We start from the raw sequence: 72,089 nt of genomic DNA on the forward strand, positions 1-72,089 counted from the left end.
TGTAATAGGCACATGTTGAGTTGACCTCATATCATTGCTCTATCAAATACTCTCTCCGTCCCACTTTAGGAGTCTCGGTTGGAATAAACTAATAAAAAATGTCTACAAAGTAATTAGTAAAAAAGTGTTAAAAGTGGGTCCCAACATCCACTACAACATTTATTACACACTCAATTAAAAGTGAGTTCCAACATCCACTACAACATTTATTTATTACACACTCAAACACTTTCTTAAAACATGTGTCCGACTCAACCGGTCTACTTACTAGTACATAATTATGTTGTTATAAACTTGGAATTAAACTAACGATTATGACACATACCCACCATTCACAATGTCTATGTGTATTTTTTGATGTTGGATGCATGGCATGACACATTGTCGATTTATTCCACTTCAAATATGACCTTTTGCCGAATGCATTTTCTTTTCTAGCTAGATATATTTTTCTTGTGATCTCGTCGATTAATTTAGCATTGATGTGTGGAATTATGAAACCAATCATTTGTTGGTGGTGGTACACTTAGAAAAGGGTCAATTAAAGAGTGTGTTTGATAATATTTGGCTGAAATTTGAAGTAAAAATACACAAATTTGCGTAATTAAATTTAAAAAATATGGAAAATATATCTTAAAGTAACAAATATGGAAAATCCTAAAAATTTGGTTGAGAACCGATTTCTCTAAAAAAGTAAAAACTATTTTAAAGAATTTAATGAGCTCCCCTCCAACGACAGACACTTTAATTGCACCTAACTTAGTAAAAGGACATCAAGATCCAAATGTTTATAAAGTCAAATAAGTATGCCATTACATTCTTCACACTGCATGATACAAGAGAGTTGAATACATCACATTTATTTGATCTACATAACTAAATAATAATTCTACCAACTTATGTACTAACAACTAACAACCAATTTAACATAGGCTCAATAAAAAAAAAGTCAACCATGAAAAGCTTTCACTTGGGAACCTCTCTACTTCAATCTTGGCTGTCCTTTCATTATTACATAATGTAGTGATATACCCTAAATAAAAATAAAATACACGAAACTCAACCATAATATCATACAGTGAACAAACACATCAATGTAAAATCTATACCTAAGCTAACTCTCTTCTCACATACACATCAATGTAAAATCTAGTTAGAACTGAAACCTTTCTTTAAAGTTAGCGTCGTCCTCGCCATCAGCATTGCTGTTGTAGGAAGCGTGATCTTCATATCCGTCCTCGTCTTCATCGGAGCTAGCATCGAGAGCCTTGTGAGAGTTCCAATCAGGTGGGAAGGTCCTCTGAAGGGCTTCTGTAAAGGTGCCGCCGCTCCTCTCGATCTTGCGTAAGCATCTGGACCAATGAACTGCAGTGCCCATGTCTACAACCAACTCTTTCTCTACCATCTCTTGGCATAGGTTGAGGATCCCCGAGTAGATGTAGTCTTCAGCAACGGTAGCCCTCGATAGCAACGCTGTCATTAGGCAGTGGTATACGGCTTTGTCCGCCTTCAATCCTGCCTGCTTCATCTCTTCATAGCACTTCAGTGCCTTCTCCGGGAGAGATGCTCGTGACCACCCGTTTATAAGTGTTGTGTAGGTTTTGATATTTGGCTTCACTCCAACTGCTTCCATCTCTTTCGTTGTTTTCATTGCTTGCTGCAGCAAGAGAGAGAATAAAATGAACAGGCTTAGAACATACACATAGAAGAAGCAATAGCTATTAAAGGTTAATTCATTACGCACAATCCGGTACATCCAAATGCTTATGCATGTTAAGATACGTGCATGGTTAGAGATGGCTTGTAGAAGAGCTAGACTATCGAGTCATTGGTGATCAAGAAGCGCGATAAACTAGGCAACCTGCTCCGTAATATCATGCATAGGCTATTTATCTGGACATTACGGCCGGAAAAAAATCCCAACTAAACTAAAATCCTTACATTTATCCACACTGATTCTTTTGTAACATAATTCTTTCAATATTTTAAACATCCAATGAGATACTCATTTATCTGGGATATTCAACTTCTTATACACATACCAGCATATCTCCGGCCTTGCAACAAGCATTAATAAACGACGTGTAAGTATGGATGTCGGGTTGTACACCTTCCTGTCTCATTTGCTGCATCAAATCTGCAGCCTCCCAAACATCACCTCTGCGAGCCCATCTGCATTGAAGAAGAGATTCGAGAAATAAATCAAGGTAGACGGGCCTTGCCACTGTATAAGAGAGAGAAGCAAAGCAAGAAGTGGAATCCAAGTATAAGATCCATACCCATCGATTAATATGTTGTAGATAAATGTATTCCTGGGGATATTTTGATTTTTCATTTCTTTTGTAACTGCTAAAGCACTTTGCATCCTGCCTGATTTACAGCACGCCTTGAGCAAGGCTTCGTATGTGTAAACATCGAGCTCGAGTCCCTCGTTTTTAAGTTTGGAAAAGTACTCAAACGCCTTCCCGATATCTCCCAGTGAAGCATAACCATTCATGATGGTTGTGTATGTGTGCTCATTGGGACTAATGCTGGCAAGCAACATTTCATCTAATATATCTACGGCCTTCCCCATCTATCAAAAAATAAAGGAGAATAACTAGTTAAGCAAAACGTAAACGTTAGTGGCTACGTTTGGTTCGATACTACTTCTCATATGCTTAATCTAATATTTTAATGAATAACGTACCTGACGCTTTTCGACGAGGCCAATAATCAGAGCATTATACGTCTGCACAGTAGGAATGCATCCACTTCTCCTCATCATGTCAAAAACATCGAGAGCTCTTCTCATTTCTCCAGACTTTGCAAAAGAATGAATTATGGGCATAAATGTTCTTGGGGTAGGTCTATGCCTCTCCTTTTTCATTTCTTCGACAGTACGAATAGCACGTTCCATGTTGCCCATGCCACAAAATGCTCTTATTATATTGTTGTAAAGAATGACATCCGGCTTTAAACCATCTCTAATTACATCCTCGAAAATTGAAAAAGCATTTGCCCAATCTTTCAAATATATAAAACCATTGATCAACATGGAATACGTCTTCATGTTATGCTTTAAGCCTGCTGATTTCATCATTTCACTTACTTCCAAAGCTTTATGAATTTTTCCCATCTGATAAGTTAAATAAAGCACTTAGTGAAAATTAAGCAAATCAAACTTTGATAATTAGGACAGCTCAATACAGTCAATTGTAAAATTTGTTCAAACTAAGCAGGATAAATTAGCTTGAAGGTCAATACAAAATTGAAAATCAAATTAGATTCTTATGCAGTGCTCTTTTTAAGTTGACTCAAAAAACAATAGAAATAAATACGTTGCGGATTAAATAGAGAAAGAAGATCCACCATTACATTCCAGAAGAACAAACAGTTCAGTTATTGCAACTAAAAGCATCAGCTACCTTGATATAAAGGTTGATGAGACACCCATAGGTAACTATTGAAGGTGTAAATCCACATTCCTGTAGCAAAAGAAAAAAAATTGTCAATGTGCAGACTTGTTTTCGACTAAAAGATACACAACAGCAGAAATTCCCTTCATACGGTTTTCTGAGCATTTGCATTTACATTTTCTAATGTTGAACAGATTAAAGAATAAACATTAAGACTTGGGAACATATCGCATATATAGTGCCAATTTTCATGACGAGAATTCCTCCCAAAAAAGTCAGTGTAGAAGTTATATTCCCATATAGCACAAAATCATCCACCAGGCTCCTTCGTAAAAAACAGTTTTTATGTTATCTCTATAAGAAACAAATTATAATGCCATTTGCTAAAAAAAGAAAAGCATAAATCTTAAATGCTCCAGTGTTTGAAATCCAGATTGCTTATTCAACTTCAATGTCTTCCACACATCATCCCAGGATTCTTCGATATCTTCAAAAACATCATCCTTTATCTAACGGTTAGTTATTTCCCCTATAAAAGGTGTAGCGTATGATAGGAGTAAATAATGGCTGCTATTCAGCTTCATACGAGCAAAATCCATGTACTTGAATTAAATGAAAAACATGTTTACATCTAAATATTCTTTATTTAGAAGAAAATTCCCAAACATTAATTAGAGTAGAAGCATGGGAGTAAGCATTTACCATAAGTCTGTGGAAAACCATTATACATTTCTCTTCATTCTGTACCATGGTGTAACCATCCATCATTGTATGGTATATATCAATTGAAGCATCTATACCTTGTTCTTCCATCTCTCTCACCAACACTTCGGCACGACTTAAGTTACACTTTTGACTGCATTTATGACAAGTAAACGACATGATCACACAGGAAGATCCAATGGGGCAATCTAACTAGTTTTTTAAACGAATATCCAACATAGAATACACACTGAAGCTGACACATTAGTCACATATAATTAGAACTTCATGCTTTCCTGATCAATATTATAGAATATATACTCTGTAAAGACTATAATCAACCTACCAATGAGCATAAATTATGTTCCCATATATGATGGCATTTAAGCTTGTAAGTCTCTCTTTCGCCTCCTTAAACCAAAGCTCTGCAGCTCTTCAACAAAAAACAGGGAACCATATTAGAGAAAGAATTGCAAAAGAGGTAATTCAGGGAAAATCAAGAAGCCAGAAGAAACAAGATTTATCATAAATCTAGAAATGAATGCCTCATTTGGAGAAACAAAATTCAACAGAGTGCCAAACACTTAAAGAACATATTAGGTGAATCTGGTTAAACTTGGTGTTCATGCACCAAAATAGAAGAGATCATTGGTATCTATCCATAAAAAGGTACCAATTCCACATTCTTAATGATCAAAGGATGAAGATGACAAAGCTCGGCTCAATTGGTAAGATATTTCTTTTCCAATCAATAGGTGGGGGTTAGAGTAATCTCGGGTGCACATGTGTAAATCTAAAAGAAAATAATCGAAGAATGACGTGACAAAGAAGATATGGAACTACAAGACAATCTATCAATGTGCTGGTTTTTCTTTTTTTAGAAGCTATTACAGATTTTTGATCAATAGGTCCCATATCTTTGTTTTATCAGGATATAGCATACATGGTTTCAATCATAAGGGTTGCATACTTAGGGGTCAAATGACTGCTGAAAAAACTAGGCATAAAAGTCACTAAAGGATGATTAAAACTTAAAATAAGCATATCATACAATTTCATGCTATGGATTACTATCTAGTCAACATTCCTAACTCATGCACATCCGCCAACAGTAATATCATATGCCATTAAAAGATAACTAAGTAGGCATATGCTACGGTACATGCACCAAATTGCTACTTACTCTACATTCCCAACTCTTGCAAATCCTCCAACAACAATACTGTATGTCACCAAACTCATCTGGATTCCCTCATCCCTCATCTTCCTTACACATGATAGTGCTTCTTCCATGTCTCTTCCTACCGCATAAGCATGAATGAGGCTGCACAATCGAAATCAACTATTTGTTAATCAGCTTATGAGAATGCAACTTGTTGATTAACTGATGAAAAAGGTGTGATAATATGTTTCTATCATTGGTATCTGATTAAGATGCGCAGAAAATTCAAACCACCAAATATTTGGGTTTGTTTTATCATGTATATCTGGAGATGCTCAACATGATATATCATGCTTGTAAGATCCCAGTTGCAATAATAATAGAACAATTATCAGCTTTTCACCTTTACCTCAGAACTATATTAAATTTTCAGCAAACTAAAAAAAATAAAACCAAGGGGTTCAAATATCATTAAAAAAGCTAAAACGGAAATGGAATAACATGTACTTTGTATATACATGTAGTGTTGGTTCAATTCCTCTGGCACGCATGTTCTCAAATGTTTCACGCGCACGATGCATGTCTCCTCGCCTTGCATAATAGTTCACCATTAACCCAAACTCTTTTCTTGAAGGCTACAAAAGTTAAAAAGTATTAATAGCAGATAAAGATGAAGTACAAATGAGCAACATAATTTTTAGAGAGGAACATTCAGTTCCTTGTCAGTTAGAAGCTATATAGTAAGATTTGTATGCATAATATCCAAAACAGATGGAGGTCTAAGCCATATAATGCAACACTGTCTTACCCAATTCACTAGGTGCAGGATAAAAGCAACATATATAACATTACAGCAGTAATTATATTCAGGTTTCAGTAAGAACTTATTATACAGTCTAATCAGGAAACCTTGTAGTGCATATACACTTCACTATCTCTTTCAATCTAGTGCCAATGAAGTGATTGACACAAAATAATCATTGTACAATATGATGAAATCCCCTCCATCGGCAACAATGGAGATGCTCAAAAACTACTTTCTATACACTATATGAATACTAATTCATATAAACCACTAAATTAAATTCTAAAAGTCTTGATAAACTACATTTTATGAGGTTCTCCTAGTGGAATGCAGAGTCCACAAAAAATTAACATTCTCTAATGAGCTCTCATATAACATAGTGAAACTCGATATATTCGCATGGGATAAGCATATGATTAGTTATACTTGCTATTGGCTATACCTAGACAATTGTAACTCAACAACACTCAAAACTCAATGCATATTATTAGTGCTCATTCGTTGACGATAAAAGTTGAAGCAACTGAATAACAGTTTCTCTCAAGACTAGTTAGGAGGGCATGAGCATCAAAAGACACACTTTACCTTCTTTATCCTCTCAAAGGCTCGCAATACGGCCTGCCAATTCTCGGGATGAGATTCTAGAACCTTTGCAAATTCTTTTCGTGAACCTTCCCTCTCTTCATGCCACTCAGACCGGTATGCTTCCCCTTCTTTGCCTTCCACCCACCTCGCCCTCTCTGCATATTTCCCCCTCACTCTTTGTCCATTATCCAACTTCACCGTCAGCACCCTTCCATGAAACTCCATTCCATCAAACTCCACAGCCTTCATTGCAGCTTTCTCTGCCATATCTCCGCTATATATCACAAACCCAAATCCCATATTCCACTCCAAATCATCGTGACCCCTTATCAGGATCACATTCTTTATGGGCCCAAATTGCCTGAAAAACTCAGCTACCTCAATTTTCTTTATCCAAAGAGGTAAATTGCCCACAAAGATCTTGCCTTTCTCTCTGAACTCCACTTCCGTTCCATTTTCATCTGAATTTCCGGAAACCCCGTTATCAGCTTCGTTCTCTTGCAACGGCGGCAAGGGCGGTGGAGGAGGAGGAGGAGGTGGCGGAGGGGAGAGTTTGCTTGACAACCAAAGCTTTGCGCTGATAGTGTCGTGTGGCGGAGAATTGGCGGCGGAAGGGTTACGACGATTAACCAATTTCTTGAGAGGGTTTTCTGGGAAGTGAGAGGAGCGTGAAGTGGATGTTTTGAGAGGCTTGTTGGTGGTGATGGGGCGGCGGAGGTCGGGGGAATTGTGAGAATTGTCTTGCGATGAGGTGGAAGCTCGAATGAATGAAGCGGCGGAAGTGGACAAGTGTGGTGGAGTGTGACAGCATTGAACGGTGGAGGAGATGGACAAGATATCCATACTTTCATCACCTCTTCTCTTCTCAACTCATCAGATTCTTTTAGTAATACCTTCGAAACTTGGGGATGAACTAAAACTGAATTCAATTTTAATTAAATGATGGTGCTATTATTATTAGAAGATTAAAGGCTAAAACTGATCTCGAAACTAAAATCATAAAGTAAACTTTATCTTTTTAAATTTTTGCATCCTGAACATTTCACCTCGAATCACAATTGGTCCTACACTAACAGTTCCGTCAATTTTTAAACGGTTGTAACCCGATTTTGACCGATTTTAACCCGAATGAGACTGTTAAAACCATCAAAATCGGTCAAAATCGGGTTAAAATCGTTTAAAAATTGACGGAATTGTTAGTGTATGAACAATTGTGATCCGAGTTGAAATGTTCATGATACAAAAATTCAAAAGATAAAGTATATGACCAAAATCATAAAATGGACATATGTTTAAAATCAGTTTTGGCATTTACTCTTACTAGAACCATCTCTAGTTATACCCTAAATCTCATTTTGAGTATAGAAAACTTATTCAATTATGTTGTAAACTTAAACTCAATTTTGTGTTTTTCTACTAAGAACACCAAATATATTGATTATTATAGCTAATGTAAAAAAATTTTGATATAAAATTTGAGTTTTGTGTAAATAGTGAATTATTTCCCTTCTAATGTAACATATACTCAAAAATGAGTTTGAATTTGATGTAAATGATTAGAGAAGTCATACACTATAGATGTCCGCAATCATAGATTCATAGTCATGAATTAGCTCATGCACTTCCATTCCTCGGGGAAATTAGCATAATCTATTTATTGCCGGTAATAAAGTACATTTAGGATTGTTAAATCGTGTGGTTTGAATTGTTATCGGATCAATTTGATAACGATTTAACCTAATATTGAGTCGTGCTCCCTCCGTCCCTGAAATTTTGTCACATTTTTCCATTTCCCTCCGTCCCACATAATTTGTCACATTTACTTTTTACCATTTTTTGTAGTACACATTCCACTAACTTATTCTCACTACATTTTATTATAAAACTAATACTTTAAAAGTGGACCCTCAACCTACCAACTTTTTTCAACCCACTTTCCATTACATTTCTTAAAACTCGTGTCCGGTTAAACTGTAACAAAATTTAGGGGACGAATGGAGTATTTCTTTTTTAGATGTATCAACTAAGCTGAGTAATTTTTTTTAAAAAAATAAAACATCTAATTATTGTTATTATATTTCATCACCTACTCTACTTTCTTTTATCTTTCTTTTCATTTTTTATAAAAAAACAAAACGTCTAATATAATCACTTTTATGAGTATACTTCATCACATATTTTCATTTTTTTTATCTTTCATACATTAATTTTCTCCCATATTTTATTTTATTTGTATTTAATTTATTCAACCAAAATTTTTAATCTACTAAAAAATTTTACCTAGTTTGGAGAGCGAGCAAAATTTATTGTCTATATATAAAAAATAAATTGATTACGAATTAAGTGAACTTCAAAAACAGTCCATGGACTATGCGTTTATCTCATCCTTAGTCCCTAGACTTTCAAAATATCCCCAGACAATCATGGACTAAGCGTTTATCTTGAAAATGGTCTTTTTGGCCTTTTTTGGGTCGAAAATACCCTTTTGGGGGTTTGGGAAATTCCGTCATTTTCAAAATTTTACTTTTCAGACTGTTAGCACATTAATGGGAGTGTTGTTGGAATCGTGCTTGGTCAAATGACTTTGACTAATAATAAATGTTACAAGACATTTAATTTTGTGAAATTAAATGCAATATCGGCGATCTACGTTCCGAGTAGATGACCGTAGTATATTTATTTTCTCAAATCCGATTCCCGGTGAGTGAGAAATAATATATTAAAGTTGGTCATAATAAGGCTAAAAATGAGATATGGGAAAAAAACTAAGAGATTAATTAACTAAGTATTAATTATCCCACATCGGGGATGATAAACTTCTTTGATGAAGTATTTAATAAGATGAATTATTATGTGTAATAATTATAGTGGAACAAGACGGGTGACAGAGCCAACACGCGCACCGCCACCGCCCACGCGAGCCGCGAGCCGCGCACCGCGCACCGTGACCCGTGCGTCGGGTGTCGGGTGCCATGTGCCTTGGCAATTGGTCTTTGGGCTGGTCGTTGGAGCTGGTCGTTGAGCGTGGTTCAAGCCCCGCTTTTTCTTTTTAGACCACCTGATAAGGCTAATTTCATGCATTGGTTAGGAGGATAAACTCATGCATTTACGGGGTCTAACGCATTTTTTAAGCCAGGTGTGTGGAAGATATCGCCAGGCCAAGGAAGAAAGAAAGACAACTGCCTGGCGAAGGAAATTTGGCAATAAAGTGAGCATTATGAAGGAAAAATAGCCAGACGGAGGAGATCGCTAAGCTGAAGGGCAGAACAAAGATTTCAAGTGAAGGCTTCTAGAAGATCACATCCGCATCTATATAAGAGAGCATGCAATTTACAGAAAAATGGGAGAAATTTTTCTTTTGGCTCTCAGCTCACTCGCACACACTTCTACACACTTGGGTTTCGGAATTTGAGAGGGGTCCGGGTTTCACTTTCGGTTTGATGTTGCGTACCACCGTCCTCACGTAGGGCGAAGAAACAATTTACTGTTTTCATTTCAGTTTCTGTTGTGACCTAGTCTTCGCTGTTCGAAGCTCGGCTTTTGTTGACTGTTGAAATACTATTAATCCTTCTATGCAATTTCTATTTTCCGTTATGATGATGTTGATTTCGAGTATGGATGATGTTTGTTTCTGAGTTTGTAGTTGTTTACTTGAATGGATGCTTTTCGCACTTGATCTGTTGAATTGGAGTAGAATCGTTGTTAGTTTGTCGTTGATCGGAGCGGATTTGTTGAATTGGTGTTTATGGAGTTGTTTTTGGTTGTAGTTGACTCCGGATTGCTTGGATCCGGAGTGGATTGAGCGTCCGACGTATGGATCTGAAGCAGAGTTGTTTGATTGTGCATGAATTTGATGACTCGTTTCTGTGTTTTTGTTTCCCTTCGTCTAGTATATGTAGATCTTTTCTGTTTCCAGTTAATCGTCAGTTTCCGACATCCAAATTATTATATTATGTTTGAATCTAGTTATTTGCTCTGTTTTCTCCATGTTCGTGTTTGAATCAGGAAACGAGATGCAGGTTGTTAGTTAAATTCATAGTTTGTTATCTACAACTTTTGATCCGTACTTTACTGTTTCTGGAAGATGGTCCCCACTGCATGTTTACTTTCTGTTTAGCCAAATTAGGTAGCCGTTTACTAGGTCAAGGAAGTTTGTTTGAGGTATTGAAGTTAATAATATGTTCGATGTTTGCATGCTGCTCTCTGTTTCCTAGATCTAGTGTTAGATTTTATTCCTAAGTCTAGTAATAGCTTTCCTCAACCCAAAATTTGCGTGGCAGCAGCCGATCACTTTTCCAGAATCACCTAAATGCCTTCATATGCATCCATCTTCGTGGGATCGATCCCTACTTCCATGTACTAATTTATAGTATAGCGGGTTGAGGGTTTTGAACGCGGAATTTGTGTGTCTGACGACCGAGACTTCCAGGATCCTCTGAGTTCCTAGGCCTTAAGATCTAACGAATTCTCTGGATTTGAGAAGTTTGACATAGCACAAAAGTACACACAGTTCTTACGCACAGACAGTTCACCACCCCAAACTCCACGCTATCCCCGGCGGGTCCTGGTCCACGTCATGTTCCCGCTGGACCTGTTAGGGTTAGTATACTGAAGAGCATGTTTCGAGTGTTTTCGCACGAATAGAATCTTGCTTGTGTACGGAAAAACTCTACAATCCACTTTTGACTCGATTCAGTATTATTCGAGCATTTCGCACGAATAGAATCAGTAAATTATTACATTGTGTTTGCTTGTGCGTTTATAAGATGTTTTATAAACATTTAAATGCATAAGAAGTAAACAAAGCCTAAGTCTTTTGCTTAGTAGACTGGTTGTGGGCGTCGTCCACTTTAAGGTAACTACAGTCAGTTCTATGCAATGCTTTGCAAAAGAAAAAGAAGAATTTCACAACCTAGATAGGCTTTGGCTACCTATCGTGAAAGGTTGCAATGTCAGTCTGATTATTTCTAAGCCTTATTGAAATAAGATGACGTTGGTGTGGTATAGCACTGAAAGGATCTAACAGTAAGACGAGTCTTTATGCTATCTACTGAAAGACGAGGTCTTGATAAATATATACTCCCTCCGTCCCGCACTACTCGCACGTATTTCCTTTTTGGGCGTCCCAAGTTACTTGCACTCTTTCCATTTTTAGTAAAAAATTTCACCTACAGCCGTCATTTTTGACTTTCCTATACACTCATTCCTTAATCTCCGAGCCGAAAAGGAAATGAGCGAGTAGCCCGGGACGGAGGGAGTATTTCTTAATCTACATACGTTAGCATTGAGCATACTACATTGAGTATCTACTACTTTGACTTACCAAAGGTGCGGGTTTTTCATCACCCAACGAACCAGGTATATTGGGTAGTGGTGATCATTATCTAGCGATGCTAGGATTGCTATTATGTTGAATCGTGCGCGGGGAGAGTCTCGTTTGATAATGTCCTCAAGAGGAGCTTGAACAAGGTTTTATTATTCAGAAACTGGCCAGTTGAAGTTTTATTACTCTATGAATAATAAATAAGTGTTTCTTGCTAAGTCCACTCTTGGAATTAATAAGATGTTAATTAATTAAGTCCATAGCAGACTTTAATTAATTAATAGACATTTATATCTTAAGCACAAAAAATAAATAATAAACAAAATGGAAACCCGGATTACTTGTAATTTCAGATTTGGATGGGGAGTTCAATATTACTTTTGTAGTGGCTGCTCGTAATATTCCAATATAAGCTTGTATTAAATTGTGGGTTCAATTTAATTAGTAAGAAGCTAATTGGGGGAGCCCATATCCAAAACCTTCCATAGATCCCTAATTGGGCCCAATATGAACTATTATAAATAGGAGAATAAAGGAGACAGAAAAAATATAATTAATTGTCATGAAAATTTTGCCCACTCTAATTTTAGAGGGGATGAAAATTTCAAAAAGATTTTCTCCTCCGTGAGAAATTTATGTCTTCTTTATTCAAGTCCTAGTGTTTCGATAAGATCAGCCCACCCTGATGTCGAAATAGAGTTCGGGACACCAGTAAGAAGATCTGTGGTCTAGTATTGAAGATCATCGTGGAGAAGGCGCGAACAATCGACGATTCTTTGGAGAATCAACGAGGTAAATTGGCTAACTCCGTAGCAAGCATGTTTTAAGGATTTTTTTGTGCTAAAGCATATTTGAAATTCAAGTTATGAGCATGATACATGTGATAATTACGCGAATAGAATTTGTCTAAATAATCTGCAAAATAGATCCGTATGTGTGATCCGTTAGAACGCATGCTTCCGCTGCCAACCCCTTCAGGACCCCGACCCATAACGGGAGACAAAAGGTCCCCGCTGGACCCCGATGCATAACGGGAGACAAAATGTTCCCGATGGACCCCGACGGTCCATGGTGTATCCCGTCTTGTAACATGTCCAGGTGCGTCGTGTCTCTTCAGCTCCCAATGGTTAGTGCACCAGTCAATAACCCCCGCCGGTTACAGTCAAGCCATCATGGCACACATAATGGCTGTTGACTCCATCAATGCCCCTGCGGGTGGACTTGGCCTATAAATAGGCATGCATCCATTGCATTCACTATAGAACATACACAAGCATTCTTGCATACACGCTCTCTCCCTCTTTGCATAGTCTTCCCATCGAAGCTCTACCCCCGCCTTACTCCCGTTCACCGGAGCTCTGCTGCTAGCGGTGCTGCTACTTCAGAGACGCAGCCGTTTTATCTTTGGGGACGATACGCCAAACCGTGAGCACTACCGGAGCGTATCTCGTCTTGCGGAAAGAGGACTCCTTGACTCGGCTTACCACTTTCCACAAGTTTTTCATATAATTTTCAATTGTTTCCGTGTAATCTTCATTGTTTTATTTTCCGTGTAATTTTCGCCCGGCAAGTTTGTATCTCATTTTCTAACAATCGCAAGACGAGATATTCTTGCCACTAAACGAGTTTACACACACCAACTGAACTTAATCGACACCTTTGCTTGGAGATGTTGACTGACCCGTCTACCGCCGCTGCCACCGTTCCATTCCCTGTGTCCCTCGTTGCACCCGTCAACACGTCGTCAGACATAACGATGATTCCGACTCCTGGCTTCTCAACTCCTTCCACAACAACCCCTTGGGTGTTAGACAACCCCTTTGGGACGGTTTCCGGATTCACCTCGAGTTGATCGGTCGGTTCCACTTTCAGTGGTTCCATTGGATCCTTCATTGGGTCGAGTGTCGGGGCCTTCGGGCACGGCACGGGTGTTGGATCCTTCGGGGTAAACATGAGTGCTAGCTCCTTCGGGGGCAGCACGGGTGCTAGCTCCTTCGGGGGCGGCACGGGTGCTGGATCCTTCGGGGTCGACACGGGTGCTGGATCCATCGGGGTCGACACGAGTGCTGGATCCTTCGGGGTCGGCACAAATACGGGGGCCTCCATGCTCCAAGCAACTATGGGGGGTACTGTGTCCCACCCAATTGTTAGCTCCTACGGGGGCAACGGACTTGGTCCCTTTCATGGGACAAACTCGGACAAACTCGGCACCAAGGATGATGCCACCCACCGAGAAGCCATCAAAGTTCACGGGAACGGATTTCAAGAGATGGCAACAGAAAATATTATTCTATCTAACAACGTTGGGCGTCGTGAACTTCCTCAAGGAGAACGAGTCGACCCCGCCAAGTGAGGATGAGGCATGTGTTGAAATGTACGTCGAGTATGATGCTTGGCGCAAAGGAGACTATCTTTGTAAAAACTTTATTTTAAGTGCTTTAGATGATAGTCTCTACAACGTGTATTGTATTATTCCCACATAAAAACAAATGTGGGAAATGCTAGATAAGAAGTATCGTGGTGATGATGCGGGCACTAAAAAATTTGTAATAGCCAAGTGCTTGGACTACAAAATGGTTGATTCCCGACCAATCATGGACCAAGTGCAAGAGTTCTAGCTGATCATCCACGACCTCGCCGCCGAGGGAATGGCCCTGCCTGAAGCTTTCACGGCGGGCACGGTCATTGAAAAACTTCCACCCGGCTGGAAGGACTTCAAGAGCTACCTTAAGCACAAGCGAAAGGAGATGAATCTTGAAGACTTGATCGTGAAGCTGCGCATTGAGTCAGACGTGCGCAAACGCGATGATTTGGCTAAGGGACATGGCCCACCTATTGCAAAGGCCAATCCGTTGGAGCGGGGCGGTCCCTCCAACAAACGCTCCCGTCCAACTGCAAAGGACAAGGGCAAGAGGAAGCAGCCTGCGAGGAAGGTTGAAGGCAACTGCTACAACTGTGGCAAACCTGGCCATTTTTTCCAAAGACTGCCGCAAGCCGAAGAAAAAGCCGGATGCCCACGTTGTTGAAAAAGAGTTCAAGGACTGGGATGAAAGTGACCTTGTTGCTGTTCTCACGGAAGAAGTCAACCTTGTTGATAATAAAGGTGGCTGGTACATTGAAACGGTCGTTTGTCGTGTGAGTGTATGTGTAATAAACATCTAGGTCGAGCTACCAAGTCCAAAGAATCCAATAAACACTAGGTCTAGAAACTCAAGGTGACACGGAAGACTCTGTCTATGAACACACAAACTCTTGCGTTTCAAAGATCCCTCAACCCGTTATACTATAGATTAGTACAGAGAAGCAGGGGTCGATCCCACGAAGATGGACGCGTAAGAAAGCATCTAAAGACTTTGGTTTAGAAAGCGGCTGCTGCCACGCAAATTTGGGTTGAGGTATAACTACGGCTATCTTATCGATGATAATCGAGAGAGGTGGAATTCCTCTTGCTAGGCATTGGGATCACAGAAGATTGGGAGTAGAGAAGATGATTGTATATTTCTGTGTGTCTTTTGTGAAGAATTACAGCCCCTCATATATAGGGAGGATTTGCCACTATCTATGGTAACTATACCAATCTATTTTATGACATAATTTCTCTTTACATAATTCCATAATTTTAGCCCATCAATTATTCTCACAATCCTTTCCTTCCGTGGATATTTCCGCTGATGTCTCGGTTGATATGGTTTGACACTCCCCCTCAAGTTGAGCGACGGTATCTCCGATACTCAACTTGTCTAGAATTTCCTTGAAGACTTTCGGATGAACTACTTTAGTTAGAATGTCTGCAAATTGTTCTTCTGACCGAACGAATGGGAACTCTATGATTCCGCCTTCGAGCTTCTCCTTGATGAAGTGGCGATCAACTTCAACATGTTTGGTGCGGTCGTGTTGTACTGGATTTTCTGCGATACTGATTGCTGCTTTGTTATCACAGAACAATTTGCTTTTCCGTGTAGGTGGGAAGCCAATATCTGTCAACAACCTTCTCAGCCACATGATTTCCATCAGTCCACTTTTGATTCCTCGAAACTCTGCCTCTGCACTTGAGAGAGCTACCACCTTCTGCTTCTTACTTCTCCAAGTGACTAAATTTCCTCCTATAAAGGTGAAGTATCCCCCTGTGGATTTTCGGTCGACTGGGTTGCTTGCCCAGTCAGCATCAGTATAGCCATCAATTTCCAGATCATCTCTCTTAGCTAGGAATACTCCATAGCCAATGGTTCCTTTCAGGTATATCACAATCCTCAAGGCAGCATCCATGTGGTTGACTTGTGGTCGGTGCATGAATTGGCTAATAACGCCGACTGCATAAGTGATATCAGGTCTAGTGTGTGAGAGGTATATGAGTCTTCCTACTAACCGTTGGTATCTTTCTCTGTCTGCAAAATCAACTCCCTCGTCTATCTTTAATCCATGGTTAGGGATCATTGGAGTTTCTGCAGCCTTGCAATCCAACAACCCAGTTTCTGCAAGTAGATCCAAAACATACTTTTTCTGTCTTAGAAATATTCCGTGTCTGGATCTCAACACTTCAATTCCAAGAAAGTATTTCAGTGCTCCTAGATCTTTCATCTCAAACTCTTTGAACAGGTTTTCTCTCAAATTCTGGATTTCCTCAGTATCGTCCCCGGTGATGATCATGTCATCCACATAGATGATCAGACATGTCATCTTCCTGTTCCTTCTCTTTGTGAAGAGTGTATGATCCGAATGACTTTGCTTAAACCCGTGTTTAAACATCGCTTGACAGAACCTCCCAAACCAGATTCGTGGAGACTGCTTTAATCCATACAGTGTCTTCCTGAGGCGACATACTTGTCCTGCTCCAAATTCTGCTGAGCATCCAGGGGGTACTTCCATATATACTTCTTTATCCTTCTCCAATTCACCATGTAGGAATGCATTTGTCACATCAAATTGGTGTAGAGGCCAATCTTTGCATGCTGCCACAGAGAGTAAGGCTCGAACAGTGTCCAATTTAGCAACTGGTGAGAAAGTCTCCTCATAATCTACTCCGTACACCTGTGTGTATCCCTTGGCCACGAGTCTTGCTTTGTATCTCTCGATTGAACCATCTGCACGCCGTTTTATAGTGAATATCCATCTGCATCCGACTGGCTTCTTTCCTGTCGGCAGTGTACACTTCTCCCATGTCTTATTTTTTATTAGAGCATCTATCTCTTTCTTCATGGCATCTCTCCAATGTTTATGTCTTGAGGCCTCCTCGAATGACTGCGGTATCTCCTCTTCTTCATATAGGGCAGCTTCAAAAGCACGGGCCATTTCAGACAGATGTCCTTGAGCAATGTTTGCCACTGCATATCTGGCCTTCCTCCCTTTCCAGTCCGGAGAGTACCTTCGTGGAGGTATCCCTCTTGTACTTCTGGGTGGTAACTCATATGGTTGGTAGTCATCTCCACCATCCATGTCACCATTAGTACTTTCAAACAGTACATTATCCGTATCAGAATTATTTACCTTTAGATTCAAAGAGGGGGTTGACGGCTGAGCAATGTCACCTAACTCCACGTCCTGTTCAATGGGATTTGACTGTCCGGTGGTACCACTACTTTCCTCTGGTAGACCAACGTCTGTGACAGGACTTGGCTTAGGCTCGTCCTCTCCCCCTGACTGGTTTCTCCCTTGGTTAGGCATAGGTGTAGGTAGCCAATTTAGTAGGTCACTAGTAGGATCGTTATCCGGTTGAATCTCCCCCTGACTACTAGATTGGCTATAGAAGTATTCTCCTTCCACAATGTCACAATTCATAGTCGTGTGCATACGGCTTGTGGCCGGATCATAGCACCTATAACCTTTCTGATTCTTTCCATACCCTAGGAAAACACATTTGAGGGCACACGGTGAAAACTTAGTACGCTCATGTTTAGGAATATGGATGAAGACTGAGCAGCCGAAAACTCTAGGTTCAAGTGATAGTGACGATGGTAATTCAAAATGTTTGGAGAAAATTTCTAAGGGAGTTTTGAATTGTAGGATTCCTGTGGGTAGGCGGTTCATGAGGTAGACAGCGGTGGCTATGGCTTCGGGCCAAGAGGTTTTAGGGGTTTTAGACTCGATTAAGAGGGCTCTGGTGATTTCAAGGATGTATCGGTTTTTTCTTTCTGCTACCCCATTTTGTTCTGGAGTATAGGCACAAGAAATTTGGTGGACTAAACCCCTTTCTCGAAAAAAATCTTGCATTTTTCCATTCACAAATTCTCCCCCGTTATCTGACCTAAGGATTTGAATGTTCTGATTGTATTGGGTTTGGATAAGTGTATAGAAATCTGTGAATTTTTCGAAAACTTCAGACTTATTTTTCAGAAAATAGACCCAAGTCATGCGAGAATAATCATCCACAAACAATATGAAATAACGAAATCCATGTCCCCCAGTAACAGGTGCAGGGCCCCACACATCAGAGTGAATCAACGCAAATGGTTTTTTCATTCTAGTATTATTCAACTTAAAAGAGTGTCTATGGCTTTTGGCCAACAAACAAGTTTCACAATGAAAAGATTGCATAGAATTAACTAGTTTAGGGTAAAGTAAACGAAGATATCCTATAGATGGGTGTCCTAACCGACGGTGCCAAAGCCAAGCCTGCCTGTCTGTCGGTCCGTGAGTCAGCATTGCAGTACTCTGTTGGGCTATTTCATCCACAACAACCAGAATCAACTCCATGATTCTCGATTCAACAGATCTGCTCCGATCAACACTAAATTCCAGCGAGTCTACTCAAACTCACCAACCAACACGAAAATCAAACATCCAATTCAACATTCACAACTAAGCTCAAGATAAATGACATCCATAATCGAAATCAACAGCAACTCAAATATGGAAAACATAAATTTCATAAACAACGGAAATTCAACAGCAAACATGGCCGAGCTTCGAACGGCGAAGCTCGGTGAAATTCACGACAGTAAAGTAAAATGAAAACGATTAAATTGTTTCTTCGCCCTCTGTAAGGACGGTGTTACCCACCACTGACTAGCAAAATAAACCCGAGAACACCCCATGATTTCCCGATTAAATCTAAAGTATGTAGAAGTCAGTGAGCTAGGGCTGCAATCTGGTCATAAGGCCTCCACCCAGAAGGTCCCCTCTGATTGCATGTTTTCTTCTTTATATAGGTGTGGACATAATCTTCTAGAAGCCTTCGTAGAAATCTCCATTCTACCCTTCAGCCCCTTGATTTCCTCCGTCTTGTAATTTTTCTTCAAATTGCTCACTTATTCGCCAGTTTCCATGGACCATGCAATTGTCTTTCTCTATTCCTGGATCTGGCAAAAACCTACTACATATCTGGCTTAAAACATGTGTTAGACCCCGCAAATGAATGAGTTTCACCCCTATATCTATGAATGAAATTAGTCTTGTCAAACTGCTCACACTTAAACCATACTTGTCCTCAAATATAAAGACAAGAAAAAGAAATAAGGCGAATTTCAATGCATGATTATCCTATGACCAACTCTAAAAAACAAAAACTCCTAGACCTAGACATAAAACAGAATCAAAAAGAGAAACAAACACTTAAAGAATAACACGAAGAAAAACACGTAGGCATGAACCAGCTTCAATCTTAGGCAGCCGTCCCCACAATTTTAAGGTCAATCCGATCGTCTACAGTCTCCAAATCCTCCCATTCACCTTCTTCTTCCTAGTTGGTCTGTCAGTTCGTCCAGATAGCCTATTGACTTCCCACTTGTTGGATTCACTCGATCACTCATTCCTCACCAGGGATGTTAGGATCGAATTGCTCTTAAGTTAATGTTACACCACTGATGCATCGGGTTATGAGAGTTTCTCCTTCCTATAGTCCTCCTTTCTTTTTCCTTTTAATTCGTGGGTCAGGTTACTATTGCTTCCTGCCCTTAGGTATCTTTTTCTTTTATTCCCCCCTTTCTATATTTTCCCTTGGACTTCGTCCAGCTTATACCTCCGATTTTTTTTATTTTATTTCTCCCCTGGACTTCGTCCAACTTATACCTCCTTTTCCTGGACTTCATCCAGCTTATACCTCCTCTTCCTGGACTTCATCCAGCTTATACCTCCAGAAACCCTCTTTTTTCTCCTTCAGACTCTTTTCCCTAAGTATCAAGTGGTAGCCCCCATTTTTTACAAGTCCGCTCTCAATGTATAGGCTTATAACTCACTCTTAAAGTGGGGCTTCACAACTAGGTTATCTAAGGCATCTTCTATCGTCCTTACTTCATTCAGACCGTATTCAGCTTATTAAGGGAAAAAGGAATCAAAGTTGACATGCATTCTATCTTCAATTGCTCTTACTAAAGGGATCTTGCCTTATTATATCCACTAGCTCATGTGATACTTAAAAAAATTGAACCTAGAGACACCTATACGACTCCCTCCCCCTCCCACTTCACTGAAGCTTGTCCCCAAGCTATCCCAGTGAAGGGGGGAAACAGAGAAGTACAAAACAGACTACGACGAAACACATAACCAGCAAAACGCACACCCAAAACAAACTTCTCACACTTAGACCGAGCACCGGGCTAAGTGGGAGAAATTCCAACAAAACAAAACCACACATGCTTGAAAAGAAACACAAACTTCTCACACTTAGACCAAAGATTGGGCTAAGTGGGAGAAGACAAGTATAAGCTCAGACAAATATATACAGAGCATGCCGGAAAAAAAACACACAACACAAACATCAAACAAACAAGCATAAGACTGAAAGAAAATAAAAGAGAAAAACTAAAAGTAGAGTTACTTGGTCAAGGGGGGTTCATTTCGGGATTTGGCTCCCTCGGGAGCCAACCGGCGGTGGAACGTATGGGCGGGTTCCCATGTAAACACTCTTCTCTGCCACACCACACTTAGAGAAAAACAACAAAAATGAAACGCCAGGTTCCAAGGTCAAGGATTTAAAATATGACTAAACAATTTCCCTAAGGAAATCTGGCATTCCGAAAATATTTTTGGAAGATTAGAATTTTTTCTTTGTTTGGAAATTTTTTTTTATTTAGGAAAGCAAGTAAATTATTTACACATTCAATTTGGCACTCTCGAGATTCCCTGGTTCAGTGAATAGATATAAACAGCATCCCAATTTACCTGACCCAGGAATTCATCGAGAGCACTGCTTGCTAAACTAATTAGGCGATAATGGAGAGTGCGCGTAGTGGCATTTCCTCCACTACACACAACTCAGAATTATCCCTAAAAACCTTTTCCCTATGACCATTAACAAGAAAGGGAGTAGAGTTTGAGGTACTGCCCTGAATTTCCACAGCTCCGTTTGCTCGAAGGCCAACAACAGTGTATGGCCATACCCATTTGGACTTTAGCTTCCCAGGCATCAGTTTGAGCCTAGATTGAAAAATGAGTACCTTCTGCCCTACTTGGAGTTCCTTGACCCGGAGATTTTTATCGAGCTAGAGCCTTGTCTTCTCCTTATACCACATTGCGGACTCATATGACTCCAGTCTCAATTCTTCCAACTCTTGAAGTTGCAATTTCCTCTCTTCCTCGCAAGACTGGGGTATCATGTTAATCTCCTTGACCGCCCAGTATGCTATGTGCTCCACTCCTACGGGCAGATGGCACATCTTGCCAAAAACCAACATGTAGGGTGACATTCCAATAGGCGTTTTGTATGCTGTCCGGTAAGCCCACAATGCATCTCCTAGTCTCTTACTCCAGTCCTTCCTTGACGGATTCACCGTTTTTTCCAATATCGCCTTTATCTCCCTGTTGGAGATTTCGGCCGGTCCATTAGACTGAAGATGATACGGGGTAGAAAACCTATGGTGGATCCCGTATTTCCTCATCAGAGCTTCTATTGTCCTGTTTCGGAAGTGCGTCCCTTAGTCAGAAATAATTGCGCGCGGCACCCCTTATCTATTAAAGATGTTGGCTCTAAGGAACTTGGCCACTTCTTTGGCTTCACAGGACGTGGTGGCCTTTGCTTCTATCCACTTCGAAACATAATCTACAGCCACAAGTATGTAAGTATTCCCATACGAAGATGGAAATTGACCCATGAAGTCCATACCCCAAACGTCGAAGATCTCACATACGTTCACTGGGACCTGCGTCATTTCATCCCTCTTAGAAATTCTCCCTGTCTGCTAGCATCTCTCACAGCTCTGACAAAACTCAAAAGCATCCTTATGCAACGTAGGCCAGTAAAAACCGCTATCTAACACCTTCCTTGCAGTCTTCCTAGGTCCAAAGTGACCTCCACAAGCTAAGGCATGGCAATGATTCAGCACATCCCTCTGTTCCCATTCTGGAATACACCTCCTAATCACCTGGTCAGCTCTCATTCTCCATAGATACGGGTCGTCCCAAAAATAGTACTTGGCTTCACTTTTCAATTTCATCTTTTGGGCCCGGGTGCTTTCTTGAGGACTGGGTACTTCTCCAGTGACCAAGTAGTTTGCTAGGTCTGCGAACCAAGGCTCGGCATTTAGTTGACACTTCCCTTTTTCAGAATCTCCTGGACCTGTTAACGCCATCACCATCTCCCAACAGATGGGTCTGGGAAATGTTCCTATACAGTACAGATGCTCCTCCGGGAATGCATCAGGTATAGCTTCATCCGTCTCTCCTTGGAAAATCCTGCTCAAGTGATCAGCCACTTTGTTTTCTGTCCCCTTTTTGTCTCGAACTTCCCAATCAAATTCCTGCAAAAGTAACACCCAACAGATTAATCTTGGCTTGGATTCTTTCTTCGCCAATAAGTACTTGATAGCCGCGTGGTCAGTGAAGACTATCACCCTCGACCCTAGCAAGTACGGGTGAAACTTCTCAAACGAGTATACTACCGCCAGCATTTTCTTTTCCGTGGTGTCATAGTTCTTCTGGGCTTGATTGAGTGTTTTCGATGCATAAAAAATCACATAGCTTTTCTCATCGATCCTTTGACCTAGTATTGCCCCCACTGCGTAATCACTTGCGTCGCACATTATTTCAAACGGTAAACTCCAGTCTGGAGCTCTGATAATAGGGGCAGAGACTAGTTTATCCTTTAGTAGCTGAAAAGCTTCCTTGCACCCCTCATCGAAAGCGAAATCAACTTCATTAAGCAACAAATGGGTGAGTGGTTGGGCAATCCTCGCAAAATCCTTAATGAATCTTCTGTAGAAACCCGCATGCCCTAGGAATCCTCTAACTTCTTTATGATTCGTAGGGTAAGGCAATTTTGAGATCACATCAATCTTTGCTTGGTCTACATGTATACCCCTCTCTGAAACTACATGCCCTAGGACAATTCCTTCAGGGACCATAAAGTGGCATTTCTCGAAATTTAAAACCAAATGCTTTTCCTGGCACCTCCTCAATACTATATCCAAACTTGTTAGACAGGAGTCAAAAGAATTCCCATACACAGTGAAATCATCCATGAAAATTTCGATACAATCCTCCAATAAATCCGAGAAGATACTTATCATACGCCGTTGAAAAGTGCCTGGCGCATTGCATAGACCGAACGGCATTCTTCTATAAGCATACGTGCCAAAGGGACACGTAAATGTAGTCTTCTCTTGATGTTCAGGATCTACGTAGATCTGGAAGTATCCACTGTATCCGTCAAGGAAACAGAAATAGTGCTTGCCTGCCAAACGCTCCAGCAACTGATCAATAAAAGGTAAGGGAAAATGATCTTTCCTCAGCGCTTCATTCAACTTTCTATAATCAATGCACATCCTCCACCCAGTAACTAGTCGAGTGGGCACCAGCTCGTTCTTGTCATTCTTAACCACCTGTATTCCTGACTTTTTAGGTACCATATGGACCGGACTATCCCATTCACTATTAGGTATGGAGTAAATGATTCCCAGTTAAAGCAACTTCAAAACTTCCTTCAAAACTTCCTCTCTCATGTTCGGATTTAGCTTGCGTTGTGGATCTCTAGATGCCTTCGCACCTTCCTCTAGCCTAATGTGGTGCATGCAAAGATCAGGACTGATTCCTACCAAATCGGAGAGAGTCCATCCTATGGCTTTCTTGTTTCTTCTGATTACATTCAGCAATTCCTCCTCCTGTTCCTTGGTCAAGTTGTTGTTGATGATAACGGGAAAAGTCTCATTCTCTTCTAGATAAGCATACTTGAGGCCTGGTGGGAGCACTTTCAGTTCTTTCTTCAGGGTGTTTACCTCTTGGGCAAGGGATTTTTCTCTGTTCCTTCAGATATCATTTCTTCCCCTGACCTAGAAGAACCTTCCACGCTCGCCACGTGAGGTGTCGTCCTTGACTTAGCTACTCCTGGATTTGTACAGAACACTGAAATAGCTTCGGCCAGCTCCTCATCTGTCAAATCTTTTGTGTTCATTGCCTCGCACTATCCAGCTACCTCTGTCAATAAAATGACTTAATTCTGAATTAACCACCTGCTCCTGCATCAACTAATTCTCAAGATATTCCTGGACCAGGGGGTTAATAACATCGATAGCATGCAAATTTTCAATATCTAAATGTTTCTTTATTGCTTCATCGATGCTAAATGTATATTTCTCCCCATTATAATCCAGGCATATGGTCCCATCAAAAACATCAATTATGATCTTAGCGGTACGGAGAAAAGGTCTTCCTAGAAGTACACCGCTAGACTCAGCAGATTCATTATCACTCATTTTAATAACATGGAAATCGGGCGGATACAGAAAATCATGCACTTTGACAACAACATTTTCTAAAACTCCCTCTGGAAAAATGCACGACCGATCCGCCAATTGGATTACCACCCTTGTATCTACCATCCCTACTCCTACCAGCTTCTTGTAAATGGAAAGCGGTAAAACATTTATCGATGCCCCTAAATCACACATAGCATGCTCAATTCTGACATCCCCGATTGAGATGGGTAAGGTGAACATACCTGGGTCAGTGCATTTTGATGGCGTCCTTCGCTTCTAAATTACTGCTGACACATTTTCTCCAATTAGAATCTTGCCACTGGGTCTGGTCTTCCCAACTATAAACTCCTTAATGAATTTGCTGAAGACCGACAACTTCAAGGCTTGTAGAAACATAAATTAATCTCCAACTTCCCGAAAATGTCCATGGAGTCTACCCGTTCTTCCTTCTTTTTCTTAGCTTCCCCTCGACTCGGGAATGGTTTCAGTAGTTTCCCTGCTCCAGTAAATCCTCCATCTGAGGGCTCGCCAGATCCTTTTCTCACCTCCTCATTCTCTACTTCCGGCTCTGGATCTATGAAAAATGGCTCTGCTTCTTTAGGTAATGGCTTCTCCTAATCTCCTGCCCTAAGGTCATCTGGTCTAACGGAACTGCTTCCCTTTAAGTTCCCAGGTCTAGAGGTTGTACCATTTTCGTCCCTTCTTCCTGTGGGGTTTGTCTCCTCATTCGTCCTCATCTCTGGACCTTCATACCCCTTTCCGGATCTTAAAGTGATCAGACTGATGTTAGCTCTATCTGGCGGCCTTACTGAGGCAAGGATCTTCCCTTCGTTCTCTCACATCTCGCTCAAGGAAGTTGCTATCTGAGACAGTTGCTTCGCCAACATATCCATTGCCACCTTTTGCTCCTGCTGAGCATCCTGAAGCTTGTGGACTACGCCATTGTTCGATTGCAAGTTGTTCTGCATATGCTGTTGAGAACTGACGAGGTCATGCACCATTTCATCCAGATTCCTTGGTGGTTTAGAATTAGACTGGCCAGGACTTGGTCCTGGACCCAGATGCGGACCACTTCCTTGATTCTGGCGGAAGTTTCCTTGACCTCCTGAATTGTTGTTATACTGATTTCCTGGCCCTTGGTAGTTGGTTTGGAAATTCCTTTGGTGCGGTGGTACATAAGAGTTCACTTGATGGTTTTGGTTCATGTTCCCCCAATTCGGATGATCTCCCTGGTTTCGATTATTCCAGTTGCCCTGCCCCTCTTGACTCCTTCCAGACTAGTTACCCTGCCTCTCGGGCTGAGGTGCAAACTGGATACTCTGTTGTGGTGCTGGTTGGCTCTGTTCGTTGTCCGACCATCTAAAATTGGGATGGTTCCTCCAGGGTGCGTCTCTTTGTCTTCCTGGATTCCAACTTCCGTCGGGATTCCAACTTCCCATCGCATTAGCTTGGGCCTGGTACTTTCCTTAATGAGGTCCATAATATTGCTGAAGTTGACTATCTCCTAGACCCGGAGGTTTTTCCTTCGCTTGTGAGGTTGGTAGTTTGGTCTTCTCGATTGCGTTCAACAGTGCTTTCTCAAGCCTGTCGATCCTTGCCTCTACCTTCTCATCATCTTGCTCCCTCATCGCATTCACTGATCCTCTCTTCACAAAATTCCTTGGGTTATCGTATGCCTTCTTGGCATTTATCAATTTCCCCAGGATCTCTCTTGATTCGCTTCCCTTCTTCCTTGTAAAATTTCCCCCGCTCGAGGAGTTCATTAAATCCTTTGACTCAGGGTTTGCTCCTTCATAGAATAGATAATAGGTCTCTGCCTCTATCATTCTGTGATTTGGGCACGCATCCAACAACCCTTTGAACCTCGACCAATATTGACTCAACGACTCGTCGTAGTCCTGCTTACACTCCACTATTTCTTTCTTCAGAGCATTTGTTTTGTTGGAAGGGAAAAAGTAATCAAGGAACTCCAGTTTGAAATCCCTCCATGTGCGGATAGAATCCGGGGTAACCTTAATAACCACGTGTTGGCTTCTCCCTTCAAGGCAAAAGGAACGGCACACAGGCGATAGTCCTCCTCTGTTGCATCATTTGGCCTCTTCTGAATGCTACACAATTTGTTGAATTCATTCAAGAACTCGTACGGGCACTCATTCCTACGTCCAGAGAATGTGGGTAGGATACCGAGCACGTTCATCTTGATCTCAATGGACCTATGTCGCGGATTCATCACTATGGCTTGAGCTGGCTCTCCATCTAGATGAGCAGTGAGCGAACCGATCTCCGGATCTGGATCGATTATGTTCGCCATGTCCCCTATTTCTTCCTCCTTTGTACTTGTTTCCGAAGACGATTTAGGATCCTCCCTTCCTGACGAGTTCCAATCCTCTTCACTTTCCGAACCAAACGGAAATAGATCTCCCGTAGATAATCCCGATCTAGTGGTGACCGTAGATGCTGTGTCCTTGACCTGCCAAATAAACTGATCGTTCCTCCACTCAGATGAGTCACCACAGTGTCCAAACCGCGAGCCTCTGCTCATAAACTGAAAAAAAAGAAAGAAAAAAAAAAAGAAAAGAAATTAAAACTATGTACGCCAAAATCCTCTAAACACAATCACAAATTACGCCATCCATCCCCGGCAACGGCGCCATTTGAAACGGCCGCTTGTCGTGTGAGTGTATATGTAATAAACTTCTAGGTCGAGCTACCAAGTCCAATGAATCCACTAAACACTAGGTCTAGGAACTCAAGGTGACACGGAAGACTCTGTCTATGAACACACAAACTCTTGCGTTTCAAAGATCCCTTAACCCGTTATACTATAGATTAGTACAGAGAAGCAAGGGTCGATCCCACGAAGATGGACGCGTAAGAAAGCATCTAGAGACTTTGGTTTAGAAAGCGGCTGCTGCCACGCAAATTTGGGTTGAGGTATAACTACGGCTAGACCTAGGAAACTGTAAGCGTCATGCTGAGATCGAACATCCTTAGGGCTACGTAATTTTAAACTAACTTCCTAGACCGAGCAACAATTACCAACTATAGCTAAACAGAACACAAATAAAAGTGGGGACCAACTCCCAGAAATATCAAGTACGGAAGAAAAGCTGCAACTAACTAACTAAGGATTTAACTAACAGCAACATGCATCTCATCGGCTAAATCAAATACGAATATGAAGAAAACAGAGCACATACCCAGATTCGAACAGAATATAGAAGTTCGGACGTCGGAAACTTGCGACTAGCCGGAAATAAAACAGATCTACATATACTAGACGGAATGAAATGAACACACGAAAACTAGGCATGAATCACGATCACTCTGTTTTAGCTTCAACGCCGGATGCTTAATCCACTCCGGATCCAAGCAATCCGGTCCCAACAACAACCAGAATCAACTCCATGATTCTCGATTCAACAGATCTGCTCCGATCAACACTAAATTCCAGCGAGTCTACTCAAACTCACCAACCAACACAAAAATCAAACATCCAATTCAACATTCACAACTAGCTCAAGATAAATGACATCCATAATCGAAATCAACAGCAACTCAAATATGGAAAACATAAATTTCATAAACAATGGAAATTCAACAGCAAACAGGGTCGAGCTTCGAACGGCGAAGCTCGGTGAAATTCACGACAGTAAAGTAAAATGAAAACGATTAAATTGTTTCTTCGCCCTCTCTAAGGACGGTGTTACCCAGCACTGACTAGCAAAATAAACCCGAGAACACCCCACGATTTCCCGATTAAACCTAAAGTATGTAGAAGTCAGTGAGCTAGGGCTGCAATCTGGTCATAAGGCCTCCACCCAGAAGGTCCCCTCTGATTGCATGTTTTCTTCTTTATATAGGTGTGGACATAATCTTCTAGAAGCCTTCGTAGAAATCTCCATTCTACCCTTCAGCCCCTTGATTTCCTCCGTCTTGTAATTTTTCTTCAAATTGCTCACTTATTCGCCAGTTTCCTTGGACCATGCAATTGTCCTTCTCTATTCCTGGATCTGGCGAAAACCTTCTACATATCTGGCTTAAAACATGTGTTAGACCCCGCAAATGAATGAGTTTCACCCCTATATCTATGCATGAAATTAGCCTTATCATACATCGACACTGGAGCTATTGCCCACGTCTGTGCCGATAAGAGTAAGTTCACCTCCTACACCGTTGTTGAAGGGAGGAAAATTAATATGGGGAATCAAGCGTCGTCTCAAGTCCTCGGCATTGGGGACATGATTCTCAAGATGACGTCCAGCGTCACCATCACTTTGAAGGATGTGCTGCACGTCCCGAACATCTGCAAGAACCTAGTGTCAGGATCAATACTAGTGAATACGTTTGGAAAGTCACTCGGAAAAGGTTTTGTAACCGACAGACTTTACAAGCTTAGCGTAGCTACACGCCATGTCCCTAAGCCATTGGCTAATAATAAGAATGCATCTACTTCTTCTTACTTGACTGAGTGTTCTAACTTGTGGCACAATAGATTGGGACATGTAAATCCAAATGTCATTAAAAGATTAGTAAGTTTAGATTTACTAAAGGCAAATGAAGTAGAAACTCAAAACAAATGTGACACTTGTCTTGAGGCAAAAATGACTAAGTTACCGTTTCATTCGGTTGAACGGAATACGAAACCCCTTGAATTAATTCACACGGACGTATGTGACTTAAAATTGGTGCTAACGAGAGGTGGTAAAAAAATGCTTTATCACATTCATAGATGATTGCACAAGATAATGTTATGTCTATATTTTAAGAAGTAAAGACGAAACAATAGAAGCCTTCAAAAATTATAAGAACGAAGTCGAGAATCAATTTGGATGTAAAATCAAAATGATTCGAAGTGATAGAGGAGGTGAATACGTAGCCCCGTTTGAGGAATTATGCAACGCAAGTTGTATAATTCATCAAACGACAGCACCATATTCACCACAATCTAATGGTGTTGTAGAACGCAAGAATCGAACTCTCAAAGAGATGATGATTGCGTTACTGATCAGTTCGGGGATGCCCCAGAACATGGGGGGGAAGTTGTTTTGACAGCCAACTACATCCTAAACAAAATCCCACGCAAAGGTAAGGACGTTACTCCTTATGAGTTGTGGAAGGGAATGAAGTCATCCTACAAATACCTCAAAGTGTGGGGGTGTTTGGCAAAGGTGATGGTTCCTCCGCCCAAAGAAGTTACAATCGTTCCTAAAACGGTTGACTGCATCTTCATTTGGTATGCACTTAATAGTAGTGCATATCGATTTGTTGTCCACAAGTTTGAAAATCGACTGTGACCGTGGGAACAACAATCGAGTCAAGAAATGCTGTATTTCTTGAAAATATATTTCCTCGCAAAGACAAGGAAAATATTGCACCCAATTATGAGACGAGAATTGAGAATGAAACCACTAGTTCTAAATCAGTGGATGAAGAGCCAGAATCGCGCAAGCGAACAAGGCCTGATCCAAACGATGGGGTACCAAGACGTGGTAGCAGGGTCAGAACACCAAAGACATTTGGTCCTGACTATATTGTATTTATGTTGGATGAAGAACCAACATCGATAAAAGTAGCCTTTGCGGGCCCAGACGGGTTGCATTGGAGAGAAGTTGTTCAAAGCGAAATTGATTCAATTTTGCTAAACCACACGTGGGTGTTGGTTGATCTACCTGAAGGTGCTAAACCTTTAGGATGTAAATGGGTCCTTAAAAGAAAGTTTAAGGCCGATGGAACAATGGACAAGTATAAAGCTAGACTGGTAGTCAAAGGCTTTAAACAAAGGAAGGGTACGATTTCTTCGATATCTACTCACCTGTAACGAGGATTACATCAATACGAGTGCTTCTCGCGATTGGTGTTGTACACAATCTTGAAATCTATATGGAACAACCTGAAGGTTTTGTAGTACCTGGACAAGAGAAAAAGGTATGCAAACTGGTTAAATCCCTCTATGGATTTAAACAAGCGCCGTTGCAGTGGCACTTGAAATTTGATAACGTGATGTTATCAAATGGATTTAAAATCAATGAATGTGACAAGTGTGTCTACATTAAGAACACTGATAATGGATACGTTATAGTGCGTCTCTATGTTGATGATATGTTAATCATGGGTAGTAACACCCAAGTGATTAACGGCACGAAAGCCATGTTAAAGAGAAACTTCGACATGAAGGATATGGGTCTAGCCGATGTAATTCTTGGAATGAAAATTCTAAGAACATCCGAAGGAATTACCTTAACACAATCTCATTATGTTGAGAAAGTATTAAAGAGGTTCAACGCCTACGATAACATCCCGGCTAAAACGCCTATAGAGCTCAATGTTCACTTGAGCAAGAACAGGGGTGAGCCCGTTGCACAAGAAGATTGTGCACGGGTCATTGGATGCATTATGTATCTTACTAATTGCACTCGACCTGATATTTCTTGCGCCGTGAACAAGTTGAGTCGTTATACGAGCAATCTAAGCAAAGAGGATTGGAAAGCGCTTGTAAGAGTTTGAGGTATCTCAAGTATACTCAAAATCATGGGCTACACTTTTTGAGATACCCCCTGATACTTGAAGGGTACTGCGATGCAAACTGGATATCCGATAACAAAGACTCCGATAACAAAGACTCACTTTTGACAAGTGGATATGTCTTTACCATCGGAGGTGGTGCTGTCTCATGGAAATCCACGAAACAGACATTTATAGTCCGATCCACCATGTAATCTGAATTCATAGCTTTAGATAAAATTGTGGAAGACGCCGAATGGCTTAAAAACTTCCTTGAAGATATTCCATGTTGGTCAAAGCTCGTGCCTCCAGTGTTAATTCGCTGTGATGGCCAAGCCGCTATTGGGAGGGCAAACAGTGGCCTGTACAATGGTAAGTCTCGACACATCCGTCGACGACATAATACCGTGAGACATTTGATCACAACAGGGGTGATTACAATTGACTACGTGAAGTCATTGGATAATCTAGCAGATCCGCTAACCAAAGGGTTAAATCGTGATCAAATGAATAAATTGCTAGAGGGAATGGGTTTGAAATCCACAAACTAAAGAATTGCCATAGTGCTAACCCAACCATGATGACTGGAGATCCCAAGAACTTGGTTAAATGGAAAAACTAAGCTATGAGAATTCGTGTGAACACTAATCTACATCTATTCCCTAGAGAGTAATAGAGTGTTGAAAAAATTTGCCTAGTGGTGAGGCTTAAGTCTATGACTTTTAATGATCCCTAAAGGATCTCGTTGAGATGAAGTTCTCAAGGAGACCGAGTATGGCAAGATACTTAACGAGGAATCACCTATGTAAGTGTGAAGTGGGGCCGCTTCAAACAATACACTTATGAATCCAAAGTGGTGTCCAAGGCCTGAAATGGACACAAAACGTGAGAACGGATGAGGTTGAGGTGTTTAAGTGTTAACATCATTGTCTTGGTGCGCGCCGTGGAGGAATAGTTCAAAGCATCGCGCTACTAGTCCGCATGTGTATCCGATGGTGTTGACTATGGATGGTTCAAAGCCAAAAACTACATATCCTTATGCTTACATACCTCTTGAGGGTTGAGCTTGTGTCTGCATACATATGCATTTGGCAATTTCCACTCATGTGGGGGGTTGTTGGAATCGTGTTTGGTCAAATGACTTTGACTAATAATAAATGTTACAAGACATTTAATTTTATGAAATTAAATGCAATAGCGACGATCTACGTTCCGAGTTGATGACCGAAGTATATTTATTTTCTCAAATCCGATTCCCGGTGAGTGAGAAATAATATATTAAAGTTGGTTACAATAAAGCTAAGAATGAGCTATGGGAAAAAAACTAAGGGATTAATTAACACTTAATTATCCCACATCGGGGATGATAAAGTTCTTTGATGAAGTATTTAATAAGATAAATTATTATGTGTAATAATTATCGTGGAACAAGACGGGTGACAGAGCCCACACGCGCGCGCCGCCGCCGCCCGCCCGCGGCCCGTGAGCAGCGCACCGTGCACCTTGACCTGTGCCCCGTGCCTCGTGCGTCGGGCGCCGGGTGTCGGGTGTTGTGTGTCATGTGCCTTGGATCTTGGCAATTGGTCTTTGGGCTGTTCTTTGGAGCTGGTCGTTGAGCGTGGTTCAAGCCCCGCTTGTTCTTTTTTGACCACCCCAAACTCCACGCTATCCCCGACGGGTCCTGGTCCACGTCATGTTCCCGCTAGACCCCGGCGCATAACGGGAGACAAAAGGTCCCCGCTGGACCCCGACGCATAACGGGAGACAAAAGGTCCCGCTGGACCACGACGCATAACGGGAGACAAAAGGTCCCCGATGGACCCCGACGGTCCATGGTGTATCCTGTCGTGTAGCATGTCCAGGTGCGTCGTGTGTCTTCAGCTCCCAATGGCTAATGTACCAGTCAATAACCACCGGCGGTTATAGTCAAGCGATCATGGCACACATAATGGCTGTTGACTCCATCAATGTCCCTGCGGGTGGACTTGGCCTATAAATAGGCATGCATCCATTGCATTCACTATAGAACATACACAAGCATTCTTGCATACACGCTCTCTCCCTCTCTACATAATCTTCTCGTCGAAGCTCTGCCCCCGCCTTACTCCCGTTCGCCGGAGCTCTGCTGCTAGCGGTGCTGCTACTTCAGAGACGAAGCCGTTTTATCTTTGGGGACGACACGCCAAACCGTGAGCACTACCGGGGCGTATCTCGTCTTGCGGAAAGAGGACTACTCGACTCGGCTTACCACTTTCTACAAGTTTTCCGTGTAATTTTCAGTTGTTTCCGTCTAATCTTCATTGTTTTATTTTCCGTGTAATTTTCGCCCAGCAAGTTTGTATCTCATTTTCTAACAAGTGTCATTGATTGTTTTCTCTCTCTCTTGCCTCTCTTTTAAATAGCAGTAAACACACTTCTCTCACCTATCTCTCATCCCTTCTTCCTCCGCTTCCCTCCGCAAAATCTCTCTTCCCTTCTTCTTCTTCTTGCTTCCCTCTGCAACGCTGAGTTTAGTTTTTTGTCTTCATGTCTTTGTTGTTCGTTAAAAACTCGGCTGGTGGAGGATGAGGGAATGATTGTAGGTGGCTCTGATTTGAATACGAAAAATATATGTGCCGGCAAAGAGCGATTCCCAAAATCGTTGTCGACGCAAAAAAGGAATCAAATGGAATGTTGTACCTTCGTTTGCGAGAGAAAAGGCAATGTTGGAGGCATTTTCAGTGGTGTTATCCGAAGTGTGTGGATTTTGACTTGGTTGGAGATCATCGACGAAAGCGTCAATGATGTCTTCGACCTCGTAAACGACGTCGCAGATGCTGTGGACGAGGGACTGGATGCCCTTGCTCTTCCGCCGCTTCTTGACGGAGTCCTGAGAAAGGCGCCGGAAGATGCGGAGGACGACTGCGGTGGGGAATCCGGCGAGGTTGATTGGGGGAAGGAAAATCCGATTAAGATGGATAAGATGCCGAGTTTTACTATGGATCAGACGTCACATATTTCTGACTGGTCGGATTATGTGATTTAGTTTGTGTGTGTGTTGTTTGGGTTTGGGAGGGTTTTGGGGTTTGTTATGTTTATGCTTGTAAGAGAAAGGCTAAGTTTTCCTATTGGAGTAGATGCAATTCTTGAATCCTTTGTTGTGAATGTGAATGTGAATGTGAATGTGAATGTGAATGTGAATGTGAAGTTAAGTGGCTCTGTTTTTGTAACTTTTGTTTTCATGCTCTGTGTATTTGTGATCGATTAGTGAAACAACCTCGCTAGCAAACAAGGTCTAATCTTGATTAGTAACTGGTTTGATCTTTGTGTTAATTAGGTTGATTAACATAAATGGGGAGTGTTGCGTCACTGAAATATGCGATTGGATTTATTGAAATCGAAATCATGATTATGATACGGAAACTATGATGTTTATTCAAATTGTTGCAATAAGACTCGTATGAATAGCGAATAATGGCAGTGCGTGAACTTAGGGAAAAATTTACTGTGTTCGAAGCAATGTAATTTAATTATGTGTTATAAGTATGAATTTTTTGAAGTTTGAAGTTTCAAGATTCAAATGTTGTGATTTGAATAAAAAATTGATTTTTAAATTTGAATACGAAATTAACAATAGCGGAAATGGGTATTCAATATTCGATGGGTATGAAATGGGTATTCAATATTCGATGGGTATTCGTTCGAAAGTCCGAAATCGAGAAAAAAATTGATGGTACCTAGTAAGGAGTAATATAGTGGGTGGGTACTTAAATGGATCTCGTTAGAAATGTTACTCAGATGGAAAAGATGTTAAAATAATATCAGATGTAGTATACGGCTAAATTAACTACAAAAAATATTATCAAATTGGCTCCCTGATAGTAATATACAATGTAATACTCCCTCCGTCCCGGGCTACTCGCTCCTTTCCTTTTCGGCACGGAGATTAAGGAATGAGTGTATAGGAAAGTCAAAAATGACGGCTGTAGGTGAAAATTTTTACTAAAAATGGAAAGAGTGCAAGTAACTTGGGACGCTCAAAAAATGAAATAAGTACGAGTAGCTTGGGACGGAGGGAGTACAAAAAATAATATCATATCGGGTATTAAAAGAAATATCAGATGTAGTACTTGGCAGAGTATTGGACATTTTTTATTTATAAAGAGAAGAGAGATAGGAGAGACAAGGTGTTTAAAAGAGAGGGAAGAGAGAGAATTATAAAGTGATAAATCTATGACACAACCTGCACAAAATAAAATAATGAGTCGATACACTGCCACACTCAAAAGTAAAAATATTGAAATGATCAAAATGCCCAAACCCCAAAAGGGTATTTTCGGCTGAAAAAAGCTAAAATGATCATTTTCAAGATAAATGTTTAGTATATGGTTGTCTGGAATCTTTTAAAAGTTCAGAGATTAAGGACTAGATAAACGCTGATGAACTGTTTTTAAAGTTTGCGAATTATGCAGCGCGAATAATGGCCCATTTTATCCAAGAAACTTAAATTCAAAACCCTAATTCACTGCTTATTCCTCATGTTCTACTCCTAAAATTATTGTCTTCTACCCGAAATTGCCTTTAAATTTAAGAATAAGAATAAGAAATTTTTTCATACGAAATTTATTGTTATCTACTTGGAATTGCAATCTCCGGCCATCGTTCGCCGGAGTCTACAGGTTTTCTTGGTAATTTCTTGTTCGTTGTTGATTGTGTTCTATGGATTTATGCGTGATTACCTCTGTATTGAAAAGCATGTACTAATTCGTGTGTTTCTTTAATTTATGCTAAAGATAGTCTAAATTTTTCCTTTTACAATGTTTTAATCCGACTGAGAGTGTGCTGAGAGACATCCTTAATCGTGTTAGGGTTGTTTATGCGGCAGCAGTTTCGCTCTAATTTGGAAAATGAGCGGTGCGGGGGAGAAACTGTCAGGCACTAAAACTCCGGCAGATTTTCTGAAATCCATACGCGGACGACCTGTGGTTGTTAAATTAAACTCCGGTGTCGATTACAGAGGTGAACTTCATCTCAATTATCCTTCTCTCTCTCTATCCGATTCTATTTTTCTTGGGATTTTGTTTGTGTGGCTTATTTGTTTCCGTCGAAATCTTGATCTTATTTTTTGTATAGATTTTCTGTAATTGTATGCAAAACATCAACAAGAAGTAATTTTGAAGTATGTTAGGGTGATTTGCATTTAATTATGGACTGCAAGTTTCAATCTTTCGGCTTGATCAGGTGCTGTTTTAAGTCATTGACATTCGAAACTTAGTGTTTACAACTAGTACTATTTAAATTGTACAGTAACATCCAAAGCCAAGACTGCAATGCAAGAGATTAGTTATGTTTAAAATTCAGTGATTCATGAAACTCTGGTTGTTCAACTGAGATCCTAATCACTTAGTTGGAAAGTAGAACGTCAATGTTCTTTTAGTGGAGTGACTGGCTGCCTTGGTGCAAACAGGTCTCCATTAGTTTGATATGCTTGTTACGCGAAGGAAATCAGTGCTGGGTAAAAGGGTAGGGGTGCAATGGGTCATTGTTGTGTTTTGGAGTATGCTGATGGTGTTTGTCTAATACCCTTCAAGTAATAGTAATAAATAAAAAGCTAAGAGTTTGGCAATGTAAACATTATCACGCACGGTTGCCCAAGAGATGAGGGAAGAGGCTAGTAAGCTGTGGAATGATAATCTGAAGTTATTCGGCACTAGCTGCTTTGTTTTTTGTGCCTTGAATTGACTCAGTAGATGAGTTTGTTTAATGGTAAGATGGTTTTGAACTGAAGGAGGAAGTTCACTTGCTTCTTGCTTAATATACCCAAACAACTCACTAGATTCTTCTTTGTGTTTACTGTTATCATTCAGGTATCCTTGCTTGTCTGGATGGATATATGAATATTGCAATGGAACAAACAGAGGAATATGTGAATGGCCAGCTGAAGAACAAATATGGAGATGCCTTCATTCGTGGAAATAATGGTAAGCAGCAACTAGCAGAGGCTTTGAATGTGATTTTTATCTGCGTTTAACTCTTTTCTTGATTCTTAAGTATAGCTTCATTTTGCAGTACTCTACATCAGCACATCAAAGGGAACCTTGGCAGAAGGAGCTTAGCATTGTGATCTGTCAGCTATATTGTAACTGTGACTTGCCCAGAAAAGTTCCTGGAAAATGCTGCAGCATCTGTAATATCTATACATAACGATAACGTTCCTTTTGAAATGTGGTTGAATCTCTGCTTATTTTGAATTGTAGAATGGTTACTGGTTATTTCCAAGGTAATTAGTTTTTATTGCCGTAACAAAAACACAGTCAGGAAATATTTGACCACGATGAAGTTGAAAGTTGAAACTGTGCTTATTTCAAATATACTTCTTGTCAGCATTCAATTGAGAGATATTAACCTCGCTCTGCTCTTCAAATTTACTGGTTGAAATTAACTGAAACTTGTTAGAAGATACCGAAGATTTGGGCAGAAGATTGGGAGAATAATTTGCTATGATTTGATTGTAATTTGTTACCTAAGGTAGATGGGATCCCTATAATCAAGGATTACCATATAGGAATATATTCTATGCCTACAAATATTGTATGAAACGTTGTAATTATCATTCAGTAAATAAACCAAAAATCTTCTCTCTATTATTTCTTCATGGCATCAGAGCAGAGTAAAATCTGGCTCAGAAAAGCTTCATCATAGCCAAAAACATACCAATCTCGGCCAGAAAGGCTGAATTCGATCCATAGCCAACCAAAAGCAATACCAATCCATAGCAATTCCCTACACACAAAAATGTCAGATTCAGACTCAGAGGGAGACAACAAACTCAAAGTCAAGACATCACGGATGAAAACAAGCAAACATGTTACTGTTGCATTCAAATTGAATGGAAAGAACTATCCTTTGTGGGCTCGACTAATGAAAGTCGCGATAGGAAGCCGAGGAGGATATTCTCATATCAGAGATCTGCCCCCAGGACCGAAGGATCCCGGGTATGCCGAGTGGGAGGAAACGGATCTTGTCGTGTTCTCGTGGATCATCGACAACGTCGAAACCGACATAATAGCCGACTTCGCTCACCACCAAACAGCGAAGGCGATATGGGACAATCTCGCCGTGACGTTCGAAGGCAAGAAGGACCCGTATCTCATATACGATCTGGAGGACAAAGCTATTGCGCTCCGCCAAGGAAATCTGGATCTCGAGACCTACTACCGACGAATCCACGGATTGTGGATCAATGTGGATCGATGTCGAAAACAGCCGGTCGATTGCTGCGACAAGGGGGTCAAGCAATTCCGGGAATTCTCGAACACCACCAGATTATTCAAATTCCTCACCGGGCTCAATCCGGAATATGACACGATTCGCAGGGACATCCTAAAAGAGGAGCCCTATCCCTCAGTCGAAGAGGCCTACGGGGGAGTCCAGAGGGAGGCGGCTCGATTGAAAATCATGCCACCGGCGTCCTCCAAAGCCTCCGAAGACCACGGCGTTGGTAGCGCCGATGCATCATCGGGAGAAATTGGGTGTGGGTTCGGAGCACAGAAAGACCGTCCAACCAACCGAGGCCCACCGAGACCGCCACCTACCGGTTCCAGTCACCAAGCCGGAGGAAGGATCGACAAATCCAAACTTTGGTGTTCTCATTGCGGGAAGAACAAGCACACAAGGGATATGTGCTTTCTCAGGGTGGGATTCCCGGAGTGGTGGGACGAGAAGCAGAAAGCCCGAGCCCAGATGAAGCTCGCCGCCTTCGGAGTTAGTGAGATGGGGCTGAGACAGGGGAACCCGCAAAATCAGCCCAGAGAAGGACCGACAGAAGGCCCAAATCAAGGAACCCAGCGAGAATACGCCGGCGACAATGGCGGTTGCAGCGGAAACGGCGGGGTTCGGGTCGGAAACTTTGTAGAGAGGACGGGAGCACAAAAATGAAATGGGGGTGCCGCTTCAGGAGGTATCGGGTTTGGTCTTAGACCAAACCCTAGATTTTCTGATTTATTGCAATTGAGTTCCCCAGAAATAGATAACATGCAATTAAGTCCTACCCATATTCATAATCCCAAATGCGAACCCCCAGATTTAGAGAATTGCAGAATAACCCCCAGAAGTCTTAAAAAATCCGAATTTTACTCCTCTAGCATGCATATTCCCACGCATAATAAGTTTTCACCATTAATGCATATTTCCGCTGCTCTCTCTGTACGAAATGCCAATAATGTTGATAGGAAGGGATGGATTTTTTATTGTGGTGCCACAGACACTATGACTCCAGAGAGATCTGATTTTAGCAATTTTGAGGAGGTTACTAAAACCTACATTAGGACAGCCAATGGGGAATTAATTACAGTAGCGGGGGCGGGAACCATAAAAATTTCCCCTACTCTTCGATTGTCAAATTGTTTATTTGTTCCTAGCCTGTCTCAACGACTCATGTCAGTAAGCCATGTAACAAGGGAACTGAATTGTACCTTACTAATGCATCCAAATTTCTGCATTCTACAGGATATTCGGACGAGGAGGATCATTGGGCGTGGCACTGAGAATCAAGGACTCTACTACGTGGATGGGGTAGCTCAACATGGCAGTGCGATGCTGGCTCACGGATCCACGAGAAAGGAGGCTTGGCTATGGCACAGAAGACTAGGACATCCGTCTCATGGTTACTTTAAACTTTTGTTCCCAAATTTTTCTTTACCTAAGGATTTTTCTTGTGAAACTTGCGTTTTGGCCTAGAGCCACAGACAGTCTTTTAAACCTACAGATACTCGTATTAAATTTATGTTTGATTTAGTGCATGCTGATGTGTGGGGACCTGCACCTGTGATTGGGGGTAGTGGATTTAGGTATTTTGTGACTTTCATTGATGACTGCACGAGAATCACCTGGATCTATTTTTTAAAACATAAATCCGAAGTGGTTGACAAATTCATCCTATTTTTCCATATGATACACACCCAATTCCACACAACCATTAAAATCCTTCGTTCAGATAAAGGGAGGGAGTTCGTTAATAACAATATGTCCGAATTCTTAACAAAAAGGGGTCTCCTTCACCAAACCTCATGTGCCTATACACCCGAACAAAATGGGGTCGCTGAAAGAAAAAACCGAACCATCCTTGAAATGACCCTTGCCCTTATGATCGAATCCCATATCCCAAAAAATCTTTGGCCCGAAGCTGTTGCAACCTCCGTCTACCTAATGAACAGACTACCCACTAAGATCCTAAACACCAAAACACTCCTCGATGTCCTTTCCCAACAAGCCCAAATACCAGAATCTCTCAGCATGCCACCAAAGGTCTTTGGATGTACTGTTTACGTTCACATTCCCAAACATGAGAGAACGAAATTTTCCCCATGCGCAACTAAATGTGTCTTCGTGGGGTACGGGGTTAATCAAAAAGGGTACCGATGCTATGATCCAAACACTAGGAAGATCATCACTACCATCAATTGTGACTTACTAGAAACCGAATTCTTTTACGCACACCACCTTAGCAGTCAGGGGGAGAGAACTGACAGTGACCCTAAAAGTACTCATGAGGACTGTCTAAGATGGTCTGTACCACTTCCAAGCCTCTCAATTGAGGATCCACCCGAGACAGTTGTCACTTCCGCCGAGCAGGCCTCTCCAGAGTCTCCTCAACCGCGCTCATCCAATCTTCCTCAACCGATATCCGAGGTATGTCCGGAACCAATCTCAGAGGAAAATACTGCAGTTGATACTAACAATGCAGACACAGAGGAGAATGCCATAGACGGTAATACGGGTAGATATATTCTTCCTCCACGGAGTAATCGAGGTGTTCCTCCAAAGAGATACTCTCCGGAGAAGATCGGCAAGAAAAGCAGATATGGAGTGGCAAACTTTGTTCAAGGCAACTTAAGTAAGATGGCCCGAGCATTTGAGGCAGCTTTGTATGAAGACGAAGAGATCCCACAAAGTGCCGAAGAAGCAATGAAAAGCAAACATTGGAGAAAAGCTATGCACACTGAAATGAGAGCATTGATGAGAAATGAGACTTGGGTGAAAGGAAAGCTACCCGAAGGAGTAAAGGCTGTGGGGTGTAGATGGGTGTTCACGATCAAACGAAGGCCAGATGGATCGATCGATCGATATAAAGCTCGACTAGTGGCTAAGGGATATACCCAAACCTATGGAGTCGATTATGCCGAGACTTTCTCCCCAGTAGCAAAAATTAATACCGTACGAGTGCTATTCTCAATTGCGGCCAACAGAGACTGGCCCCTCCACCAGTTTGATGTCACAAATGCTTTCCTACACGGTGAGCTGCCAAAACCAGTGTTTATGGCCCCTCCTCCAGGGTTCACTGAAGAGTTTCGAAATGGAGAAGTATGCCAGTTGAAAAGAACGTTGTATGGACTAAAGCAGTCCCCGAGGGCGTGGTTCGGCAGATTTACAGAGGTGATGAAAAAATATGGGTATAAGCAGAGCAACTCGGATCATACACTGTTTCTCAAGAAGAAGGATGGAAGAATTACGTGTCTCATCATTTATGTCGACGACATGATTATTACAAGGGATGATGAGGAGGAGATAGGCGAATTGAGGAAGAACTTGTTCACAGAGTTCGAGATCAAGGACCTAGGTCTCCTCAAGTACTTCTTGGGCATTGAAGTCCTAAGGTCGAACCGGGGAATCTTCATAAACCAGAAAAAGTACGTGCTCGATTTACTTGCGGAAGTTGGAATGATAGACTGCAAGCCAGTCGACACCCCAATGGTGCAGAATCATGGATTGCAAATCCGTGAGGGAGGGAAACTCACCGACAGGGGGAGATATCAGCGTTTGGTAGGTAAACTGATCTATCTTTCACACACTCGTCCAGACATAGCATATGTTGTGGGTGTGGTCAGCCAGTTTATGCACTCACCGCATGAGGATCATTGGGAAGCAGCCATAAGAATTGTCAGGTACTTGAAAGGAACGACAGACCATGGAGTGCTATTTGAGAAGCACGGTCACTTGGAGGTACATGGGTTTACTGATGCAGATTGGGCAGGGAACCCGAATGATAGAAAATCAACTGTCGGGTACTTCACCTTTGTAGGGGGGAATCTTGTCACTTGGCGAAGCAAGAAACAGAAGGTGGTCGCTTTATCAAGTGCAGAAGCGGAGTTTCGTGGCATAAAAAGTGGCCTCACAGAAGTATTGTGGTTAAAGAGACTCATGACAGAACTTGGTCTCTACTCATCACAGCCTTGCAGGTTGTTTTGTAACAACAAAGCTGCAATCAGTATTTCAGAAAACCCAGTTCAGCATGATAGAACTAAGCATGTGGAAGTAGACCGACACTTTATAAAAGATAACATCGAAGCCAAAATTGTCGAACTGCCATTTGTCAAGTCCGAGGACCAGTTGGCTGACATATTGACAAAGGCCGTGAATGCAAAGATATTCAGAGAAGTATTAGGCAAGTTAAGTGTTGGAAATCCCCTCACTTAACTTGAGGGGGAGTGTTAGAAGATACCGAAGATTTGGGCAGAAGATTGGGAGAATAATTTGGTATGATTTGATTGTAATTTGTTACCTAAGGTAGATGGGATCCCTATAATCAAGGATTACCATATAGGAATATATTTTATGCCTATAAATATTGTATGAAACGTTGTAATTATCATTCAGTAAATAAACCAAAAATCTTCTCCCTATTATTTCTTCGAAACTTATATCAAGAAATTTGAGGATTTAGTTTTGATTATAGAAATGGTTTCTTTGTATTGTGAGAAACTTGTGTTTGGAGTAAAAGTCACAGCACAAAATTTTCGTTAGTTGATTTACCAGCAAATACAAGAGTAGAATGTAGTATGATGTAGTGGAACATCCACTTGAAAGAGATGATCTACGAATCAAGAGGCTGAGAGTAAGCATAAGCTCACTCGTAGGCTCTTCGAAAAACAAATTTGTTGAGAAGCTTAGCTGGTGCACAGGTTGAGGAACAATAGGTCATCTGCAACGCCGTCTCTTATCCGTCTCTGAACCGTCTCATCTCTAACTATTCATAGGTCTCACTGTACTTTTCACTCCATCTCTTAACTAAGAGACAACACATGCAACCCTCCATCTCTTAACCATCTCATCTCTTAACTATTCATTCAATTTCATTTTTTATTTTTATTTTCAACAAATTCAATTAATAAAAATACACTTCATTAAATAAAATAAAATTACAAATTAAAATCCTAAAAAATACATAATTAAATTCGTGGCAAAATAAATAAAAAAAGACATAATTTAAAATACAAATTTATAGAAAGTATAAAAACTACTCCGCCGGCGAATCATCCCCCGAAGGCGGTGGCAGTGCACCGAATGGAAGCGGAATACCAAATTGTCCCGCCAGATACACAATGCCGGCATGATGGGCTTGATATTGGACGGGCGTCATCCGGGAAGTGTCCGCCATCGTGACGGTGAAGTACATGGACATTAGGGAGGAGGCCGGCCCTTGGGAACCTGCCTGGCTTGATTCGTCTCGGCCCCTCCTCCCTCTAGCCGCCTTCGCCGCCTTGGTCCCTTGCGGCCGACGGCGCCCACGGGAGGACCCCCTGCATCATCTGTCGTGCCCTCAACCTCCTGCGAGGCAACCTCTTATGCGGCGCTGCCTGAACCGCCCCCACTAGACGAGTATTGGCCACCAGTCATGTGCTTCGTGCATTTCGAGGTCGAGGCCGTGCTGGACTGGACACCGCCGGCCCACCTTTCGACGTCTTTGACGGCCTCCCAAACATCAACATGTTTGAATTCTTTGTCGTTGTCATCGAAATAGACTCGCAAAGCCGATCTCAGAATGTTGGCTACAGTGGCTCCGCTTTGGTAATGAGCCGCTTCATTCTTGTAGATGCCGCAGAATTTTTTGACCTCTCTGTCGACTCGGTCAAAATGATTTCGGAGCATCTTCAATGTGCGGCGGCGGGACCCCTTCGGCTTAATCTCGTTGTAGGCCTCGGTGACCTTTTCCCAAAAGCACTTCCGGAATTGTTGATTCCCGACGATGGGATCGTACGAGACGCTGATCCAGGCGTTGTACAGAGCCATCGTGTCCTTGCGGTTGTACGAATGACGGCCTACATCCTCCTCCTCGGTCGCCTCTTCCTCCTTTCGGATTGGGTTCATCCGGATAATCCTCCCTAATTTGGGATAATCCCTGCGAATACCTCGGGGCGGAGGGACGAGCGTATGCATCCACATCAAAATGGGGTGGTTGGTACCTCGCCGGCATCGACGAGCCTTGGGTGCCCGGCGTCGACGAACCGGAACCGGAACCACCCAAGACATTGTACATGCCCCCCAGTCGCCAAACGCGTTGATGTCAAACTCGCCGGAGCCGCTAGAGTTTCCGTCGCCGGACATTTTGTGATGAAAATTAGAGAGGTTAGATGAAAATTGGAGATGAAATGAAGATGATTTGAGAAGAATAGATGTGTGTGTGTATAATGATGATAAAATATGAGTATTTATAGAGTAAAAAAAGAAAAAAAAACAATTAAAAAAACGGTCGAAAACAGTAACATTACCGTTCGAATTTTTAATTTTTTTATTTATTAAATTCAATTTTTTTTAAAAAATAATTTATTGCATCAGCGTGACGAAACCCACTCGCGGGCCGGCGAGTGAGCGTCACGCCTAGCGCCAGCGCACTCCACATCGCGCGGGCGCGTGGCGAGCTGGCGCGCCAGCCGTCTCTGTGGGACGAGCATCTCGGCGAGACCAAGACGGGACGCTGCAACGCGTCTCGCTGCCGCCTCGTCTCGGAGGGACGAGATATGAGACACCCGCTACGCGTTGCGGGTGCTCTTAAGTTGAAATCCGACCAACTGATCTTTCCTCTATGAAACCCCAAATGCTACAGGAATATAAATCCCTGTTTTTATCTTAGAGAAGGAAAGAGAAAAACCAACAATAAAAAAGAAACACTTAATTTTACTTTTTGATCAAATGGACGTTACAAACGTTGATTGTATAAAAACATCAAAGATGAGCAAAGACAAAAACAAAGGTTGTATAGTGTTCAGTCTATCAAAAGCAGAGCTAGTTTTTGCATTAACGTAACTAAGAACGAATGGAAGTGCAAGGGCTAAGCAAAAGCTTCCAAGACAACCGTACATGAACACGGGAAGTTGGAATAACAATCAGCTTATTCACTGCTCTTTTTCCCTTTGGAATCTTTGGTAGGGGGGACGATAAAAGGAATGAAGGATTTCCCACCCATGAATGGTCGAAGAACCTCTGGTATCTCAACCCCATCCTCCTTTTGGTTGTTCTCAAGGACGGCGCATATAGTCCTCTCAGTTGCTGTCAAGGTGGAGTTTAACAGGTGCACATACTCTTTAGACTTGTCATTAGCCTGCAGCAATTTTATTGAGTCAATAACTTTCAAATGATATGCTACACATCAGAGTCTTTCTCCAATCACAAATCAATATAGGACTTTGTAAGCTTAGGGCATATAAATTTAGACCATAACACAAGACCCTCCTAAATATAAACAAGCAGCACAGAACAGTAGTACTTTAACCTTTTTTTGTCCAAATCGTGTTTCTAATCTTCTTGACTGATAGTCAGTGCAATTTGAACAGGAAACAAGCTCTCTGTACTTCTGTGATGCTGGAAACCACCCTTCCAAGTCATACTTCTTTGCAGCAGCATCATTCAGGGCACCAGAGACAATAGATACTATTTGATAGGGAATATTTAGCTGCTCACAGGAATAATTTCACAAAATTCAATTAGAAGCATCTAACTTTAAAAGACGAATCGTAAAGTAACCAGTTTCTTGTGATTAATGCTATGCAATGGCATAGTCCCAGTGTGCATAGAAATTATATCAATCAAAAGGGGGACCAAAACATATACCAGCTGGTAAAAAGCCTCTGAATTTTTGAGCATTTCTTCATGCATTTCCCATGAATCACTTCCATTTGGGCTAGTCATACAGAACTGTTCAACCTTTTCAAATTGATGAACACGGAAAATTCCTAAAGTATCTCTACCATGTGAGCCAGCTTCTTTCCTGAAGCAGGAAGAATATCCTGCATATCTAAAAGAAACAATAAAGCTCATCACACATAAATAAAAACATCAGAGAAGGAACCATGTTGAAGGTTTCGAAATAGTATAAGCTAACATAAAAATGCACCAAGACAAGACAAGCGAGTTGGGTCTCTCTCTTAATAGATCTCACACCTCACAGGCAGTTGGGTAGGATGAATCCAATCGTCCATATGATACGCACAAAGTGGTTGTTCAGCAGTAGCTATCAGATATTTGTCATCTCCTTCTCCAGTAACCTGTTAGACACACAAAAGTCAAGATGTTTATGCATGCAAAGTTCAGACATTCATTCAGGAATACACTACAATGCACAAGTTTCACCTTTATTTTGTCAAGGATATAATTGCATAGATACAGCCTGGGGGGACAATGTGCCAACGGCTACATTGTCTGGTAATTTTTTGTTTTCTTTTTATAAAGAACACAAGGAGACAGTGATCTTATTTAATTGCATAAAACTGAAGTTAAGACTTGTATAAAGGAGTAACATTTAAGAAGTGATCTTATGATCTTACCAGACATTGTCTGGCAATTTTTTGTTTTCTTTTTTATAGAACACAAGGAAGACAGTGATCTTATTTAATTGCATAAAACTGGAGTTAAGACTTGTAAAAGGAGTAACATTTAAAAAGTACCAAGTTACAAAACATAATTATCATAATTATACTTCGTTTCTAGACAATATCAGGTATATACTTCATCTTCTTTAAGTGTATTCTACTGATTTTGACCAAAATTTGAAAAGTACCCATTACTATTGCATGTTGTTCCAGAATGGATTCAGTTAGCCAGGATTACATGGATTCAGTTAGCCAGGATTAAGAAGTTATTGCTTCAGGTGGTAATGCGGTGTCTTCTCTCTAAAGTTAAAGAGGTATTAAGGTACAAACCCTGAACAATACTTTTAAGCTATTCGACAAAAAGAAAAGGCTACCTTGTAAAGCTCCTCATCAAACTGGGCAAGCTGGGCACACCTTGCCATAATATCTTTCCGCATGAAGAAAGGGGTCTGCAATGCTGTATATCCTCTCTTGTCCAAAAAATCGAGACCAAAGTTGATTAGAGCTTGATTAAGCCGTACCCCATCTCCTTTGAGATAATAACCTCTACCTCCCGCAACATTTGCACCTACAAATGTTGCAAATGTTGAAACCCACTTTATATCAACAAACAAGTTAATGCTATGAATATAATAATTGAAAATAAGCCAAGCCCAAGGCTAATAAAATTTTAACTCCACAACTGACAATAATATGAAATTTAAGACACCAGAGCTATAAAGGACAAAGAAAGTAAGCTCTCAAAGGCTCTACAAGAAAACAAATATTAACAAACATACTAACGAACTTTCTGGCTTGTCCTGCTATGTCAAGCACAAAGTAACTACCGATTCACCTGCACAATTTCTTAAATATGTACTCCCGATGTTACATGTTAATAGAGGCGTTTCATTTTCTGAACTTATTTTGGAAAAATAATAATAAATAGTTAAAGTCGAGAAAAAGTAAATTAAAAGAGAATAATATAGAGAAGACTCTTCTCTACATCTTAAGTGGGACGGAAGGAGTACTATTTTTTAAAAACGAGTGCAGAAAATGAAACGCCTCTATTAAGGCGGAACGGAGGGAGTATTATGTAAAGTGAGCACCTTTCTTCAAATCAGCAATTCCAAGCCGTTCAACAAGCTCGACATGATCCTTCAGCTTTGGCTCCATCCTTTTCTCTCCCCATGACCGTATAACAGCATTATTATCCTGAAAATGACAAAGTTCATTAAAAATATTATTCAGCACAGGGGCACGCAAGTTCTTATGAACAAGAAGACCTCAAACACACCTCATTATTGTCAACCGGAACAGAATCATGCACTAGGTTTCCAATGTTTCTTAATTTACACTGCAATGCTGAAAAGGCCTCCTGCACCTCGGCCTCCTTCTGTGTAGTCAGTTCTTTGTTTTCATCTAAACTGCCTTTAACTTCATTTGCATCTCCACCGGACTTTCAATAAAACAAAAAAGGAAACATATAGAAGTCAGTTACATCATTGTATAAAGTTAAAAGTCATCACTAGTGAATGCTGTTAAGTTCTTTTTCACTTTTGCAACATTCAAAGGGAAACAAGAAGGCAATGCAATTAGAAAGACATCTCAATCTAATATTGGTTGGCATTTTCTTTTCTTTTTTCACATATTCTAGAAAAAAGTGGCATAACAAATAACTCTTATATTTTCTTCACATAACAAATTTTTAAGGACAAATTGAGATAATCTATAATCGAAAGAACAATTTGATTGCTAACTTAAACATGAAACTCACAATTTTGAGGCGAGACATCTCTTTGCTCATCTTGTTCCTGGAGGCCTTCAAACCATCCAACTCAAATTGGCCTACATCCACATCACCATTAAGTTATATAGATCCACAAAATGGCTAGAGTTATGTAATGTAAAGTCAAACAAACATGGACTAGAGACTCACGCTTCCTCCAAGCTTTGTCAAGTTCAATAACCTCATCAACAATATTAACGTCTGCGAAACGACGGCGCTGGGACTCCCTAATTATCTCAGGGTTCCCGCCTTTCTCCTCACGAAATAGATTAATGTCCAACATCTTATACTCTTCTCTTTTCAATCTCTTGATCTGCAATTTCTAAACCAACGGCTGGAGAGCTGGAGGCGACGGCGGGCTGGAGTTGGTCAGCCGGAGACGATTCAGACGATGGAATAGAGATAGTGAATGGAGGAGGCGCGACTGTATTTTAGTGCATTTCTTTTAGGGTTTGAGTTTTAAGAGATAGTACACATTTATCTCTTTATCCGTCCCTTAACCGTCTCATTAACTATTTATTGGCTCACTGTACTTTTCACTCCATCTCTTAACTACGAGACAGCACCTGCAACCTTCCATCTCCCATCTCTTAACTATCTCATCCTTTAACTATTCATTCAATTTAATTTTTTATTTTTATTTCCAACAAATTCAATTAATAAAAACACACTTCATTAAATAAAATAAAATTACAACTTAAAATTTTAAAAAAAAAACACATAATTAAAAATCTTTAAAAAATATTAAAAATACATATTTTAATTTCTTCCGCGCACTCTACTGGTTGCCAAAGTTTGCCCAAATGTGCTCCATTAGATCATCTTGGAGTTGGGCGTGGGCGGTAGAATCACGTGTCCTTGCCCGAATAGATAACCGATCTTGCATAGACGGATGCACTCCACTGCGAGGCGGACTACTTGCGGTCGAGCTTCCCGGGGTTTCAGGGTCAAACCAATTTCCCACCTCAAGTCCTTCGTCGGCGACAATCATGTTGTGCAAGATGATGCACGTATACATAATGTCGACCATATTCTCCTTAAACCACGTACGAGCCGGGGCTTTGATAATGTTGAAGAGAGCTTGGAGAACCCCGAACGCTCTCTCCACATCCTTGCGAGCAGCCTCTTGCTTCTGCGCAAAAAGAGCCTGTTTTTCGTTCACCGGCATGTTGAACGTCTTCACGAAGGTTGGCCAATTCGGGTAGATGTTGTCGGCAAGATAGTACCCCATTTTATACTGCTGGTTGTTAGCGATGAAGTTGATGGCCGACGTTTTACCATTCAAAACTCCGGTGAAGAGGTTGGATTAGTTGAGCACGTTGACGTCGTTGTTCGATCTGGGGACCCCGAAATACGCATGTCAAATCCATAGCCAGTAGTCGGCAACGGCCTCGAGTATAACGGTGGGGTGGGTGCCTTTGTGGCCGCTCGTGTATGACCCCCTCCACGCCACAGGGCAATTCTTCCATTGCCAATACATGCAATCGACACTGCCAAGCATCCCGGGGAATCCGTGCACTTCTTCGTGAAGTTGGAGCAGAAACTGACAATTTGCCGTGCTTGGCCCCCGGAGAAATTCGTCGGTGAAGGCTGCCCGGACGCCTTTGCAGAAGTTTATCAGACACATTCTCCTCGTGCTTTCCCCAATGTGCATATATTCGTCGAACACATCCGTCGTTTGTTCAGTAGCAAGCTGGCGGAATGCTGGAGTACATTTCTGCAGCGTCGTGTGACTAGGACGGCCAACGGCGTCGAACCCTTTTTGGAAGAACTCTTCTCGGGCTGCCAACGTATTTGCGATGTGCATAAATAGTCTTTTCCGCATGCAGAAACGGAACGGAAGTAGGTCTCTCCCCATACCGGGTTGTCACAAAAGTAGTCGCGTACCAACCTTGCGGTGGCTTCCTCCCGCTTACGATGGATGTAAGTTCGGGATCGCCTTGGAGGCGCCGTGGCTTCCTCCTCCTCCCGACGTCGATCTTCTGCTAGTGATTCTTCCATTATGCGTGACGCATTTGCTCAAATGGATTCATAAATGATTTAAATTTGGTAGAAGAATAATGTTTTGAGATGAAGAATGTAGAATGTTTGAGAGTGTTTGAGTGAGAATAGAGAGTTTTTTTTTGTGGATTAATTTGTGGGAATGATTTGATATTTATAGAAATGATTGGAGGCTTAAAAAAATTCAATAAAATATAAAAAAATTGCTATAAACGGCTAGTATAATTTTGGGATTTTTTTCGATTTTTTTTCTGATTTTTTTAAAAAAATAATAAAAAATACATTTTCAACGGAAATAAACGACGCCCACTCGTGGGCTGGCGAGTGGGCGTCACGAACGAACCGCAGCTCGCCACGTCGCCAACGCGTGTGGCGAGACAGCTCGCCGAGTGTCTCTCCGACCCGAGTTACGGGACGGGATGGGGACAAGACCGGGACGAGACGGAGCCCGCAACGCTGTCTCGATGCCGTCTCGTCTCTCCGAGACGAGATAGGGACCGCAACGAGACGCGTTGCGGATGCCCTTATTTTAATTCATTTGCATTTGTATTTACTAATGATAGTGATAAAAAAAATTATACTCCGTATATTAATAACATAATGATTTATAATCTGATATATAAATAAAATACATAAAAATCATCATAATACTATATTAAATATAGTAAAAATAGTACTTATAAATGCATATGGAGTAACTTTTGAAGTAATAACATTAATATCATTAGAACTATTATAAGACCATTTTTTTAATGTATAAAATTGAAAAGTCTTAAAAAGTTTTAATCTTAGGGATGTTAAAAGATTTTTTAATCTTATTATAAATAGATTAAGTGAAAGGTATCGAAATAAGCTCTCGTTTTTTTTTGGACTAAATATATGGCATTTAGTGACTTTAAATCCACTCATTCATTATGTTGGTTTCATCTTTTGCGATAGTTATAATAGTTTTTCCGTATATTTCTCGAGTTATATAGGGGTATAATTTTATTGATGATGCGTGTTTGCAATTTTGTACTACATATCCAAAATATTTTAATCATCATTTATTGGCTAATTTTTGTACTAGATATCATGCATAATAGTTTGAAAAGATCTGTTCATTAATATATTTATATATTCATATATTAAATAAAAATTTCACAAACATGAAACTTGAAATACATTAAATACAATAATATTTCAATCATAAATTAAAATACATTTAAAAGCACCACAATATTTGTATAAAATAATCCTTCCAATTTTTAAAATAGAAACTTTAAGTTTTAGGAAACTTCTTTCCATCTAATGAGACTTATTTTTCAATAATACACTCTTTCTTTTCATCTTTCTTATTTTACTAATTATACAATTAAACTCGTATTGTTTCAACTTTCAAATTTTTATTTTTAAGAAACTGAGGAAGTAGCTAAAAGGTCATAGTTTCATATTTGGTATTCTACTTGTGTTTCTATTCAATAAATTTTCCCTGTCCAACCATATTAACGGAGACTCGCCCGCAAGTACTCGGCTCACCACTTTGCAGTTTTACACACCACTGACGGAACCAGTATAGGGACAAACCCCTGCTCCAACGGGGGCTTGCCCGGTGCCGACCGCTCATTTATACATAGGAGGAGTTGAGGAGGTTGGAGGGGAAGGGAGAGAGGGAACACAGCGGTAAAAGAAAGAGGAGTCGGAAATGGGAAATGGGTGAGGAGAGATGTGCACAGAGGAGAGAGAAAAGGGAAGGACAAAATGGGACAGAAGAAGGGGTGCGTAGAGGAGAGAGAAAAAATAGTTTCCTACTATTACTCCACTAGGGGAGTGTTATATTGCTAACTAAATACTTAATTGTTAACTATAATTAAATAATAGCCATTAGATATTCAAATCAAGGGTTTAGATCATCAGCCCCGAAATGTCAATACGATCAACAAAAAATGTCAATAAGGTTATTAAGGTTAATTTACAACAAATATAACTAACTTTTGAAAAATATCTCATAACTTTAAAGCGCATATAGCTTTCTCGATTTAAATTAATTTTTCGCACAACATATATCAAATTAAAGATAATTTCATAAGGATTCTAGCTAACAAACTATCCCAGCTAGCAAACTCCCTTAGTGCTCAAACGCTAACAACCGCTAACAAGACCATTGCACTAACGCAAAAGTACCTTAGAGAAAGCCAACAAAAAAAAAATAAAACAACCCAAAAGAAAAAAAAAACCATGTACTAAGGCCTTCAAGAAAAGGATCAACCATCACCCAAAATCTATGTTGGAAAGGAAGAATTTGGGTGCCAACATCTTGTCCACAATCTTAGTCGCCAAATCAATTTTTTCTTCCCAAGCTCCCAATCTGGCACAAAACCTTGGAAGATCATTTTATTCCGAACATCCCATATCGAACATGAGATAACAAAAGAACAGAGATATCCACACCTTTTTATTGGCTCTGTGAAGAGGGGTGCCAGTCAAGAGAGGAAGCATGCCATAAAACTATCAGATTAAGGTGTCCTTTCTAGTTAGATCCTTTAATTTTATTTTTTTTACAAGTTTAGGATTTTCTTTGTCTATTTAAAGGCAATATTGTTGGACTGCAATGACACACAATTAAAGATTAATAAATTAATAAGTTTTTTTACTCTTTATTCCGTATCGAATTTTCAATTTGTTGAGTTCTTTTTATCCAATTTATCAAACGACATTTCATAATCGTTTTTGGTGTCATTCATTCCATGGCACGACTTATAAGACGGTTCCTCCATCCCATTCGTAGCGTCATTCAACCCACCAACCCATCATTTGTAGTCTTTCCACCCCGTTTCTTTGCAAAATCCTCATCATACTAAGAACGAGGGTCACATCAAGTATGCTCCCGTACGAGGTCCCATGGCAATTTAAAATGGTGTGGATGAAACGGAAAGTAATGACACTAGCTAAACTTAAGTGTTTATTCCACAAAGAATCAAACATTACTTTACCTATCATAGACGCAAAACTTCAAGTTGTATTAGGCTGAAGTCGATCTCAACTCCAGTTTTATTGCTGAAATCGAGGGTGCTAGAACTGCGACAAGCTTTGTGGAGAGATCCACGAATATTTATAGGGGAAAAAGTTGCAATACTAAGAAAAATTAATGGCATGAATGTGTAGGAAGAAGAAAAGGCTAGGAATTCAACTCTCTCGATAAAACTGATAAAAAAAATTTAATGCTTAAGATTTGATATTCCAATAGTAATTATATTATTTCTATCAAAATCTTTTCACTTTATAATTTTTTATCAAAATATTCACAATGACATTTTGGTTAATTTTCCCAGAACTCCCCTTTTCACTTAGAATGTGTTAGAAAGGAAAATATGTAAGTAAGGAAAATATGTAAGCAAGGAAAAAAAATTAATTAGGGAATGAGTATTATGGCAAATCTTGCCAATTTTATGTAACCCTTGGCCTATTTAAAGGAGGCATACCTATTGTAATTCTCTGAACAAGTTGAATGAATAATACTCATATCTTTCAACATGGTACTAGAGCAAAGGCTCATAACAAAATCATCATAGCCTAATACCTTTCCCGGCCAAGAAGGCGGTTATTTTCAACCTGCAACATGTCAGACGATGAAGAGAAACCAAATATGGAGGAGACACGATTAAAGATGAGTAAGAATGTTACTCTAGCCGTTAAACTCAATGGGATAAATTATCCCCTATGGAAACGGCTGATGAGAGTAGCCATCGTGGGAAAACGAGCAAACAGGTATATCACCGGTACACCGCAGCCGCCGGAACCTGGAATGAAGGGGTACACAGAATGGGAGGAAGCCGATATGACAGTGTTCTCATGGATAATTGACAACGTCGAAACAGAAATTGTTGTCGACTTTGCACATCACCAAACGGCGCAAGCTCTGTGGGAGAGCCTACAAACTACATTCGAAAGTACTGCAGATCCATATCTGTTGTACGATCTAGAGGAAAAGGCAGGCCGAATCGTGCAAGGGGAACATGGGCTAGAAACATATTGGCGACATCTCCACGGAATATGGGTCGAAATTGACCTATGCCAACATCAACCTGTGGATTGCTGCGACAAGGGGATTAGCCAACTTCGAACGTATGTAGCAACAAGACGGCTGTTCAAATTCCTAACAGGCTTGAATGCAAGATATGACGGGATCCGAAGGGATATTCTCAAGGAAACCCCGTTGCCCTCAGCCGAGACCGCGTACGGTCTGGTAAAACGAGAAGCTACGCGATTGAAAATCATGCCGGCAGCAGACATCGATCTCCAGACCGGCGCAATCAACGATGGATCATCATCGGGCCAAGTCGGACACGGGTTCGCCGTCAGAAACCAGCCACCACCGCGACCAAAACAGCCACCACCACGAACCGTCGCGCAACAGCCCAATCGCCAAGGCGATTTCAAATCCGACAAATCAAAATTTTGGTGCTCTCATTGCGGAAAACAAAGACATACTCGAGATACATGTTTCCTCCTCGTTGGATTTCCGAAATGGTGGGATGAAAATCAAAAGGCTAAAGCTCGATTAGCCATCGGAGTCGAAGATGGAGGCGGATTATTTCTGCAAGGAGCAGGGAATAGGGAGATGACTAACACCCGTGGGAGAGCAGGAGATACCGGTCCTCAACCGGGTGGAGGCGGCAAGCCCGGCGAGGCAGCCTTCGCGGAGAAGAAAGGAGGCGGGTCATATGGAGGTAACGGATTGGGGTTGAGAAACCCCGATCCCCAATTTGATTTTCAGAATAAACCCCAAAGCATGAGTAATTTAATTTCTGGTCCTTATAGTTCAGAATATATGCAATATGACCCGCGAAAATTACAGTTAGGACCCCAGAAAAACTATATTCCACGTTTGACCCCAAAACTGTCTGAAAGTTCCGTCTTAAGCCCAAATCGTTTTGCACCCTTGGAAAATATACCTATTGCATGCATTGCCCAAAGTAAAATTGACCCTAAGGAGAGTGAGTGGATTTTTTATTGTGGGGCAACTGATACTATGACCTACGATCTGAAAGATTTTTGTGAATTTAATGGGGCAACTAAAAGTCAAATTCAAACTGCCGATGGAGAGTTGACCGCTGTGGGTGGGAGTGGAACCATTGAAATATCCCCAACCCTGAAGCTTACAAATTGCCTCTATGTGCCCAAATTATCTCATAAACTTATGTCTATCAGCCACGTGACGAAAGAATTAAACTGTACGTTACTAATGCATCCAAATTTCTGTATATTACAGGATATCAGGACGAGGAGGATAATTGGGCGTGGCACTGAGCGTCAAGGTCTTTATTATGTGGATGAGATTACTCAACAAGGTGTCACCGCGATGCTTGCTCACGGATCTGCAAATCGGGAAGCTTGGTTGTGGCACCGCAGATTGGGGCATCCATCCTCGAGGTATTTAAAATTGCTTTTTCTAAAGTTTTCCCATTTTAAGGATATTACTTGCGAATCTTGTGTTTTGGCAAAAAACCACATACAATCCTTTAGATCAAGTGATACTCGTGTTAAGACTATTTTTTCTCTAGTGCATGCCGATGTTTGGGGTCCAGCTCCTATTGTTGGTGATCATGGTTTTAAATATTTTCTCATTTTTGTGGATTACTGCACTAGATTGACTTGGGTATATTTTTTGAAGCATAAATCTAACGTTTTTGAAAAATTTACCAGTTTCTTTACAATGATCCAGACACAATTCCAAACCACGATCAAAATTCTTAGATCCGATAATGGTAGGGAATTTGTTAATAAAGACATGACTGATTTTTTTAAAGAAAAGGGGTTAGTTCATCAAACTACTTGTCCTTACACTCCTAAACAAAATGGTGTAGCTGAACGAAAGAATAGGATAATCCTAGAGGTCACGAGAGCCCTGTTTTTTGACTCAAATGTTCCTAAATTTTTATGGCCCGAAGCTGTTGCCACTGCTGTCTACCTGATTAATCGTTTGCCTACAAAAATTTTGGGTATGAAAACTCCTTTGCAGACTCTCGCATCCCTAACTGATATTCCCCCACCTCTCATACGTCCGCTCAAAATCTTTGGTTGTTCCGTTTATGTGCATGTACCGAAACACGAAAGAGGAAAATTTTCTGAATGTGCAATAAAATGTGTTTTTTTGGGGTATGGGGTAAATCAGAAGGGCTATTGATGCTATCACCCGGGGTCTAGGAAGGTTATAACAACCATGAATTGTAATTTTCTAGAAAGTGAATACTTCTATCACACCCAACCTCGGGGTCAGGGGGGAGTGCTGTTCAGGGGGAGTGTGATAAAATTGGACCCCTCAGTTTTCCGGTGCCACATCCAAGTATCTCGAACGTGGAACCAACAGAACAAGCTAGTGTCACTGCCGAGTCAGTCACATCTGCTGTAGAGCCTCCTCAACCGCCTACGCCTGAATCGAGTCCTCCTCCAGTGATATCCGAGGTAATTCCTGAAACTAGCTCAGATAATACAGTTATTACTCCTAACACTTTTGGTGTAGACGAGAATGAGAATGCAGCAATTGATGGTGATACCGGCCGCTATATACTCCCCAACAGAACTACTCGTGGGGTCCCGGCTAAGAGATACAGTCCTGAGAGGATTAGTAGAAGCCGATATTCTATGGCGAATCTGGCTAAAGCAAATCTAACAGAGATGGCTAGGGCGTTTGAAGCAGCACTTTACGAAGAAGAAGAAATCCCATATACGGCCGAGGAGGCTATGAAAATTGCTCACTGGCGAGAAGCAATGCTAGTAGAAATGCGGGCTCTGATGAAGAACAATACATGGGAAGTATGTCTTAAACCTGATGGAGTTCGAACTGTGGGATGCAGATGGGTCTTCACTATCAAACGGAGGCCAGATGGGTCGATTGAAAGGTATAAGGCGAGACTTGTGGCCAAAGGATACACTCAGACTTATGGAGTTGATTATGCTGAAACATTCTCACCGGTAGCAAAAATGAGTACTATTCGAGTGCTCTTCTCAATAGCGGCAGTCAGGGAATGGCCACTACATCAGTTCGACGTGACAAACGCATTCTTACATGGGGAACTAAAGAAGCCCATTTACATGGAGCCACCACCTGGATTTGTTGGAGATTTCGAAGGAGGAAAGATTTGCAAACTAAACGAACACTATATGGGCTAAAGCAGTCACCTAGAGCTTGGTTTGGGAGATTCTCTGAGGCAATGAAGAAGTATGGGTATGAACAAAGCAACTCTGATCATACATTATTCTTGAAGAAAAGAGAAGGAAAGATTACATGCCTCATCATCTATGTAGATGACATGATTCTCACGGGAGATGATGAAGAGGAAATAAGCAAGCTTAGGAAGAATTTGTTTGCAGAGTTTGAAATGAAGGACTTGGGATTACTAAAGTACTTTCTGGGTATAGAAGTGCTAAGGTCAAAGAAGGGGATCTTCATCAGTCAAAGGAAATATGTACTTGACTTGTTAACCGAGACAGGACTACTGGACTGTAAGCCAGCAGATACTCCTATGGTTCAGAATCATGGTCTGCGGATAGTTGAAGGAGCTGAAGCCACTCACCGCACGAGATATCAACGTTTAGTTGAGAAATTGATATACCTATCCCACACTAGACCCGACATAGCTTATGCAGTTGGAGTAGTTAGTCAGTTTATGCATGCACCTCAAGTAGCTCACTGGGAAGCAACACTGAGGATTGTTCGATATCTGAAAGGGACAGCGAACCATGGGATTCTATTCGAGAATCATGGACATTTAGAGATTCATGGATTCACGGATGCTGATTGGGCAGGGAACCCAAATGACAGAAAATCAACTGCTGGATATTTTACCTTTGTGGGAGGAAATCTTGTCACGTGGAGAAGCAAAAAACAGAAAGTGGTAGCCTTGTCAAGTGCAGAAGCTGAATTTCGAGGGATTAAGAGTGGGTTGACTGAGATTCTGTGGCTGAGGAAATTGATGACTGAGTTGAACTTAAACTCACAGAAGTCATGTGTTGTTCTGTGATAATAAGGCGGCAATCAGTATATCTGAAAATCCAGTTCAGCATGATCGGACAAAACATGTCGAGGTGGATCGACATTTCATCAAGGACAATATAGAGGCCAAGACGGTAGAACTTCCTTTTGTGAGATCTGAAGATCAGTTGGCGGATATACTCACGAAAGCTGTCGATGCAAGAAGCTTCCATGAGGTATTATGCAAGTTAAGTATCGGTAATCCCATTACTTAACTTGAGGGGGAGTGTTAGAAAGGAAAATATGTAAGTAAGGAAAATAGGTAAGCAAGGAAAAAAATTAATTAGGGAATGAGTATTATGGCAAATCTTGCCAATTTTATGTAACCCTTGGTCTATATAAAGGAGGCATACCTATTGTAATTCTCTGAACAAGTTGAATGAATAATACTCATATCTTTCAACAGAATGCTCCCGTACGATGTTTCATGGCAATTCAAAATGGTGTAGATGAAACAGAAAGTCATGGCACTAAGTAAACTTAAGTGTGTATTCTACAACGAATCAAACATTAGCTTTCTTATCACATATACAAAACTAGAGATGTCAATCGGGTCGGCCCAGCGGGTTTCAGGCCAACTCTCATGTGCGGACTAATCGGGTTATATATATTCAACTCTAACCAAAACTATTCAGGTTTTGGGCTAGCCCAACGAGCTAATCAGGCTTAAGGGTGGCAAATCGTGCGAGTTAGATCGTTATGGGTCAACCTGATATGATCCAACCCAATAAGGCCTATTCTGAACCAAACATGTTAAGAAAATTGTCAATCCAAAATGACATGATGCAGGTGGTTGATGACTTGTTATTTCTAATAAATTATAACCACAAAACGACATGATGCTTAATGTACATTTGTTTCGCTTAAGAGTTTAGATAGAGATGTTTTACATTTTAATTGACCAAACCATTTTTAAAAAATCGTCAATATTATTATTTAACTTCTTGTTTATTCATTTTTGAAATTCCCGTATTGCTCTCACAATATAGTTTCACTAGAGTGTACTAGTTTATAAAAAAGTTAATTATAAAGTTACCTCTGCTTTTCTAATTACTTTAAGGCCATTAGCTAAGGCGCGCCTGGCGCGGCACGTCATCAGTTTTATCCTCCTACCCCCACCTGCAATGTGGCGCCCTAAGGCGCGCCCTATGAATTTTCATTTTATTTGAATATTTAAATAACAACAAAAATTGAGAAAAAACTTCATTTCATTTATAGAAATTAATACATTACAATACGAATTAAAAAAATACGCAAACTCAGCGACGACGGTTACGGGCCCACATTTCTTCAATCATGTCGTTCATGAGCTGAACATGGTCTTGTTGGTTGCGCATTGAGGCCTGTGGATCTGCTCCGCTGCCTCTGCCGCCGCAGTTGGGCTAAGCATTCCGCCATTGCCTCTTCAACGGCTGCATCTAAAGCTTCTGAGGTGGCCGAGGTCGAACTACCCGACTCCGAGGAACAAGAACTAGTGGCGTCATCGTCGTGGTTCATTTTGGTATTTGAGAGAGGTAGAAATGTGACAGATGAGCGAAATGAGAGAGGTGCGATGTTCGTACGAACAAGTGAATGGGAAACAAGGTTTAAATAGCCCTCGAAAACGCGTGCCATCGTCCGGTGATCCCGCAATGGGGCGCCCGATGGCGCGGACGATGGTCTATCGTCCGCCAATCCCACAATGGCGCGGACGATGGTGCGGACGATAGGCCATCGACAACGACGTAGGGCGCGCCCTATGCATCGGCCGCGGACGTAGGGCGCGGACGATGGCTGCCACTTACAATGTGGGCATCGTCCGCGCCCGAGGACGATGGACGCCATCGGGCGTGCCATCGGGCGCCCCATTGCGGGTGGCCTAAAGGATGATCGAACTCTTCATAATTTATACCCAGCAGAACGACTTTATAGAAAAAAAAATGGATTAGTGGTTTCTGTTGTCAATTTGTAGTTTTGCTTTTTTTTTCCTCATTCTTTTGTATTAGTTTTATTGCGATGCCTTGGTCTCAAAAGGATTTGGAGAACTTGTGAAATATAATAGGTATTATTTTGCTTTGGCTTTTACAGTTTTATTTATGTGTGTTTTGTGGTGTAGTAGAGGCTTGTTGATTGCTATGTATTAGTATACCTTTATTTTTTATTTTCAGTAGGTTGAATATTCTTCTAGTAAAAAATATTTGACATTCCATATCTTTTTACAAATACGGTATATTTGAATTGATTTTAAATTTAGACTAAAGTCCAAATCTAGTCCATTAAATTTACTCAAAAAAAATTTTGTGTCATATACGTGGAGTGTGTTACCTTTTGATCTCAAACAATAAGTTTTAGTCAATAATTAGGCATCTCTGTTAATTTTAACGGTTTTTGACCAAATTAATTACTTAACTATGAATCTAATTGACCAGATTAACCTAATTAATTTAGGTAAATGATAGTATTGCTATATGGTGGTGTGTCGTATGATTAGGCCTGCTGCCTAACCCTAGCTCTAGGACACCGATGAGTTTATATTCTTACACACCCATAATTGAGATTAAATAATTCAAGGTTGTTCTTTAATGCCTAGATGTACAAAAATCTTACCTAGCTACACTTGAAAATTCAGGCACTTTGAAATATAGTGGAGTACATGTATTCAATCACAAATGCATGTACTAATAAAACATCACAATGTACTTACGAATTAATTCGCTTATCATTTAGCAAATTTAGGCTTTAACCCTGGAATCCAGGTTTGAGATGAGGTTCGAATATTTGGATTTAACAATACAACAAATACTATTAAAATCTCATCTTATTTGGAAGCCGAAAGTAGGATGATGATTCTTCACAATGTTTCATCTCAATTCCAATCTCATCTTATTATTGTGCATTCCCTCCTCCACCCATAATTAAGTGTGGTCTTTAACTTTTAAGTAAATGCCCCTTATTTTTTAAACTCCATTTATACTCAAAATATTAACAAAAATTCAACTTATAATGGCCCAAAACCATTAAAATCACTGATTAGAGATATCCCTTTTGACCTTTTCAACTATTTTTACTAGTAATTAAAATACACTTCTTAGTAATTTGTTAAAACACCATATTATTATCAGGATTCGGTGATTCACGGTAGAATATTTAATTTAATTTAATAAATAAGCATTAGGTTAGGCGATAGCATAGTTGAGAGTATTTGAATAAATTAAATATCACTATCATTAGCTGCAGACTGCAGTGAAACTCTCACTAGCTATTGAGCATATCTCATCATTTCTAATCCACTCTAATAATGATGGAGATGAGGTTGCACTAATTTTCTAGGAAAATAAATTAATATCGACATTTTCCTTTATTTAAACGTATGAGTGCAATCTTAAATTTTGTAGTATTGGGGCTTGTTTGAATGCCTTGTTAGACCCACGATATGCCCACGTTAGTGCCTTTTTCCACTCTTTGAATGCCACGTTAGTGCTAGCCCAAGATCCGGGAAAATATTAGTGACCCGTTTTTTTTCTAGTTTCTTAACCTAATTTCAGAGCAAACCCTATACCTCTCCTCCTCTGTGTTTGTGGCCAACCATGAAAATCACGATACAAAAAGATGAGTCGTTGACCGATTTACCCCCCATTTTTTTCTGTATACATCCATTAGTTCCCTTTCGAATAATGTTGTTTTGCCCAATTTTGTTGTGTGCAAATCAAATCCTCTCTAAGTCCGATATCTACATCCCGCCGGCGGACTCAAGCTTTGCGGCAGCTACCCGGAAGACTCAAGCTTTGCAGCAGCTACCAGGCAGACTCAAGCTTTGCAGCAGCTACCTGGCATTTCATTGGAAAATCGACATGGCTGACGGAGTTATTGACAAAGATGTATTTTATCATTACCCTTTTTTCGAGCGGATCTGAGCATATAATACACCAATTTTTAGGTAGAAATTTTCAGATACAAGCATTTTTTCAGGATTTTGGACTTATTCAATTGTATCAAAATTTTACTTAGGGCACCCACAGTGGGGCGGACGATAGGCCGCCCGATGCCTCGGGCGCGCCATCATCCGCCACTGTGGGTGAGCGGACGATGGAAGATGCGTCGTCCTCGCCAGACAGATAGTCCGCGGAGGAAGCGCGGACGATATGACATTGTTCGCGCCATCGTCCGCCCACTGTGGGCGACGCGGACGATGCAACGCGTTTTTATTTTTTTTTCAAATTTTGTCTATTTAAATATTCAAATGAAAGAAAATGCTTAGGGCGCCCCTTAGAGCGGCTTATAGGGCGCCCCACTGCAGGTGAAAGGGTAGGAGGATAAAATGCTGACGTGGCGGTGCATAGGGCGGGCTTTAGGGCGCGCCTTAGGGCGCCCCACTGCTGATGCCCTCAAGCTCCTTTTAGTTGATGTATTATGTGAAATTATGTAGATATCATACTTCTTGAAGCATTTTTTTTCCTGATTTTGGACTTCTTCAATTGTACCAAAATTTTAATCAAGCCTTTTTCAAGATCTGTATTATGTGAATTTTTGTTTCGAATGGACTTATCTAGACAATTGTTTTTTATAAGCGTGTGGTTTAGAGTTCTAAAATTTGAATGATTTGCACCAGGGATCACCACTTTCACAAGAAATGACAAATATCATGTTAGTTATTGAAGAACTGGTGAGAATTCATGATCGTAATATTTTGCTGCTCCGTCATGTACTCTCGATGATGAACCGTCGAAGGCAGAAAAATAAGAGAAGGCGTCTTGCTGGAACATTTGCGTTGCTCGATAGAATTCCTGGACAAGTCCGACACATGAATAGAATGGTTGGTATCACAGATAGGACCTGCATTGATTATTGAAGGATAGACAGAAACACCTTTGGGCGACTATGTCGCCTCCTTCGAGATCGGATCAGCCTTATAGACCATAAATTTGTGACGCTGGAAAAACAGGTGGCTATGTTTTTGTGCATATTGTCTCATCACGAGAAGACGCGTATTGTGGGCTTCAACTTTATGCGGTCTTCTCATACGGTTTCCCACTATATGCATATTGTTTTGCGTGGTGTGCTACAACTATACGAAGTCTTATTAGTGAAACCTGAACTAATCGGCCAAGATTGCGTTGACACAAGGTGGAAATGGTTTCAGGTTCGCACAATGAACTGAATGCTCATATGTAATTACATTAGAATAATGCTTTAGAAACTAGATATGTTTTTTTTACATTATTTTCTCGAACACAGGGTTGCCTTGGTGCATTAGATGGCACCTACATAAATGTTCGAGTGCCACTCGCAGACGCACCGAGGTACCGTACCAGAAAGGGCCAGATAGCCACGAACACTCTAGCTGTGTGTGACCGATATTTGAGATCTGTATATGTGCTTCCGGGATGGGAGGGTTCGGCTGGTGATTCGCGCATCTTACGTGATGCACTTAGTCGACCACATGGCCTCAAAGTACCAAAAGGTTAGTATCAACCCAGACAGGCTTATGTGTATGTTAAGTACAGATTTTCACTTTTATTTTTAAAATATAATCTTGTATAATATTTTTGTTATGATCATCTACACTTGTATAGGTTTTTATTACCTCTGTGACAACGGGTATACAAATAGCGAAGGATTCTTGACGCCATACAAGGGAGTTAGATACCATTTAAAAGAATGAGCCCCTGGTTGTGCGGCTCCTCAAACCCGTGTAGAGCTTTTTAACATGAGGCACACGAAGGCAAGGAATGTGAATGAGAGGGCGTTCGCTGTGCTCAAAATGCGGTGGGGAATACTTTGAAGTTCGAGTTTCTATCCAATAGATGTTCAGACCCTCCTCATCCACGCTTATTTTTTGCTACATAACTTCATTCACAGCCAAATGGAAGTGGATCCAATAGAAGATCAGCTTATTGGTGATGATAACGATGACAATTGTGTTGACAATAAAGCGGATCCGGAATACATAGCGTATGTCAAGCCTAGCAACGCATGAAATATGAGAATGGATGATTTGCCCCAGTCAATGTGAGATGATTTTAATAAGTAGATATGCTGCTGAATAGTTTTATCAAAACTACACTTTTGGTTGTTCTAAACTTTATAATAACTTTTGTGTTTGATGTTATATTGTCGTTCATCTGTTATGCTCTGGATGATCCCTTGATTTATTTCAAATCGTTGAGTATAGTATGTTATGTCAATCTGCATAAATGTGAGATATTGAAGGCATACAAAAACAAATCATATGATTCATAATGGAAATCAATGTAATTGGCAAATAAAGCATAAGCATATATTAATAGAATCTGCACAACCCACATCCCTAATATTCATAAAAAAAGAAGTGCAGTCTTCTTCGCATACATGAAGATACCACAAACTATTACGGACAAAATAGAGATGACCGAAAATATCATCTCGGGAAAAATTGGCCCATTTATGGGGCACTGATCTCTGAAAACTATTATAACCGAGTCTACATTAGGCTAATCCAATTGACTACTTAAGACTTCATCCCAACATCCTAACGTTCGAATGTTACATAGAACTGAACCTCGCCCACTTCCACCAATTGGAAGGTACATTGAACACCCTTCTTGAGATTATTCTGGTCTCGAAAACAGTGCCATCCATGTTCAACCAAAATCTTAGATTTTGATTTAGCCAAAGTTATCTCGAACGTATTCTCATCGGTTGTTAGGTAAGCTGTAGATTCATTAGCCGACATACGAATATGTTGCCTCCAAAAACTAAGAGGTAGCTCATGTTGATGAACGAAGATGTTATAGAATATCATGTATGATTCTGAATTCCTGCATATTCAACTATGACATTACCAATGTGCGCTGGATGTGTGCTTTTGTGATAACCACAACAAAGGTTGGGTGATCGTTGATGTCAATTGCACCGAGTTAAGGTTCATAGCTCTCATCCAAAACAGAGTCAGTCGCTGTCTCGGTCTTAGTCTCGGATGGCTCACAGTCGTCCGAGCTCTCCAAATCTGGGGAGAATGCACCAGTCATATGATCTACAAGCTCAGCTGCACAATGGAGAAAGTATATCAGTTTAGGCAATATTTGAGTGCAATATTTGTGGGCAAATTCAGTAAATGGTTATATATTACGATCAATATCTTCCAAACATGGACATCGGGTATGAAAGTCATAGCGTTGGACTTCGAAGAGCCCTGGTCCCACTAGAATGAATGTCAGAAAATTTGAGTGTGATATGCGATTGTCACGAACAAACTCGGCCCATCCTGTAACAAAGTACCAGCCATTTGCAATCTTCAAAACTCGAACACTCCAGTCCAAATCATTCGGCATGATGAGTTTGCAGTGGAAGGGAAGGTCTCTTCCATGCCTGCCTACCCACCCCGGCGGTATGCGCTATATATAAGAAAGACTAATCCACATAAATACAATATTATATTAGTAGAGAAAATCAGTGAAAACGAACTATTCTTGCTGAAAATGTGTAATAGTGACTATTAGCTCCACAACCCTTACAATACGTTCCTTGTTGTTCTCTGTTGAAATATCTTGAAGAAAGTTGGTTTTTTGTTGTGGGGCACATCATTTCCACTGTCCACATTTTAAAACAAAAGACAAGATTGTTAGAAATACATAAGGAATTCTACAATTGAGCTTTGAAAGAAAACGCTCAGTTGCTATACTCATCGATAAAGGGATCTCCAACAATCACCATCTTTGTATGAACAAGGGTTTTGAAGTGGCTTTGAAGTTGGAGACCCCGTGCATTTAAGGGTGTGGCGGTGTGAAGTAGCGCTGGACTTAGTTAATGTTGCTTTAATGCCTGTGGTAATAAACAATCACATTCAATTTCAGAGATGAGCAAGTCGGCAATACAACTCAATAAAGGTTGCTTGTTTAAATGAATATTAGTAGGTGGAAATTAAAGACTACTCACTCCGTCTGCGAATAAGAGTCCCATTTATTTCCGGCACTTGACTCCTATTCACAGACAGACCAAAATAGAAAAACGGGACTCCTATGCACGGTCAGAGGTAGTAATACGCAAATATACTTACCTCATAAATTATTCTTACTAGTTTTGTATATGAATGTTTTGTACTCCCTCCATCCCATGTTACTTGCAATTTTATTTTGTAGTCGTATATTGGTGTAACATATTTTATTGTTCTTGTATATTATATTTCATTTATAGTCTAAATATATTTAATGGTACTATATTTTATTGTTCTTGTATATTATATTTTCATTTATAGTCTAAATATATTTAATGGGTACCATAAAATTATGTTTAGTGGTATGATTGAGTCTACGTATTATAGTTTGATTTTCTTTAGAGATTTAAAAGTATATATATAGCATAACTAAATAATGAAAAGTGATGGAATGGCGTGTATAAAATAGTAAAAGAAAAGTGATGGTATGGTGTGTATAAGTTTAGTAAACTACACGAATATAAAACACAATGCATACACGACATTAGCCTAATATTATTATTATAATATATTTAGTTTTTGTCTCCAAAGAGGATGACTATTGAAAAATCGACTAAACCGACTTCTTTCATTTTTTTCATGAAGAAGTGCTTTGTGGTTTTTGAAAGACGAGAGATGGGGAGGAAAAAGAAGAATGAGAAAAAAAAAAGAAGAAAAGAAAAAAAAAAGAGAGTTATAGAGAATACGGATTTGAAAGAAAGATGACGAGTTAAAATATTTGTAAATAATCCTAATAAATGATGGATTTTGTTATTATAGTATTTTGGACTTAGTTAATGTAAATAATATATTATTTCTTCACTATAATTTGTATTTGTTTATTATAAATGTTTACGATAGAGGGGATGGGGTGTGACAATTGGAAAATGATTTTGTAGGATAATTGAATTTGTTTATGAAGGCAAATGATTTTAATTTCCAAATTATACTTTCGAATGAGCCTATATTGTGATTTCGTCAATTTGCTAATATGGAATTTACTAATCTTAATTGCAAATTTTAATCTAAGAAATTCGATTTAAAATTACAATATAAGAAGATTGTACAGTAAAGCTATATTGAAGTGGTGGTTGCTGTTGAAATAACTATTTCAACCGACGTCACTAGTAGTTGGTGATTTGCAATAAAACATTTTGGGTAATTCCAATATATACAGGGGGCAGACGCAGAAATTTTTTTCAGTAGGGGCTGCACTATATGTAAATTTCACTTTATCCATCATTTAAAATGGAGTAACATGTTTTGATCGTTTTTTAAAATGAGATCATATCTAAATAAGGAAACTTTTTTCTTTTTAATAAGATACGTCTCATTCCAAGTCAGTAACAATACTCCTATCATTTTTTTTCTCCCTCTTATTTTATCAATTACAAATTAAAGCACGTACCATTTCAAAATTAACCTATTTTTCGGGGACAAAATATAATACTAATCAAATGCAAAAATTCACCGACACAACAATTAAAAAATTAACAAACACAACAACTAAAAATACATGAATATTTTACAGATAAAAGTAACTAAATTAAAAAATGTTACTACCCTTTAACTAATAATGAATTGTAAAAAATAGTTAAGAGTATTCCGTAAATTTTTACTCCATATCATTGAATTAAAAATAAAAAAGAAAGATGAAGAAAAATTGAAATTGTGTAGTACTACTAGTATATTAATACTACTGCAAACAAGGCTCATTTTAAAGTGGCACGCCTTTTTATAAAAATAACTCGTTATATTATTATAGAGTTTTAAATAATACTATTATATTCATGTTTAGGTCTTCTTCTTCACGGTTTAGAGTCCGCCATTGTTTTGGTCTATTACTGCAATTTTTCTTATTTTCAGGTTAAGTTCAGCTTCACTAATCATTCAGTTTTCAGTAATTTAGTCTTCTAAAGCATTCACATAGTAAGAACTTAAGACAATTTTCAAAAATTTTTAAAAATATTTAAGTAGAGAAAACAAAAAAAAAATGTTTTGGTAAGGGCTTAAGCCCTACCCTGTCCTGTACTGTGTCCGCCCCTGAATATATATCCATTAAGAACTCCCCACTGTATTATAGTTGCTCGCATATTTTTAAGGGATAACTGCCTTAAAAGTCATTAACTTTGCCCGAATTCTGGTTTTTCCAACGAGCCATTTTTTTGGCGTATAAAGTCGCGAACTTTACTTTTTGTCTGGTATTTCCCAACCCGACCCGACCCTGTGATTTCCGGCAATTTAAAATCCTATGTGGCACGCCTGAATTCCGACGTGTCAGGCATCGGAAAAATTCAAAACGACGTCGTTTCTGATGGATAAAACGACGTCGTTTTATACATCATCATTCAAAATTAGGTTATATCGCCCAAATCAAACGTTATTCACTCCTCCTCTCTCGCTCGATTCATCCACCCCCAACCATTTTCCATTCTTGGATTCAAGTCGCGATTCATCCACCCCCATTGGAAGCGAAAATCCCGTAACAAGGTAAGACCATTGCTTCATTTTAGGGTTCAATTCGCGATTCATCCTACCGATTTTTCGTTAAAGATGCGATTGATTTCGTTGGGTTTAGGGGTCGATTTAGGCTTCCAATTTAGGTTTGCGATTTAGGGTTTAATTTCGAGTATGAGATTTTGTGGTGCCCGAATTGTGCAGTTGGCAACCTGCAATTTAGCGATTTCCCGTGTGCAATTGGCAATGGGTATTTAGGGTTCATGACTGTTAATATGAGTTTTGATTGTTCAAATGCAGGATGTCGAGTTCTTCCCTGCATTCGAGCAGAACGTGGCCGAGGTTTGAGGCAGTGGTCTGTGATCACGGTCTTGAAGCTGATGTGGTGACATCCAATACGGATGCCAATCCCGGACGACGCTTCTATCGTTGCCAAGTCTGGAAGGAGGACGACTGTAAATTCTTTCGTTGGATTGATCCATCATTGTCACCTTCAAAAAACTGAAGCTTGATAGGGACAACGTGCAAAGAGCATTGAGAGATAGGGTTGCTAAGCAGGATGCACTCGACGAGAGCGTCCGTTCGAAAACTGTTGAAGTTGAAGCACTCTAAGGTGTTGTCGCACAGTTGCAGCGTCAAAACCGGAACTTGAAGGTTGTCATTTGCATGTTATGTATCGTCTTGTGGATCTTGTTGTAGCTTAGCTAACATAACTTCGGATCTTGTTGTAGCTTAGCTAACATAACTTCTATGTAACGATCTATGCATGTTGAACTCCAATGTAATACACTCCTATGTAGTGAATTTTCCTCTATGAATGCATTGAGTTTTGAGTTCAAAAGCAGCATAGTGTGAGTTATAGTACTCTCCCTCATAGTATGTTTTTGGTGCAACACCACACATGGTTCAGACATATAGGTTTGGTTGAACACAACTCCCGGTTTAACACATACAATAGCATCCAATTCCAAAGTCTCATGCTCCCATACAAATTGATACAGTCATTGTTTGGTGTTCACAAAACACATTGCAAAATCACAGTTAAAACAAATTTGTCTTCCAAATACAGTCACTTGACACTTTCAAATACACAAAACATTGTCTTCAAACATTGTTGTTATCGCTTTGCTGCGTTGGGATTGAGCCACGTCCTCCAGTGCGCCCTCCACCACGGCCTCCTCCACGGCCTCCCCTTCTTCCACCTCTCCCCGTAATTGCGGTGGTGCCACTTCCTTCAAGGGATGGTGTCTTGCGAGGCCTCCCCATCTTCGCCTATAAGTATAGCAGTTGCAATGTTAGTAGATAGTAGTAACATATGTTAGCAAAAATGTTGAAGTATAAACTGGAGTTGATTAACCTTTGCCTTCGGTTGCACTACAACTGGCTCATTCTTGCAAGTTCTGGAGTTGTGGCCTTCTTGTAAACACTTCTGGCATGTCATCACACAGATCTTCTTCATTCTGTTGGGTCTGGCAGGATCCTTCTCAAACAGATCTCTCCTTCTAACCTTTTTCGGTCTGCCGGGCATCTTCTTCACAGGAGGAGGCACAACCGGGTACCCCTCAGCCTAAGGCCAGAGCTTCTCTCCATTCAATGCTTCGAGTATATAGGAATTGAAACATTCACAAACATTGTTTAGAATGGCATCGGAGCAGTTGCCAGGGGTTAGAAATGCCTTACAGAATCTGCTTGGATTCTTATCCATCAAATCTGCATATGCTTGGCCATCTTCCTTCTCAAGCTCTCTGCAAGCAATCTCATACTCCTCCAGGTAAGTACTCCTAACTATCTTCCAGAAATGCTGCTTCAACAGATGACCTTTGTGTGTTTTCTTCCAGTTTGCATAGATGTGCCTTGCACAGTTTCTATGCTCAGCTAATGGAAGTAGACTTTGTACTGCATTCTCCAGTCCCTATCCAGCAACAATGTTAGTGTCAGTAGACAACATATAACAAGGTAGATCACAGTATGAAAAAAGAGAATAAACCTTCTGTTGATCACTGATAATGGTAACTCCTACCCCTTCACCCAATTCCAACTCTTCAGCAACAATTTTGATGAACCAAGTCCAGCAAACTTCATTTTCAGCCTCAACCACTGCCCATGCAATGGGGTACATTTGGTTGTTTCCATCAGTCCCAACCGCGGTTAGCAATATACCACCAAGATAAGTCTTAAGGAAAGCCCCATCTAGACTAATCACAGGTATGCACCCCTCCTTGAAACCCTTTCTTAGACCACTGAACCCAATGTACAATGCCTTGAAAACAGAACCTACATCTACATGTAGTTCAAACCTCCCTTCTCTGTCAGACTTGCTCAACTCCAGAATATAGCTCCTTATTTTAGCATAATGAGCTTCCACGGTTCCCCTCAGTATCACAATTGCCTTTCTCCTTGTTCTCTTTTACTTTCTTCCTTCCCTGAGTGTATTCCTCATCCTCGGATACCAACTCCTCAGCCTCCATGTCATCATCAGTTTCCTCATCTTCAGATGATGGCATATAACTCCCATCATCCTCACTGTCATCTCCCAGACCCACTCCCAGACTGTAATCAGTCTTATCCCCCACACTCTCCTCAGTTCTATCTCTCATCCCCACAGATTCACTTATAGTTCCCACATTATAACCCAAATCCTCATCATCATTATCCTCACCTCCCACACCTTCACCCACACTCTTTCCCACCTCCTTAGCTGCTGCCTTCCTATTCCCCACTGAATCACCCATATTTTCAACCACTGACTTCTTGGAAGACTGGAACAAACTTTTCTTAACACTACTTTCAGCATTCTTCTCCACAACATCTTCGGTAGAAATAGACTCTAACTTGCCAGCCCTTGTAGTTGTTTCTTTTCTACTCCTTCTGGTAGACATGCTCTTATTCACAGTCTCAACCTTACTCATTTTCACTGACTCAAACACTTCCACTCTATTCATGGCAGCTTCCTCACCCACATTGTCTCCCCCACCCACTGATTTATCTTCATCAATGTTCTCAAGCCCACCCTTCCCACCTACAACATACACATCACAAATTTGTTGCCTAACTGTTGTCAGAAACTTCAACATTAACATCACATCTGCATCACCCTTTATGTTAAGAAACTCCATTCCCCATTTTCTCTTGAAGCATAGTCTATCCCGCTATGAAACCCTAGTTTATTCAGTTCATCCACTAGGTCAAAGTAC

At 40.6% G+C, this 72,089-nt stretch overlaps 3 protein-coding genes across 5 annotated transcripts; 1 reads left to right on the forward strand and 2 right to left on the reverse strand.

The window, feature by feature from the left end:
• Positions 1 to 942: 942 nt before the first annotated feature.
• On the reverse strand, positions 943 to 7,575 carry LOC121795322 (pentatricopeptide repeat-containing protein At5g04810, chloroplastic-like). Its single transcript, XM_042193844.1, has 10 exons — positions 6,653 to 7,575; positions 5,770 to 5,897; positions 5,284 to 5,424; positions 4,447 to 4,533; positions 4,101 to 4,254; positions 3,408 to 3,467; positions 2,690 to 3,118; positions 2,280 to 2,575; positions 2,043 to 2,172; positions 943 to 1,657 (listed from the first exon to the last, which is right to left on the reverse strand). The coding sequence occupies exons 1-10, from the start codon at positions 7,493 to 7,495 to the stop codon at positions 1,154 to 1,156; spliced, it is 2,772 nt and encodes a 923-aa protein (XP_042049778.1). The 5' UTR covers positions 7,496 to 7,575; the 3' UTR covers positions 943 to 1,153.
• A 27,888-nt stretch (positions 7,576 to 35,463) lies between these two features.
• Positions 35,464 to 37,434, forward strand: LOC121795324 (sm-like protein LSM36B). Of its 3 annotated transcripts, none has more exons than XM_042193847.1 (4): positions 35,464 to 35,769; positions 35,967 to 36,100; positions 36,949 to 37,062; positions 37,151 to 37,434. In XM_042193847.1, exons 2-4 carry the CDS (start codon positions 35,989 to 35,991, stop codon positions 37,195 to 37,197), a joined length of 273 nt encoding a protein of 90 aa, XP_042049781.1. In that variant the 5' UTR covers positions 35,464 to 35,769; positions 35,967 to 35,988; the 3' UTR covers positions 37,198 to 37,434. The 3 variants fall into 3 exon arrangements, with proteins under 3 accessions (XP_042049781.1, XP_042049782.1, XP_042049780.1); XM_042193848.1 differs by having other exon boundaries at positions 35,970 to 36,100; XM_042193846.1 differs by having other exon boundaries at positions 35,480 to 35,769; positions 35,950 to 36,100.
• A 7,580-nt stretch (positions 37,435 to 45,014) lies between these two features.
• Positions 45,015 to 48,943, reverse strand: LOC121795323 (serine--tRNA ligase-like). The gene is made up of 9 exons (XM_042193845.1): positions 48,644 to 48,943; positions 48,482 to 48,552; positions 48,002 to 48,163; positions 47,814 to 47,919; positions 47,100 to 47,293; positions 46,298 to 46,401; positions 45,968 to 46,151; positions 45,630 to 45,809; positions 45,015 to 45,458 (listed from the first exon to the last, which is right to left on the reverse strand). The coding sequence occupies exons 1-9, from the start codon at positions 48,774 to 48,776 to the stop codon at positions 45,249 to 45,251; spliced, it is 1,344 nt and encodes a 447-aa protein (XP_042049779.1). The 5' UTR covers positions 48,777 to 48,943; the 3' UTR covers positions 45,015 to 45,248.
• Positions 48,944 to 72,089: the final 23,146 nt, after the last annotated feature.

Source organism: Salvia splendens, chromosome 3 (assembly GCF_004379255.2).
Source record: "Salvia splendens isolate huo1 chromosome 3, SspV2, whole genome shotgun sequence".
Taxonomy (NCBI): Eukaryota; Viridiplantae; Streptophyta; class Magnoliopsida; order Lamiales; family Lamiaceae; genus Salvia; species Salvia splendens.

Excerpts from the sequence above, each read along its gene's own strand:
- LOC121795322 (XM_042193844.1), bottom strand. The coding sequence starts at position 7,495 with ATGGATATCTTGTCCATCTCCTCCACCGTTCAATGCTGTCACACTCCA. Across the intron at positions 4,534-5,283 it reads GCAAGAGTTGGGAATGTAGA|AGCTGCAGAGCTTTGGTTTA; the intron begins GTAAGTAGCAAT and ends TTTTTGTTGAAG. Across the intron at positions 2,173-2,279 it reads TACAACATATTAATCGATGG|ATGGGCTCGCAGAGGTGATG; the intron begins GTATGGATCTTA and ends TCTTCAATGCAG.
- LOC121795324 (XM_042193847.1), top strand. The coding sequence starts at position 35,989 with ATGAGCGGTGCGGGGGAGAAACTGTCAGGCACTAAAACTCCGGCAGAT. Across the intron at positions 36,101-36,948 it reads CTCCGGTGTCGATTACAGAG|GTATCCTTGCTTGTCTGGAT; the intron begins GTGAACTTCATC and ends GTTATCATTCAG. Across the intron at positions 37,063-37,150 it reads CTTCATTCGTGGAAATAATG|TACTCTACATCAGCACATCA; the intron begins GTAAGCAGCAAC and ends TTCATTTTGCAG.
- LOC121795323 (XM_042193845.1), bottom strand. The coding sequence starts at position 48,776 with ATGTTGGACATTAATCTATTTCGTGAGGAGAAAGGCGGGAACCCTGAG. Across the intron at positions 48,164-48,481 it reads AGATGTCTCGCCTCAAAATT|TCCGGTGGAGATGCAAATGA; the intron begins GTGAGTTTCATG and ends TTTTATTGAAAG. Across the intron at positions 46,152-46,297 it reads CCTACCCAACTGCCTGTGAG|ATATGCAGGATATTCTTCCT; the intron begins GTGTGAGATCTA and ends TGTTTCTTTTAG.